Below are 72,089 nucleotides of genomic sequence, written 5' to 3' on the forward strand. Positions count from 1 at the left end.
CGGCTCTATACATTATATACTATACATTATACCTCACAGTGTGCCCAGCTCTATACAGTATATACTATACATTATACCTCACGGTGTGCCCAGCTCTATACAGTATATACTATACATTATACCTCACAGTGTGCCCAGCTCTATACATTATATACTATACATTATACCTCACAGTGTGCCCAGCTCTATACATTATATACTATACATTATACCTCACAGTGTGCCCAGCTCTATACATTATATCCCATACATTATACCTCACAGTGTGTCCAGCTCTATACATTACATACTATACATTATACCTCACAGTGTGCCCAGCTCTATACATTATATACTATACATTATACCTCACAGTGTGCTCAGCTCTATACATTATATACTATACATTATACCTCACAGTGTGCCCAGCTCTATACATTATATACTATACATTATACCTCACAGTGTGCCCAGCTCTATACATTATATACTATACATTATACCTCACAGTGTGCCCAGCTCTATACATTACATACTATACATTATACCTCACAGTGTGCCCAGCTCTATACATTATATAATAAACATTATACCTCACAGTGTGCCCAGCTCTATACATTATATAATAAACATTATACCTCACAGTGTGCCCGGCTCTATACATTACATACTATACATTATACCTCACAGTGTGCCCGGTTCTATACATTATACCTCACAGTGTGCCCAGCTCTATACATTATACCTCACAGTGTGCCCAGTTCTATACATTATACAATAAACATTATACCTCACAGTGTGCCCAGCTCTATACATTTTATAATAAACATTATACCGCACAGTGTGCCCAGCTCTATACATTATATACTATACATTATACCTCACAGTGTGCCCAGCTCTATACATTATATACTATACATTAAACCTCACAGTGTGCCCAGTTCTATACATTATATAATAAACATTATACCTCAGTGTGCCCAGCTCTATACATTATATAATAAACATTATACCTCACAGTGTGCCCAGCTCTATACATTATATAATAAACATTATACCTCACAGTGTGCCCAGCTCTATACATTATATAATAAACATTATACCTCACAGTGTGCCCAGCTCTATACATTATATAATAAACATTATACCTCACAGTGTGCCCAGCTCTATACATTATATAATAAACATTATACCTCACAGTGTGTCCAGCTCTATACATTACATACTATACATTATACCTGACAGTGTACCCAGCTCTATACATTATATAAAAAACATTATACCTCACAGTGTGCCCAGCTCTATACATTATATAATAAACATTATACCTCACAGTGTGTCCGGCTCTATACATTATATACTATACATTATACCTGACAGTGTACCCAGCTCTATACATTACATACTATACATTAAACCTCACAGTGTGCCCAGTTCTATACATTATATAATAAACATTATACCTCACAGTGTGCCCAGCTCTATACATTATATAATAAACATTATACCTCACAGTGTGCCCAGCTCTATACATTATATAATAAACATTATACCTCACAGTGTGCCCAGCTCTATACATTATATAATAAACATTATACCTCAGTGTGCCCAGCTCTATACATTATATAATAAACATTATACCTCACAGTGTGTCCAGCTCTATACATTACATACTATACATTATACCTGACAGTGTACCCAGCTCTATACATTATATAATAAACATTATACCTCACAGTGTGCCCAGCTCTATACATTATATAATAAACATTATACCTCACAGTGTGTCCGGCTCTATACATTATATACTATACATTATACCTGACAGTGTACCCAGCTCTATACATTACATACTATACATTAAACCTCACAATGTGCCCAGTTATATACATTATATAATAAACATTATACCTCACAGTGTGCCCAGCTCTATACATTATATAATAAACATTATACCTCACAGTGTGCCCAGCTCTATACATTATATAATAAACATTATACCTCACAGTGTGCCCGGCTCTATACATTACATACTATACATTATACCTCACAGTGTGCCCGGTTCTATACATTATATACTATACATTATACCTCACAGTGTGCCCAGCTCTATACATTATATAATAAACATTGTACCTCACAGTGTGCCCAGCTCTATACATTATATAATAAACATTGTACCTCACAGTGTGCCCAGCTCTATACATTATATAATGAACATTATACCTCACAGTGTGTCCGGCTCTATACATTATATAATGAACATTATACCTCACAGTGTGCCCAGCTCTATACATTATATACTATACATTATACCTCACAGTGTGCCCAGCTCTGTACATTATATACTATACATTATCTCACAGTGTGCCCAGCTCTATACATTATACATTATACCTCACAGTGTGTCCAGCTCTATACATTATATACTATACATTATACCTCACAGTGTGCCCGGCTCTATACATTATATACTATACATTATACCTCACAGTGTGCCCAGCTCTATACAGTATATACTATACATTATACCTCACGGTGTGCCCAGCTCTATACAGTATATACTATACATTATACCTCACAGTGTGCCCAGCTCTATACATTATATACTATACATTATACCTCACAGTGTGCCCAGCTCTATACAGTATATACTATACATTATACCTCACAGTGTGTCCAGCTCTATACAGTATATACTATACATTATACCTCACAGTGTGTCCAGCTCTATACATTATATACTATACATTATACCTCACGGTGTGCCCAGCTCTATACATTATATAATAAACATTATACCTCACAGTGTGCCCAGCTCTATACATTATATACTATACATTATACCTCACAGTGTGCCCGGCTCTATACATTATATACTATACATTATACCTCACAGTGTGCCCAGCTCTGTACATTATATACTATACATTATATCTCACAGTGTGCCCAGCTCTATACATTATATACTATACATTATACCTCACAGTGTGTCCAGCTCTATACATTATATACTATACATTATACCTCACAGTGTGCCCGGCTCTATACATTATATACTATACATTATACCTCACAGTGTGCCCAGCTCTATACAGTATATACTATACATTATACCTCACGGTGTGCCCAGCTCTATACAGTATATACTATACATTATACCTCACAGTGTGCCCAGCTCTATACATTATATACTATACATTATACCTCACAGTGTGCCCAGCTCTATACATTATATACTATACATTATACCTCACAGTGTGCCCAGCTCTATACAGTATATACTATACATTATACCTCACAGTGTGTCCGGCTCTATACATTACATACTATACATTATACCTCACAGTGTGCCCAGCTCTATACATTATATACTATACATTATACCTCACAGTGTGCCCAGCTCTATACATTATATACTATACATTATACCTCACAGTGTGCCCAGCTCTATACATTATATCCCATACATTATACCTCACAGTGTGCCCAGCTCTATACATTATATCCCATACATTATACCTCACAGTGTGCCCAGCTCTATACATTATATACTATACATTATACCTCACAGTGTGCTCAGCTCTATACATTATATACTATACATTATACCTCACAGTGTGCCCAGCTCTATACATTATATACTATACATTATACCTCACAGTGTGCCCAGCTCTATACATTATATACTATACATTATACCTCACAGTGTGCACAGCTCTATACATTACATACTATACATTATACCTCACAGTGTGCCCAGCTCTATACATTATATAATAAACATTATACCTCACAGTGTGCCCAGCTCTATACATTATATAATAAACATTATACCTCACAGTGTGCCCGGCTCTATACATTACATACTATACATTATACCTCACAGTGTGCCCGGTTCTATACATTATACCTCACAGTGTGCCCAGCTCTATACATTATACCTCACAGTGTGCCCAGTTCTATACATTATACAATAAACATTATACCTCACAGTGTGCCCAGCTCTATACATTTTATAATAAACATTATACCGCACAGTGTGCCCAGCACTATACATTATACCTCACAGTGTGCCCAGCTCTATACATTATATACTATACATTAAACCTCACAGTGTGCCCAGTTCTATACATTATATAATAAACATTATACCTCAGTGTGCCCAGCTCTATACATTATATAATAAACATTATACCTCACAGTGTGCCCAGCTCTATACATTATATAATAAACATTATACCTCACAGTGTGCCCAGCTCTATACATTATATAATAAACATTATACCTCACAGTGTGCCCAGCTCTATACATTATATAATAAACATTATACCTCACAGTGTGCCCAGCTCTATACATTATATAATAAACATTATACCTCACAGTGTGTCCAGCTCTATACATTACATACTATACATTATACCTGACAGTGTACCCAGCTCTATACATTATATAATAAACATTATACCTCACAGTGTGCCCAGCTCTATACATTATATAATAAACATTATACCTCACAGTGTGTCCGGCTCTATACATTATATACTATACATTATACCTGACAGTGTACCCAGCTCTATACATTACATACTATACATTAAACCTCACAGTGTGCCCAGTTCTATACATTATATAATAAACATTATACCTCACAGTGTGCCCAGCTCTATACATTATATAATAAACATTATACCTCACAGTGTGCCCAGCTCTATACATTATATAATAAACATTATACCTCAGTGTGCCCAGCTCTATACATTATATAATAAACATTATACCTCACAGTGTGTCCAGCTCTATACATTACATACTATACATTATACCTGACAGTGTACCCAGCTCTATACATTATATAATAAACATTATACCTCACAGTGTGCCCAGCTCTATACATTATATAATAAACATTATACCTCACAGTGTGTCCGGCTCTATACATTATATACTATACATTATACCTGACAGTGTACCCAGCTCTATACATTACATACTATACATTAAACCTCACAATGTGCCCAGTTCTATACATTATATAATAAACATTATACCTCACAGTGTGCCCAGCTCTATACATTATATAATAAACATTATACCTCACAGTGTGCCCAGCTCTATACATTATATAATAAACATTATACCTCACAGTGTGCCCGGCTCTATACATTACATACTATACATTATACCTCACAGTGTGCCCGGTTCTATACATTATATACTATACATTATACCTCACAGTGTGCCCAGCTCTATACATTATATAATAAACATTGTACCTCACAGTGTGCCCAGCTCTATACATTATATAATAAACATTGTACCTCACAGTGTGCCCAGCTCTATACATTATATAATAAACATTATACCTCACAGTGTGTCCGGCTCTATACATTATATAATGAACATTATACCTCACAGTGTGCCCAACTCTATACATTATATAATAAACATTATACCTCACAGTGTGCCCAGCTCTATACATTATACCTCACAGTGTGCCCGGTTCTATACATTATATACTATACATTATACCTCACAGTGTGCCCAGCTCTATACATTATATAATAAACATTATACCTCACAGTGTGTCCAGCTCTATACATTATATACTATACATTATACCTCACAGTGTGCCCAGCTCTGTACATTATATACTATACATTATCTCACAGTGTGCCCAGCTCTATACATTATACATTATACCTCACAGTGTGTCCAGCTCTATACATTATATACTATACATTATACCTCACAGTGTGCCCGGCTCTATACATTATATACTATACATTATACCTCACAGTGTGCCCAGCTCTATACAGTATATACTATACATTATACCTCACGGTGTGCCCAGCTCTATACAGTATATACTATACATTATACCTCACAGTGTGCCCAGCTCTATACATTATATACTATACATTATACCTCACAGTGTGCCCAGCTCTATACAGTATATACTATACATTATACCTCACAGTGTGTCCAGCTCTATACATTATATACTATACATTATACCTCACGGTGTGCCCAGCTCTATACATTATATAATAAACATTATACCTCACAGTGTGCCCAGCTCTATACATTATATAATAAACATTATACCTCACAGTGTACCCGGCTCTATACATTACATACTATACATTATACCTCACAGTGTGCCCAGCTCTATACATTATATAATAAACATTATACCTCACAGTGTGCCCAGCTCTATACATTATATAATAAACATTATACCTCACAGTGTGCCCAGCTCTATACATTATATACTATACATTATACCTCACGGTGTGTCCAGCTCTATACATTATATACTATACATTATACCTCACAGTGTGCCCAGCTCTATACAGTATATACTATACATTATACCTCACAGTGTGTCCAGCTCTATACATTATATAATAAACATTATACCTCACAGTGTGTCCAGCTCTATACATTATATACTATACATTATATCTCACAGTGTGCCCAGCTCTATACATTATATACTATACATTATACCTCACAGTGTGCCCGGCTCTATACATTATATACTATACATTATACCTCACAGTGTGCCCAGCTCTGTACATTATATACTATACATTATATCTCACAGTGTGCCCAGCTCTATACATTATATACTATACATTATACCTCACAGTGTGTCCAGCTCTATACATTATATACTATACATTATACCTCACAGTGTGCCCGGCTCTATACATTATATACTATACATTATACCTCACAGTGTGCCCAGCTCTATACAGTATATACTATACATTATACCTCACGGTGTGCCCAGCTCTATACAGTATATACTATACATTATACCTCACAGTGTGCCCAGCTCTATACATTATATACTATACATTATACCTCACAGTGTGCCCAGCTCTATACATTATATACTATACATTATACCTCACAGTGTGCCCAGCTCTATACATTATATCCCATACATTATACCTCACAGTGTGTCCAGCTCTATACATTACATACTATACATTATACCTCACAGTGTGCCCAGCTCTATACATTATATACTATACATTATACCTCACAGTGTGCTCAGCTCTATACATTATATACTATACATTATACCTCACAGTGTGCCCAGCTCTATACATTATATACTATACATTATACCTCACAGTGTGCCCAGCTCTATACATTATATACTATACATTATACCTCACAGTGTGCCCAGCTCTATACATTACATACTATACATTATACCTCACAGTGTGCCCAGCTCTATACATTATATAATAAACATTATACCTCACAGTGTGCCCAGCTCTATACATTATATAATAAACATTATACCTCACAGTGTGCCCGGCTCTATACATTACATACTATACATTATACCTCACAGTGTGCCCGGTTCTATACATTATACCTCACAGTGTGCCCAGCTCTATACATTATACCTCACAGTGTGCCCAGTTCTATACATTATACAATAAACATTATACCTCACAGTGTGCCCAGCTCTATACATTTTATAATAAACATTATACCGCACAGTGTGCCCAGCTCTATACATTATATACTATACATTATACCTCACAGTGTGCCCAGCTCTATACATTATATACTATACATTAAACCTCACAGTGTGCCCAGTTCTATACATTATATAATAAACATTATACCTCAGTGTGCCCAGCTCTATACATTATATAATAAACATTATACCTCACAGTGTGCCCAGCTCTATACATTATATAATAAACATTATACCTCACAGTGTGCCCAGCTCTATACATTATATAATAAACATTATATCTCACAGTGTGCCCAGCTCTATACATTATATAATAAACATTATACCTCACAGTGTGCCCAGCTCTATACATTATATAATAAACATTATACCTCACAGTGTGTCCAGCTCTATACATTACATACTATACATTATACCTGACAGTGTACCCAGCTCTATACATTATATAAAAAACATTATACCTCACAGTGTGCCCAGCTCTATACATTATATAATAAACATTATACCTCACAGTGTGTCCGGCTCTATACATTATATACTATACATTATACCTGACAGTGTACCCAGCTCTATACATTACATACTATACATTAAACCTCACAGTGTGCCCAGTTCTATACATTATATAATAAACATTATACCTCACAGTGTGCCCAGCTCTATACATTATATAATAAACATTATACCTCACAGTGTGCCCAGCTCTATACATTATATAATAAACATTATACCTCACAGTGTGCCCAGCTCTATACATTATATAATAAACATTATACCTCAGTGTGCCCAGCTCTATACATTATATAATAAACATTATACCTCACAGTGTGTCCAGCTCTATACATTACATACTATACATTATACCTGACAGTGTACCCAGCTCTATACATTATATAATAAACATTATACCTCACAGTGTGCCCAGCTCTATACATTATATAATAAACATTATACCTCACAGTGTGTCCGGCTCTATACATTATATACTATACATTATACCTGACAGTGTACCCAGCTCTATACATTACATACTATACATTAAACCTCACAATGTGCCCAGTTATATACATTATATAATAAACATTATACCTCACAGTGTGCCCAGCTCTATACATTATATAATAAACATTATACCTCACAGTGTGCCCAGCTCTATACATTATATAATAAACATTATACCTCACAGTGTGCCCGGCTCTATACATTACATACTATACATTATACCTCACAGTGTGCCCGGTTCTATACATTATATACTATACATTATACCTCACAGTGTGCCCAGCTCTATACATTATATAATAAACATTGTACCTCACAGTGTGCCCAGCTCTATACATTATATAATAAACATTGTACCTCACAGTGTGCCCAGCTCTATACATTATATAATGAACATTATACCTCACAGTGTGTCCGGCTCTATACATTATATAATGAACATTATACCTCACAGTGTGCCCAGCTCTATACATTATATACTATACATTATACCTCACAGTGTGCCCAGCTCTGTACATTATATACTATACATTATCTCACAGTGTGCCCAGCTCTATACATTATACATTATACCTCACAGTGTGTCCAGCTCTATACATTATATACTATACATTATACCTCACAGTGTGCCCGGCTCTATACATTATATACTATACATTATACCTCACAGTGTGCCCAGCTCTATACAGTATATACTATACATTATACCTCACGGTGTGCCCAGCTCTATACAGTATATACTATACATTATACCTCACAGTGTGCCCAGCTCTATACATTATATACTATACATTATACCTCACAGTGTGCCCAGCTCTATACAGTATATACTATACATTATACCTCACAGTGTGTCCAGCTCTATACATTATATACTATACATTATACCTCACGGTGTGCCCAGCTCTATACATTATATAATAAACATTATACCTCACAGTGTGCCCAGCTCTATACATTATATAATAAACATTATACCTCACAGTGTACCCGGCTCTATACATTACATACTATACATTATACCTCACAGTGTGCCCGGTTCTATACATTATATAATAAACATTATACCTCACAGTGTGCCCAGCTCTATACATTATATAATAAACATTATACCTCACAGTGTGCCCAGCTCTATACATTATATACTATACATTATACCTCACGGTGTGTCCAGCTCTATACATTATATACTATACATTATACCTCACAGTGTGTCCAGCTCTATACATTATATACTATACATTATACCTCACAGTGTGCCCGGCTCTATACATTATATACTATACATTATACCTCACAGTGTGCCCAGCTCTATACAGTATATACTATACATTATACCTCACAGTGTGTCCAGCTCTATACATTATATAATAAACATTATACCTCACAGTGTGTCCAGCTCTATACATTATATACTATACATTATATCTCACAGTGTGCCCAGCTCTATACATTATATACTATACATTATACCTCACAGTGTGCCCGGCTCTATACATAATATACTATACATTATACCTCACAGTGTGCCCAGCTCTGTACATTATATACTATACATTATATCTCACAGTGTGCCCAGCTCTATACATTATATACTATACATTATACCTCACAGTGTGTCCAGCTCTATACATTATATACTATACATTATACCTCACAGTGTGCCCGGCTCTATACATTATATACTATACATTATACCTCACAGTGTGCCCAGCTCTATAGAGTATATACTATACATTATACCTCACGGTGTGCCCAGCTCTATACAGTATATACTATACATTATACCTCACAGTGTGCCCAGCTCTATACATTATATACTATACATTATACCTCACAGTGTGCCCAGCTCTATACATTATATACTATACATTATACCTCACAGTGTGCCCAGCTCTATACATTATATCCCATACATTATACCTCACAGTGTGTCCAGCTCTATACATTACATACTATACATTATACCTCACAGTGTGCCCAGCTCTATACATTATATACTATACATTATACCTCACAGTGTGCTCAGCTCTATACATTATATACTATACATTATACCTCACAGTGTGCCCAGCTCTATACATTATATACTATACATTATACCTCACAGTGTGCCGAGCTCTATACATTATATACTATACATTATACCTCACAGTGTGCCCAGCTCTATACATTACATACTATACATTATACCTCACAGTGTGCCCAGCTCTATACATTATATAATAAACATTATACCTCACAGTGTGACCAGCTCTATACATTATATAATAAACATTATACCTCACAGTGTGCCCGGCTCTATACATTACATACTATACATTATACCTCACAGTGTGCCCGGTTCTATACATTATACCTCACAGTGTGCCCAGCTCTATACATTATACCTCACAGTGTGCCCAGTTCTATACATTATACAATAAACATTATACCTCACAGTGTGCCCAGCTCTATACATTTTATAATAAACATTATACCGCACAGTGTGCCCAGCTCTATACATTATATACTATACATTAAACCTCACAGTGTGCCCAGCTCTATACATTATATACTATACATTAAACCTCACAGTGTGCCCAGTTCTATACATTATATAATAAACATTATACCTCAGTGTGCCCAGCTCTATACATTATATAATAAACATTATACCTCACAGTGTGCCCAGCTCTATACATTATATAATAAACATTATACCTCACAGTGTGCCCAGCTCTATACATTATATAATAAACATTATACCTCACAGTGTGCCCAGCTCTATACATTATATAATAAACATTATACCTCACAGTGTGCCCAGCTCTATACATTATATAATAAACATTATACCTCACAGTGTGTCCAGCTCTATACATTACATACTATACATTATACCTGACAGTGTACCCAGCTCTATACATTATATAATAAACATTATACCTCACAGTGTGCCCAGCTCTATACATTATATAATAAACATTATACCTCACAGTGTGTCCGGCTCTATACATTATATACTATACATTATACCTGACAGTGTACCCAGCTCTATACATTACATACTATACATTAAACCTCACAGTGTGCCCAGTTCTATACATTATATAATAAACATTATACCTCACAGTGTGCCCAGCTCTATACATTATATAATAAACATTATACCTCACAGTGTGCCCAGCTCTATACATTATATAATAAACATTATACCTCACAGTGTGCCCAGCTCTATACATTATATAATAAACATTATACCTCAGTGTGCCCAGCTCTATACATTATATAATAAACATTATACCTCACAGTGTGTCCAGCTCTATACATTACATACTATACATTATACCTGACAGTGTACCCAGCTCTATACATTATATAATAAACATTATACCTCACAGTGTGCCCAGCTCTATACATTATATAATAAACATTATACCTCACAGTGTGTCCGGCTCTATACATTATATACTATACATTATACCTGACAGTGTACCCAGCTCTATACATTACATACTATACATTAAACCTCACAATGTGCCCAGTTCTATACATTATATAATAAACATTATACCTCACAGTGTGCCCAGCTCTATACATTATATAATAAACATTATACCTCACAGTGTGCCCAGCTCTATACATTATATAATAAACATTATACCTCACAGTGTGCCCGGCTCTATACATTACATACTATACATTATACCTCACAGTGTGCCCGGTTCTATACATTATATACTATACATTATACCTCACAGTGTGCCCAGCTCTATACATTATATAATAAACATTGTACCTCACAGTGTGCCCAGCTCTATACATTATATAATAAACATTGTACCTCACAGTGTGCCCAGCTCTATACATTATATAATAAACATTATACCTCACAGTGTGTCCGGCTCTATACATTATATAATGAACATTATACCTCACAGTGTGCCCAGCTCTATACATTATATAATAAACATTATACCTCACAGTGTGCCCAGCTCTATACATTATACCTCACAGTGTGCCCAGCTCTATACATTATATACTATACATTATACCTCACAGTGTGCCCAGCTCTATACATTATATAATAAACATTGTACCTCACAGTGTGCCCAGCTCTATACATTATATAATAAACATTGTACCTCACAGTGTGCCCAGCTCTATACATTATATAATAAACATTATACCTCACAGTGTGTCCGGCTCTATACATTATATAATAAACATTATACCTCACAGTGTGCCCAGCTCTATACATTATATAATAAACATTATACCTCACAGTGTGCCCAGCTCTATACATTATATACTATACATTATACCTCACGGTGTGTCCAGCTCTATACATTATATACTATACATTATACCTCACAGTGTGTCCAGCTCTATACATTATATACTATACATTATACCTCACAGTGTGCCCGGCTCTATACATTATATACTATACATTATACCTCACAGTGTGCCCAGCTCTATACAGTATATACTATACATTATACCTCACAGTGTGTCCAGCTCTATACATTATATAATAAACATTATACCTCACAGCGTGTCCAGCTCTATACATTATTTACTATACATTATATCTCACAGTGTGCCCAGCTCTATACATTATATACTATACATTATACCTCACAGTGTGCCCAGCTCTATACAGTATATACTATACATTATACCTCACAGTGTGCCCAGCTCTATACATTATATAATAAACATTATACCTCACAGTGTGTCCAGCTCTATACATTATATACTATACATTATACCTCACAGTGTGCCCAGCTCTGTACATTATATACTATACATTATACCTCACAGTGTGCCCAGCTCTGTACATTATATACTATACATTATACCTCACAGTGTGCCAAGCTCTATACATTATATAATAAACATTATACCTCACAGTGTGTCCAGCTCTATACATTATATACTATACATTATACCTCACAGTGTGCCCAGCTATGTACATTATATACTATACATTATCTCACAGTGTGCCCAGCTCTATACATTATACATTATACCTCACAGTGTGTCCAGCTCTATACATTATATACTATACATTATACCTCACAGTGTGCCCGGCTCTATACATTATATACTATACATTATACCTCACAGTGTGCCCAGCTCTATACAGTATATACTATACATTATACCTCACGGTGTGCCCAGCTCTATACAGTATATACTATACATTATACCTCACAGTGTGCCCAGCTCTATACATTATATACTATACATTATACCTCACAGTGTGCCCAGCTCTATACAGTATATACTATACATTATACCTCACAGTGTGTCCAGCTCTATACATTATATACTATACATTATACCTCACGGTGTGCCCAGCTCTATACATTATATAATAAACATTATACCTCACAGTGTGCCCAGCTCTATACATTATATAATAAACATTATACCTCACAGTGTACCCGGCTCTATACATTACATACTATACATTATACCTCACAGTGTGCCCGGTTCTATACATTATATAATAAACATTATACCTCACAGTGTGCCCAGCTCTATACATTATATAATAAACATTATACCTCACAGTGTGCCCAGCTCTATACATTATATACTATACATTATACCTCACGGTGTGTCCAGCTCTATACATTATATACTATACATTATACCTCACAGTGTGTCCAGCTCTATACATTATATACTATACATTATACCTCACAGTGTGCCCGGCTCTATACATTATATACTATACATTATACCTCACAGTGTGCCCAGCTCTATACAGTATATACTATACATTATACCTCACAGTGTGTCCAGCTCTATACATTATATAATAAACATTATACCTCACAGTGTGTCCAGCTCTATACATTATATACTATACATTATATCTCACAGTGTGCCCAGCTCTATACATTATATACTATACATTATACCTCACAGTGTGCCCGGCTCTATACATTATATACTATACATTATACCTCACAGTGTGCCCAGCTCTGTACATTATATACTATACATTATATCTCACAGTGTGCCCAGCTCTATACATTATATACTATACATTATACCTCACAGTGTGCCCGGCTCTATACATTATATACTATACATTATACCTCACAGTGTGCCCAGCTCTATACAGTATATACTATACATTATACCTCACGGTGTGCCCAGCTCTATACAGTATATACTATACATTATACCTCACAGTGTGCCCAGCTCTATACATTATATACTATACATTATACCTCACAGTGTGCCCAGCTCTATACATTATATACTATACATTATACCTCACAGTGTGCCCAGCTCTATACAGTATATACTATACATTATACCTCACAGTGTGTCCGGCTCTATACATTACATACTATACATTATACCTCACAGTGTGCCCAGCTCTATACATTATATACTATACATTATACCTCACAGTGTGCCCAGCTCTATACATTATATACTATACATTATACCTCACAGTGTGCCCAGCTCTATACATTATATCCCATACATTATACCTCACAGTGTGTCCAGCTCTATACATTACATACTATACATTATACCTCACAGTGTGCCCAGCTCTATACATTATATACTATACATTATACCTCACAGTGTGCTCAGCTCTATACATTATATACTATACATTATACCTCACAGTGTGCCCAGCTCTATACATTATATACTATACATTATACCTCACAGTGTGCCCAGCTCTATACATTATATACTATACATTATACCTCACAGTGTGCCCAGCTCTATACATTACATACTATACATTATACCTCACAGTGTGCCCAGCTCTATACATTATATAATAAACATTATACCTCACAGTGTGCCCAGCTCTATACATTATATAATAAACATTATACCTCACAGTGTGCCCAGCTCTAAACATTACATACTATACATTATACCTCACGGTGTGCCCAGCTCTATACATTATATACTATACATTATACCTCACAGTGTGTCCAGTTGTACAGGCTGTACAGTACACAGGCAGTATATAATACATTTAATATTTTACAATATTTTCAAAAAGAACTCTTTGATTTCAAAGTCATCCATCATGATGTCCTTTCACCTACGCAGACGGTATTTTTTCCTTATTTTGCCCTTTGGAAAAACACATATCCATGGCTTATCGATCCTCCTCCTCCAGTCACACATTGGGAAGCATAGAAAAAAAAATTGTAAAACTGAACAAATAAAAGAAAATTAAAACTTAAAAAGGAGCAAAATCTTATGAAAAAAACACCACGCAGATCTTTTCACGGTCACAGCAGACCGTCTGTAATGTGTTCTTTTAAAATATCGTGTTTGTGTTGTTTTTCTCATCATTTTTTTTTCACACTTTATTATTTGTGTTGGTTAAAGTGCAGTAAATATGTTCTTATTATTTTTGTGATATATGTCACCTCATATGAGGTTCTTTTTTTAAATTTTTCTTCTTTACTTCTAAAAGTGTTTAAAATGTGGTTTCTGCTTTTGTGAACACAATGCAGTGACAACACTCTACCACTAGGAGTGTTTGAGGGCTGCAGTATACCACAAGGACTTCACAGGTAACTTCTATTTGGACATTCCTTGTAGACTTTGTCTCATCAGTTAAAGATATGGCTCTGTTGTGGAATTGCAATATCTCTAAGGATTCTTTATTGCTTTATACACCAAAAGTCAGATAGCAAACTATTTTCCAGATAGCCGTATAGCCAACTATTAATGGGCACGCCATTAACACATTTATTTTTCATAGTGTGTGTTCTCTACAACAGTGTTCTGCAACCTTTTAGCACCCACAGCCCGGCGAAAAGAGGAGAAATATTTCGCGGACCGGTGTCAGACAGAAATAAAAACCAATGGTATGTGTGAGGGATGCAGTGTGTGAGGGGTGCTGTGTGTGTGTGTGAAGGGTGCAGTTTGTGTGTGTGTTTAGTAGGCAGTGTGTAAGTATGAGGGGCAGGGTATGTGTGTATGAAGGGCGGTGTGCGTGTGTGAGTATGGGGGTCAGTGTGTGTGAGTATGGGGGTCAGTGTGTGTGTGTATAGGGGGCAGTGTTTGTGTGTATGGGGGGCAGTGTTTGTGTATAGGGGAGAATGATTGTGGGCCTGGGGGTTGGAGGGTAGATCAATAAATGTATATATTTTTTTAATTAAAATAAAATAGTAATTTTGATACTCCCTCTCCCTGCTTACCTTTGCCTGGGAAGGGGGACAGTACATAGCAATCCCTGGGGGTACTGTGGAGAAGCCCTGGTGGTCCAGTTGGTAAGAGTGAACTCTAGCAGCCTCAGGAGCTGCTAGAGTTCACTCTTGCGAGATCCGGAGTGCTGCTGTGGTAACCGCGGCAAAGCTCCGAGCTCGCAAGAGGAGAACCCAGTGGAGCTGCAGATTAGAGCTCCCCCTGGTCCTCTCTCCCTTCCCTGCCTGCTGCCAGCATTACAGTGCTAGTGGGCAGGTGAGGGAGATCTCTAATCTCCGCTCCGGTCCTGCAGAGCCGGTAGGGGAGAGGAAGGCACGGATCCCGGTGCTATGATCATAACATCATAGCACCGGGGAAATATTTTGCTGCAATTTATTGCCAGTCCGAGAAAAATTTCACCCAACAGAATAGTCGGGTGAAAGCTTTTGCGGACCGGCGCCAGTCAGTGGACCATTGGTTGAAGACCACTGCTCTACAACAGTTATTAAACACACAAGCATCTTTGAAAGTGTCAGCGAAATGTGATTGAAATACAATATTTCACGATCATAGACAATATTGTAGCTGTTTATTTGTAAACAATAAGTACTTAAATTCCAAAAACTCTGTGCAGTCTTTAACAAAGCATCTTTTCTATAATGTATCTCTTTAAATTGTTGTATTAGGTCAGATTAATTGGTGTCAGTCAGAAAAAGGCTAGACAGGCCCTCCTTAGTACAGAATAAAGGTCATTTTGTTAACGTCCACTGTCAATAAATTAAATATGCCTACAAAGCTACATTTGGGATTTCACACATATTGGAAAGATTGGTTAAGAGCCTGGGTTATAAATTGAAAGCCGGATAGACTACCAAGTAATTTATGTAAAAATAGCCCTACGCCACCCCTGAAATACTGCAAAAACCAGCCGATTAAAAAATAATATGAATTAACGGAATTAGTAAAAAATACTGCTTTCCCCATCTTTAAGTGATTTGTGCTTTTTGAAACGTTTAGCGGATTAATTGTTAGTATTACAGCAGGAACGTTTTTATTGTTCCACGTTTAGTTGGGTTATTAGAATACACTCAGTTTGAACACATGCCTTTGTGTGATGCTATTAGTATGTTAGATGTGAAGCTTTATTGTTGAAACATGGCCGCTCGGCCAGGGTGGCGGCTGTTCGAAACATACTGCTGTCAGTTCGGAGAACGAGTTCCAACTCCTGGAAATCTTGAAGTCTTGCAACATCTTTGTCCTGGAAAAATAAAATAAAAAAAAAACACGATTAGACTATTGATTATTAAAAATAAATTAACGATTTTCTGTAATACATAGAATACTGGACTTCATATCTCCTAAACCAGTGATGGTTAATCTTGGCAACAATTAACTAATTGTTCCGTGAAGCTCGCTACCATGATCACTTCTTCCTTTTAGGAAAAGGGAATAACGCCTTGTCACAACATTAATTTATGATACATTGTGGCATTGTAGTGGTCAGAAAACACCAAAGTAACGAATGACACTGCAGGGCTTACTTTTACCAAATCAAATCAGAATTGCACATTTCCAAAAAATGTGATGATTTGGAAAAATTCTGAATTCTGCTACAGGTTTCTATATGTGTATGTATCGCTCTCATATAACAATATATATATATATATATTTATTTTTTATTCATAATTTCTGAAAATTATGTAATATAAAAGACGCATAACTAGGGAAAATAATGTAATCTCTGGATTTAGCCGTTTTAAGTGTGGTATTAAAAGGTACCCTATTCAGAAAAGTGACAGATCTCACTTAAGATGTAGACGTATAATCTTTTAAAGGTAAAGTAATCCCTTTCTGTTAGTATATTTCCTTGACTTTTTTTTGTTTCTGTGCAATAGAGAATTTCTGTAGATATTTTTGCAGTGGGTGTGGTTTGCACAGCATATTTATCAGGAGAAACTATATTTTTCTTGTGTGTTGCTAAACAAGCCCAGACATGATCCAACCTCTCAAAGGTAAACAGAAAAGTAATTGTTCTTTACAGGTTCCTGAATATTTTGACCATAAGGATCAATATTCAGAATATATGCTACTCTGGAAACGTGTACCCCTCCGTTAAGTAATGGAATACATAGCACCATGCACAACTACATACCTTCAAAAACTTCATACACGTCCAGACTGTCCTATTATGTTGGACAGTCCGTATTTTGGGACACTTTGTTGTCCCGCTTTTGCAAAACCCAGAGACAAGTTCCCCAAAAATGCATGTCATTATAGCAGCTCTGTCACCTCTAATCTGTTTCAATATTGTTCCCTGTGTCTGGATCTCAATTTTCTTTTTTTACTCCGTGTTTACATTTTTATAAAATACATAAGGAAAAGTAGGGACTATTTTTCCTCGGGTGTCGCAGTCCAGTAGATAAAACATGACAATAAGCGGAGCTTAAACAAGGTTCAGGCTTTGGTTTGAATTTACCCATAAGCCATCAGTAAAATCAATCCCACAGAAGGGTGAAACAGCAGACGGCATGGGGCACAGGAGAACAAAATGGCTTCTCCCAGATATTAAAATCTGGTGCAAGAAAGAAAAGACAATTAATGAAAATAAAGGCAAGTGGCCAGGGAGAGTATAATCATTAACATTCTAGGGGCTTAAGAAAAGGTTAAAAAAAAAGAAGAGAAGAAAAAATATCGAGGACGCTTAAACTCTTTTAAAAAAGTATTTAGCTAACAGCAGAGCTTTGTGCTCTACCTCCCAATATTGGGAGGTATGAAACTACTACCGTAAAAAATTTAAAGGGACACACTAAGCACCATCAACCTTATAAATCATTGCACTAGTTATTGTGCAAAGAGGCTATGGGCACTCTTGCGTAAGAGTGGTTACACGAAAACAAGGGTTTTCTATACCAACCATACCGTGTATCCTTATTAGCCACAACGATAATGTAGAAATTCCACTTAAAACTTACCTTAATCACAAAGTGATATATTCTCTGAATCAGTGTGTACACACGCCATATGGGTACATGTTTTATTACCTTTCGAATTATAGTGTTGGGTAGTTTTCTAATTTTCTCCACTTGCTCAGGGCTAACGCCAAGTTCGTAGCAGCACACACGAACCAGTTCACGGTACGTAAGCTCTTCCCTATCCATTTCAACTTCAATGAAGTCATTGTCAACGAGAGTGCTGTTCTGAATTCGCACTTTTAGAACCAACTCTGAAAAGTTAATAGAAGCAAACTTTATTTAAATAAAAAAATAAAAAAAAAGGTTCTGTTACATGTGAGGTTTTCATATAGACAGAAAAATGCCGACATGTATTGCAATAAAACTTCACTTGAATTCCAAAGCAATCAAAATATATTTACCTAAGATAAAGTAGGGTGTGCTTTGTCTTATAAATACCTCTGAAAATATTTTAACAAGTCAGATTATAAACATGACCATATTTGTTGATTCTAAAAGCTGATGTTGCATGCGCATATTAGAAAGAGACGAGTATATGCCTAGGTGCCCTTTCTAGAGGCTTCTGCACATTAATATGTGTTGTTGTTTCATTCATTGTGTATCAAACATATTTTCTTTTATGTCTTTAAAGATTGCGAACACAAATCAGTAAAAACAACAACAAAAAAACACACACAAAAAACAGAATATTAATTTCCAGCTGCCTTGCCCTGAACTTTCACATCACCTGTTGTGATAGTGAAAGGGAACATATTACACAATACACAAGAAATGATCATTACATCAAGTAAAGGTGAATAGATATTCTTCTTCCAGATGTCACCTTCAAACATGTTATAATACATGGATGAGCTTTGGGGGAAAAAACAGAGATTATGATAGGTCCTATTTAAAATAAATGTGTCTAACTCAGGAATAAAATAATGAACTTTTTAAGAAGCTTGCCTCTTCATGTTCAGGAAGCCCCTGTGTTTTGTTTGCAGGTTGCCATGGTCACAGACAGAGAATGTAACCTGAATTCTTAAGGGGATTCTATAGCGTCCTCTGGGTCAACCCCTCCCTCTCAGAGGAACATAAAGGGTTAAAAAAATACCCTTGTATTTACTCACACAGCATTGACTTAATGCTTTCCTATGGGCATTTCAATGACACTGGATACCTCATGCAGCGCGTAAGGACGTCCAGCGTGAGTTAGGTGACCTAGAGTCTGGTAAACTCCCAGATGCGCCTTTATTGGCAGTTTTAGTGCTGCAATATAAACATTGTAGTTTTTCAAAAACTGCAATGTTTTACATTGCAGGACTAAGGGGGATAGGAACATTGCACATAGACCACTTCAATGAGCTGATTTGGTCTGGGTGCCTACAGTGTCCCTTTAACCCCTTAGTGAACAGACCGTTTTTGAATTTTCTTCCTGTTAAGGACCAGGGCTCTTTTTACATTACTGCGGTATTTGTGTTTAGTACTTACTCAGTTATTGTACCCACACATATTATATACCGTTTTTCTCGCCATTAAATGGTCTTTCTAAAGATACCATTATTTTCATCATATCATATAATTTACTATAAAAAAAAATATAAAATATGATGAATTAAAAGAAGAAAAAAAAACACTTTTTCGAACTTTGACCCCCAAAATATGCTGCGCATCTACCATCGCCAAAAAACAACTATGCTACATAATTTCAAAATGTTGTCCTGATTTGAGAAATGCCCAATGTTAACATGTTCTTAGCTTTTTTTTTTTTGCAAGTTATAGGGTAATAAGTACAAGTAGCACTTTGCTATTTCCAAACCATTTTTTTAAATCAAAATTAACGCAAGTTACATTGTAACACTGATATGTGTCAGGAATCCCTGAATAACTCTTCACATGTATACATTTTTTAAAAGAAGACAACCTAAGTTATTAAACTTGGGGTATTTTGACTTTTTCCATGCAACCATTTTACCACCAATCTATACCAAATTAAAAAAATAAAATAATAATTGGTGATTGTTTTGACACAAATAGCAATTTAAGAATACATGTACGGAGAACTTTAAGGGTTACTGCCAAGAACACCAATATGTGTTCAGCAACATCTCCTGAGTATACTAGTGATACCCTCTATGTATAGCTGTGTCGGGTTCTCTGGGGGCTAAAATACATTATTTGGAGGGTGCGCATTCCAGTTTTTCAACTTGGAATTTTCACAGCTGGTCATCATGCACCCATGTCCTATTTGGGACATTTTTGAAGCCGGCCAATGTATTTTACGCCGATATAACCATATATTTTTGAAAAGAAGACACCCTAGGGTATTTCTAATGGTGGTATTTTAACACTTTCCATGCACTAATTCTACCACCAGTCTTTGTCAAACTTTTGGGTAGTCATTTGTTTGTGTTATTTTTCTAACACATTCTAATTTAGGCATGGATTCTCAACTCCTGTTAGGTGTTACTGCCAGAGAACACCCCAATATGTGTTCAGCAACATCTCCTGAGTACAGTTGTTTGGGGGATGCAATGCTAAACTTCTGACGTGTTTTTCAAATTTGACACATCTTCTTTGCCTATCTTCTTTTTGGGGGCTTTTTTTAGATATCCCAATTTATTTTCTTGCCATGAGCGTGCATATATTTGAAAAGTTGCCACGGTATTGTATATGGAGTGTTTTGATGCCATTGATGCAATTGTTTTAGTAAAAGAATTTGAGAAAATGTGTGGTGGTAATTTTTCAATTTTCTTTTTTATACACACATTGCTTATTGACTGTGATTTATGGGAGCATGTTGTTGGTTATTGCAAATAAACATTCCAGGCTGTTTTCTGCAAGGCCTCCTGAGTACACCCATGCCCACCATACATAGGGTAAACGTAACAAAAAAAACAAACAAATGGCAATTTTTTTTTAAATGGACCAGCGTGTCGTATCGTTTAAAGCAGTCCCCAATGCAGAGTCCAGGCTGTCCAGGGCAATCAGGACAGTGATATACAGTATCTTTTCTCTGCCCACTCTTAAAACAGACTCTGCCTCTTTTTTGGGGATTCTGCTTTGCCCCAGTAGGGAGGGATTTTAAAATTAAAATGTGTAGCCCCAACTCTGCTCTCTCCCATCACCGCCCAGGGAGCAGGTGCATCACGGTACAAAATCCCCGAAATGATCTGGAGCTGAAACTGTAAAAAAAGTCAGTTGCATTCCGATGTTTGCTTTTGTGCACAACAAAAAGCATTGTGGGTTGCAATCTGCATTAAGTAGATTGCAACCTTTTTGTACCAGGCCCTTGTCTTGCGTATAATTAGGTAGGGCAGCAGCAGCTGATCTGCCAGATCAACCCCACCCATATGCTGCTTATAGGCCTTGATGCACACTGGCTTCCTTGTGCTCTCAGCTCTGCCACGTACAGAGACCTCCACAGTCCTCTCAGTGTGGATGGTGGTAAGAAGGTACACATCCTTCTTGTCTCTGTACTTAACTGCCAACAGCTCCTCTTGGCGCAGAGTTGAGGTCTCCCCCTTCGTAGCCGTGTGCATGCAAGTTGTCCTGGGAAACCTGCACAAGCTACTGTATCATTTCAACACAGTAGCTTGAACAAAGGGACACTTGTATAAAAATTGTCTGTATACAAGTGGTACCCTTTGTTCAACAGGGGGAATATCAGGTCCCAGACAATCTTGCCACTGGTTCCCAAATGTTCTGGGCAACCTGGAGGGTCAAAGTGGGTTTCCTTTCCCTCTTACACCGGGAAGGCCTGAGTATATCCAGTCTCGCTATCACAGAGCTTATACACCTTTACACCATACCTGGAGCGCTTGGAAGGAATATCCTGCTTGAATCCCAGCCTTCCCTTATACTTCAGCAGGGACTCATCCACGCATATATTCCTTCCAGGTGTATATGCCTCTGCAAACCTGGCAGCGAAGTGGGTAATCAGGGGGTGGATTTTATAAAGCCTGTCAAACTGGGAATGCTCCCTAAGGGGGCACAATCTGTTGTCGCTGAAGTGCATGAAATGTAGAATAATTTCATACCTCTTCCTCGACATACACTGGGAGTAAATGGGGGTAGAGCAGATGGGGCTACTGCTCCAGTAGGAGCGGATGGAGGGCTTCTTTATGATGCCCATCAGCATAGTCAAGGCCCAAATTTTTTTTTAAATTCTGGCACATTGATGGGGGCCCATTGCTGCTTTGCCAAAAAAGACTCAGGCTTAGAAGTACGGAACTGATGGGCATATCAATTAGTTTTTTGTGAAACACCTCCATAAACTGCTGAGGGCTAAATCCTGCAACATCCACATTGATGCCAGGAGTTTCAGTGAAGGTGGGATATCAGGCCTCTGGCGATGAGGCACTACCCACTCCTCAGCAGTACTGCCAGCTGGAGCAGCACGTCTCCTTCTGGCAGGGGGACTAGCAGCCACAGATACATCATAATTAGATACTTCACTAGCAGTAGACACAGTATCTAGTGATGTATCTGAGCACCTGGCAGGGTCAAAATCAGGGTTGGAGTCAGACATAGACGCGTCAGACTCTAATGCAAGGAAGGCATACGCCTCCTCAGCACTATACAACCTCTTGACATGATCACAATTACTTTACTTAGTGATCTGTCACACACACAAAAAAAAAACACAAAAAAAAATAAACCCCTAAAAAAATGCACAGACAGCACAAAAGTGCTGCCGTGCAAGAGCCAGTGATTATAGTGATCAATGGCAAGATAGGGGTTAATGGCTCTGAAAAGAGCCTTTGGGTCTCACAATTTTACAAATCCCTACCTAAAACGACCTAAATCTCTCTACCTAAAACATAGATCTCTCTCCCTCTCTCACTAAAACACAAGTGAAGAGAGGGAGGGAGATCCACACTGATCAGAGTCAATATTTACTAATATTGACCTGATCAGACAAATGGGGATCATAGTTAGAATAAAATTGTTATAGGGGCAAGCTCTGATTGGATGTCCCTAGCCTGCCTCTATGATGAGGCAGGCTAGGGACACCCCCCAAAAGCCCCATTATGCACTGCCTTTAAAAAGGCTGCGCCATCTTGGGAGCCACATGGCTAGGAGGGGGTTAATACATTTATTTTTATATATATATATATATATATATATATATTTTTTTTTTTTTATAATTGTTTTTGATTTTCTTAATTCTTCACTGAGTTCCTTGACCCCTCGAGGCACTCCGCACAGGCAGAGCATCGGGAGCCTGCCCGATGGCGTCTGATGCTCTGCTTAACTGCCGGGCGCCACGTGGAGCAACCCGGAAGTAATTGCCCGGCAGTAAGGAGAGGTATTGCACGATGCCTCGACATCGAGGCATCGCTGCAATACCATCAGAACGGCTGGAAGCGATCATGATCGCTTCCAGCGCTCTAATTGGACGCAGACTTATCAGTTACGTCTGCGGTCCTTAAGGACTGTTTTTTGTCGGATGTACCTGATACATTCGCGGTCGGGAAGGGGTTAATTTGATTCTCTTATACCTACTACACGTGAAAAAAATATGGTCATTGCATTGCGAGACTCCTAACTTCCCCTAGCCTCTGTGGACTTGCTGGAGGACACACTGATGTTGCCAGATACATCCTTAAAAGAGACACTCCACTGCCCAAAAAAAACTTTATTTTATTTTTTTAAATCAATGTTTAGTATATTTAATTATGCATTAGATTATATCTAAAAACAGCTTGCAAAAGCAACAGTTCTTTCTTTATTGACATTCATACATTTGTTGAATTTGGTATAATAAATACAATTTGCATTTTGTGAAATGCAAGTTAGAAAGTTATGTACTTTGCATCTTGCATGACATTTATAAAAGAAGAAATATAAAATAAAAAAAAAAAAAGACATGAATATTGTTCAACAAATAGAACAATACATTAAAATGAACTAAACTGGGCGTGGCTTGGAGGTCCGCGAAGATGGCAGCATAAACTGTGAGCTCCCCGCCGGCCTAGCTATCAACCTCACCGACCGCACTATCTAGCGCCAAAAATGGGGAAAACACAGCGCGCATCGTGCGCCCAAAGACCCGGGGACACCCCGAAAAACACCCTGACCCCCTCCGTGAAGCCATTCCTCGTGGCACCGGCGGACTTAGACCAGGCCTCAAACGACTCCACGGCCTCCGGTTTCTCCCGCCCGCGATCCCCACAAGGTGACCACCCACCACCAATCTCCCAAGCCTCCCTACCTGAAATAATGTCCATTTTACAGCAACTGCCCACGAAAGCAGATCTGAAGACCGCAAACGCGGAACTCCATGCGTCTATTACCACTGAGCTGCACGCAATGCGAGAGGACATACAAGGCCTCAGCCAAAAAGTGACTCAGCTAGAAGCGGACAGTGACCACATGTCTGCGGTTCAGGCAGCCACCACAGACAGACTGCAATCCCATACTAAGGTACTGCAACAAATGGCACTTCACATTGAGGACTTGGATAACAGGGGTAGGAGACAAAACATCCGTATCAGAGGGGTGCCTGAGGAGCTGGATAGGAAAAGCCCGATCCAAGATACCTTGCTGGACTTATTTAACAAATTGCTGACGCGACCACTCCAGACACCCATTAACTTTGTACGAGCGCACCGCGCCCTGAGGCCTCCGGGCCCCCCAGACGGACCACCCCGAGACATTATTTGCTGTCTGGAAAGCTTTCCACTGAAGGAGGAAATCCTCCGCAAAGCCAGGGGCACGGATAAAATATTACTGGAAAACTCAGAAGTCCACCTGTTTCCTGACCTGTCCCCAGCCACGCTGTCATTCAGGAGAGCACTGAAACCCCTTACAAGGCAGCTACAAGCGGCTCACATGAGGTACCGCTGGTGCTTTCCCACGGGCCTACAGGTTGCAACCCCCAACGGCCCCTTTATGGTCCTAGGGGAAGAAGATGCCCAGGCGCTGCAAAGAGAGCTGCACCTTTCGCCGGAAACTCTGACATGGCCGAACCCGCTTAATTTCTACGCCTTCACCCCCAGATCGCAGGACACGGGCCCCCGCCCTCAGAGACTTCGACCCCCCCGTACACAAACGACCAGACCGGTGGGGACACCCAACTGAAACCCGCTCCATCCCCGAGAAGTTACATCCTCGGAACCGCCACTTTGACATCACTAGCAGATTGTGAACTGTAATACTCTCAGCGGAACACCCTAAGCGCTCTGCCGCCATTGTGAACATTGACAATCATTTTGCCACAGCAAGTATTATTGGAGCTGCGGCTCCACCTTGGGCATGTGGGGAAATTTAGGTCTTGATAGGACCGCCCTGGGGAGAGGAAGGGGTCCTGAACCCACACTTTCATAGAGGGGTAAACAAGGAGGTTTACCCAGGAGGCAAACAGGAGGTAAACAAAAGGAGTAATACACCCCACAGCCCCATTGCCAGGCCCCCACACTCTAACACTCAGGGGCCCACTGTCTTAATTGAGATTGGTACATTAGGCCGGGGTGGGAGGGGAAATCTAGTTCGGGGAATGGAGGGGGGAGGGCGACAGAAGCCCGGGAGGGGGGAGGGACGCGGCACAGTAGGCCAGACGACCTGCACGGTTCAGCCGTATGGGGGAGGGTGGGAGGGGGGGAAATGTTGAAATGTTTTGTGTTATGGCTACTACAACTGCTACTGTTATTATTGTTATTACATGGTGAGGTTGACATATATGCTGAATTTCGTATAGATTATGCCGTAAGTCGGGGAGACGGTGGATCCTAACTGGGTGGAGCCCCGAGAGGTCACAGTGGTCTGTGACGACCGTTTTGAGAGCGCACTTGGCATTCCCGGAACTCCTTCGACTGCCCTACTGGAGTGAGCGACAAGAATCAGGTAAGCGGTCCCCCTCCGCCCTCTAACGGTCGGGGGGGTTCCAGCCCCCCGACGCTCTTTTCCGATACCGCTGGTTACAGCGACTCTGTACAGACTTGACGACTGTGACTCACGACCCCTGACCTTTTTTCCTCCCCGTCTGACCTATACCTTCCTATACCCCCCCCTCACATCCCACTTTACCGCTTGCCCGCCGGACGGACAAGCTTGCGCTACTGCACGACTGCCAGAAGAGCCCCGGTCATGTCCATTGCCCCGGCCCCCATCACGATTCTATCCCTCAATGCTAGAGGCCTTAACAAACCCGAGAAACGGTCGGGAGCTGTGAGGGAATTTCTCTCCCGTAAAGCATCGATAGTGTTTGTACAAGAGACACACTTCAGGGAGGGGTCACGGTCCACATTGACAAACCAGCACTATCCTGTAGGATACTATAGCGATTTTCAGGGTGGAAAGTCCAGAGGAACAGCGATCCTCATCCACAGACACATCCCGTTCACAGAAAAGGGCATACAAACCGACCCAGCGGGTCGATATACCTTTTTAAAGGGGGAGATAGCGGGCACGCTTTACACCTTCGCTAATATCTACGCCCCAAACCGCAGACAATACCGTTTCCTGGCTCGGATACTCCGCTCCCTTCAGCACTTCGCGGAGGGGGTACTGGTCCTAGGGGGCGACCTGAACGTAGCTCTAGACCCTAAATGGGACTCCTCCTCGGGACGCTCACACGTTCCTACCCAACACATCGCAGCAATCAGGGCCCTACTGGCGAGGTAGAGACTTGTGGACTGCTGGAGAGCACTGCACCCTGACGAAAGGGACTATACCTTTTACTCTCACCCGCATAATTCCTACACCCGCATTGACTACCTCTTCCTCTCACAATACCACCTACCGCTGGCACTCCGGGCTGACCAAGGCACCGCAACGTGGTCGGACCATGCACCGGTGTCGGTCACCCTGGAGTCTCCCCTATTTAGGCCTAAGGTCTCCAAGTGGAGGCTGAACGAAGCCCTACTTGACATACCAGAGCTGACTGCAGACATAGACGCCACACTACGCGACTATTTTACACACAATGGCGACCAGACGTCCCCCACCATACGATGGGAAGCACACAAAAGTGTTATCAGGGGACATTTCATACAAAAGGGCGCCCTCCTGAAAAGACAGAGGGAGGCGCGCATGGCTACACTACTGGCAGACATACACCACCTGGACGCCCTCAACAAACACCTCCAACTCCCTACACACCAGGCGACGCTGTTAGGGCTGAGGAGGGAACTGACCACACTCATACATTCCCAACACCATAGGGCAGTTCTAAGACATAAGGCATTCTTCCATGTTAACGGTAACAAGAGTGGGAAGCTCCTAGCGCGCATGCTCAACAAAAGAAGACGGGACACATACATAGACCGCATTCAGGACAAGGAAGGGAACCTCCACAGACACCCTACAAAGATACAGGAGATCATCCGGTCATACTATGCAGAACTATACTCCCTACCACGACCGCACACAGGCACGCGCACCCCCAGACTCCGCGACTCTATAGACGAATACCTCTCGGCCCATACACTCCCCACCCTAGCGACAGGCGTGACTGACCGACTGGAAGAACCCATCACCTTGGAGGAACTTGCGCTCGCGATAAAAAGCTCCAAATCAGGGAGGAGCCCAGGCCCCGACGGGCTACCACTAAAATATTATAGGAGATACGCAGACATACTATACTCCCCATTGATAGACATGTTTAACGCGATCAGAGAAGGACACAAACTTCCCGGACAGGCACTAACGGCACACATCACTATCATCCCCAAAGAGGGGAAGGATCGGGAGCATTGTGGAGGCTACCGACCCATATCCCTCATCAATACAGACCTTAAACTCCTGGCAAAGGTCCTCGCAACCAGACTCCAAATACACGTACTCGGCCTGGTCCACGCAGACCAGGTTGGGTTTGTGATGGGTCGGGAAGCTAGGGACAATACTATCAGGGCCCTAACGCTTATGCATAGGAAGACCGAGACTGACACGGGCCTTCTCCTACTCTCCACGGACGCGGAGAAGGCCTTCGATAGGGTCAATTGGGAATACATGTTCCGGACACTGGCACACATGGGTATGGGACCACATCTCCTGGGTTGGATCAGAGCCCTGTACTCCAAACCGTCAGCACATGTGCTGGTCAACGGGGCACTGACAGACCCGTTCCCTATACATAATGGCACGCGTCAGGGATGTCCCCTTTCCCCGCTGCTTTTTGTCCTTGCACTGGAGCCATTCCTGAACACCATCAGACACCACCCCGACATCACCGGCCTTCACACGGGGGACATGCACCACAAAATTGCCGCCTACGCGGATGACCTACTATTTTTCCTCACAAACCCAGAGGTCTCCCTGCCCAACCTAGTGCAGGCCTTCCGAACATTCGGACTCCTCTCAGGACTGAAAATTAACTTCTCGAAATCATATATTCTAAATATTAGTGTACCCGCACCTCGCGCAGATCAGCTGCGCAGGAGCTACAAATTTCAATGGGCCTCGGACAAGATACGCTACTTGGGTACCTGGTTGACAGTAAGCGTAACCAACCTGTATGCGACAAACTTTACCCCATTACTGACCCAATTTCGGAAAGAGATGAGGGAGTGGGCCTTCCCCCACATATCCTGGTTGGGTAGGGTGCAAGTGGTGAAGATGAATTTTTTGCTGCGACTGCTCTACCTCTTCCAGGCCCTGCCTATCCTGATCCCAACATCCTTCTTCACGACACTCCGGGGAGCACTGGGGTCCTATGTATGGAACGGGAGACCCAGACTGCTCACACGACCCAAAGACAAAGGAGGATTAGCCCTTCCAGACTTCCCACTATACTACAAAGCATGTCACCTACAACGAATAGTGGAATGGTCCAAACTAGGGGTACACAAGTTGTGAAAATCCACAGAGGAACACGCAGCGGGTGTCCCCACCACCTTACTCCCGTGGCTCCCCGCCGGAGGATCAGGAAGGGAAGCTCGATACTCACCCTACACAAGAGCGACCCTGACGGTATGGAGGAGGAGTATGGGGCGTCATGCTCTTAGTACGTACCCTTCCCCTCTACTACCTCTCACCCATAACCCTGACTTCCAACCGGGCCTTGACCCGAAAGCCTTACAAACTTTGGTAGACGACCCCCTACCCCGACTAAGACATGTCTGCTCCAACCGGGGACTGAAAGACCTGACAGAATTGCGTGGGGTGACCCCTCAGTCCTTCCTGACGCGCTTTCGCTATGAACAGGTGCGCAGTTACATAAGACTTCTCCCACAGGGGCAGGCTCTGGGCAGAGATCTCACAGCCTTTGAGAGACTGTGCTCAGTCCCTGACCCACTATCACATGGAATTTCGCACCTATACTCCCTTCTCCAAACGCAAACCCCGGTAGAAACGCCTAATTTTATGGGGAAGTGGGAGGAATCCCTAAATAAGACGTTTAGCGCCCCAGAATGGGAAAAGATTTGTAACATTGTTCACCACTGCTCAACATTTAGTAAGAGTCAGGAGACAGCTTATAAACTGCTCACAAGATGGTATCATACACCAGCTACAGCGCATCACATAAACACTCAAGACTCCCGCCTATGCTGGAGATGTGAAAAGGAGATAGGCACACTCATACATATTTGGTGGAACTGTGAACTGATACAGCCTTTCTGGCACACTATCCATCAAGTCATAGCCCGCTTCTCAGATAATCCCCCGCCTCTTGAACCGGCGGCCATGCTGCTTCATCACACATCCACTCCCACATCCAAATATAAAAAGACACTCACGATCCGGATCATCAATGTTGCAAAACAATTAATCCCACAGTTTTGGAAGAAAAAAACGGCCCCACCCATATCCCAGTGGTTTGCCCAAATGGAGGACCTCAGAGCTATTGAGGAACTTGTCATGCACGCGGCTGGCCCGCAAAAACAACAACAGACCTACCTAGACATATGGACGCAGTGGATACTGACGACTACGAAACCAGAATTTCAGACTATGCTGACGGGCCATATGACCGAAGTCCCACGTCCGACAAATGCAGAGACAGCAGACTAACCCTATACCCCCTTCCCTACCTGAACCCTACCCCCTTATCCCTGACTCACTTACCTCGCACCGATTAGAGAGACGAAGACCCGCAACCCAGAGCAAGCAGGCACACTAGGCTGAGTAACCAAGAGCAATGGGCACTGGTGGCTAATGTATACAACTCTGCCCATCAGCCTAACCGACCTACACATCCGAAGACCTGGTCGGTAACTGAGCACACAGTGCTCATTACGTTTCTGTGTAACACCAGACCAAACTCATGATAGCTACAGACCTAGTCGGATAAAATGTTGCTTGTAGACTACTGACGAAGACCTGCGAGTTCTGAGATTCATAGGGCCTACGCGCCCACAAGAATGTGTTTTTGTTTCTCTTGTTTTCTCCTAGATGGACACACGTTGTGTCCTGAATCCTAGCCGTGGTTAAACATGCAGTACTCATTAAGATCCTATGTAACACAAGATTTAATTTATTGCGAGACAGTCATTGCCTGATAACATGGTTACGTGAAGCTTAGCGGAGATATCTTGATTATTGACGAGGACCTGCGAGTCCACTGATCCATGGGGCCTGCGCGCCCACAAGTTTATGTTTGTGCTCTATTGTTTTTATATGGTTGGACACACGTTGTGTCCTGAATACTGACTACAACCGTATATGGAGACTTGCACGTCTCGGAATGACTCTTTTATCTTTGAAATAAAAATCATATTTACAAAAAAAAAAAATGAACTAAACTACCCGGGGCCACAGCGGGCGCTTCCCCACGCCTCAGAGAGAGACACGCCAACTCACACAACTCACCAGCACCTCGGCAGCCCCAACAACCCTCACCCAGCAAGACGCAACCCCGCACCTGCAAACTTACAGTGTCGGCCGTAACGATGACCAGGAGGCAGTGAGACTTGATACCAGCGGGAGTTACAGGCGGGGAGCCCCTCCGCGGCACAAGAGCGGGAGAAAGCTGACCCAGGAGGCCCACACAAAGCCCAGCAGAACAGGTGTCGGCTGATAGCAGAAGAAGCTGCAGACAGAGACCTAGACACCCCTACCAGGCACTGAAAGGCTCTTACTCAAAAATATGGATTGTTAGTACACCGTACATCCATACCTTACTGACCCTTCTCTTCCTGGACATTCGTGGGTACTCTGGACTGGTTATACGAAGGGGGTGAGGAATTAATTAGACGGTCTCTCCACAATGAACTTCTTGCCATGTTTTGTTGGGTTTTGTTTACTCGTTAATTAATGTACCTTAATACACTAGATTGAAATGCATCGCACAAAGCTACACATACTAGATAATAATGGCATAGGTACAACAGAATGACCCTCTCCGAACCGCAATGCCATGTATTTGATATAACTTTCAACGCACTTCAATTAATCGTAAGCCTGTTTCGCTTAAAAATAATCCACTGATGTTATAAAGCCAGATGTTTGAATGGTTTTATTACAAAACTGCGCTGTTTAACCTGTCTCACCTTAAATTGTTTAAATTGTCCTCAACTACAATGAGAATTTACGCTGTTATAACCTTGGCATAAGTATGCATGTTAGACCTTCTCAGAAATGCAATGCCATATATTTACCATAATCTTTAAAACGCTACAAAACTAGTAGTAAGCCTGTCTAGCTTAGTGAGTTTAAAACAATCCAATGATGCTATACAGCCAGATACTCCCGTGTTTTATCCTCTCTTAAAAATGTGCTGTTAACTCGGTCTTCCACTTCTGTTACTCATATTTAACTTAAAAAAATGTGCACAGTCTCTCATGCCATGCAATTGTAATTCTATGTATCTGAAAACTATAGTAATCACTGTTGTGGCATTACTAGACCACATGTTATCTATATCACTGCACGAAAAATAAAGAATAAAAAAAAAAAATTAACTAAACATGCTCTCTCTAAGCGTTTTGGCTGGTTAAGCTTGTGAGTAGCTTACTGTTAAGGATGGCTGCTTCGAGATAACTTGGTTTGGAAGGTTGGCATTATGCTGCTATTACCCTATTTAACCCCTTAAGGACCAAACTTCTGGAATAAAAGGGAATCATGACATGTCACACATGTCATTTGTCCTTAAGGGGTTAAGTACGAGTCCATGAATTAAAAAGTAGTTTTCCCCCCACCTTATTACTACTACCAAAAAAATGCAAAAATTCAAAATAAAGAATTTATAAAAAAAAAAAAAAAAAAAGTCGTTTTCATTTTCGCTTGGATAGTTCTATCTAATGCCAGGTTACAAATATTTTTTTCGTTAAAGCACTTTTATTTGAGGAGGTTTCTACCCAGTCCATATGAGATAAAGATAGCTTAATGTGCAGTAACGATAATGAGGGAGGGGATGGATCGATCCAATTGTGTAGTATACTATTACATACTGCAGCTAAGATCCATGTGGGTTACTTTTGTGGCATGGTTTGAGTTTTCCATTGTCACTCCATGTATTGATGAGGAAGCTTTGGTATTATTACAGATTTTAGTAAAGAGACACTCCCCGATATAGTCAAAGGGAGGTGTTACCATCCAGTGAGAAGGTCTTCCTCTTCAGTCATGATTGGTATCATGTTGATTCTATATATAGTGGACAGTTGTTTTGGTATTAGTGCCCATGAGTATTTGAAGTTCGAGGTTTTCCATTTTTGAGTTGTCGGTGTCTGTAAACATCCCGAGCCCGGTCTCAGAGCGGTCATATGAGTCCAATAACGAGGTTTTACTAAATAAGCAGACAAGACTGATAATCACCCTGCCGTGGCTCTTGCTTTCTCCTGGCAGACACTTCAAGACCAAGCAACCTAAAATCTGACCACCCGGTCGCCTATCTGTGCTGGTTAAGTGCTCTGATGCAGCCTGCCAGCTCAGGACGGCTGCATGGAACTATTCATTGGCTCGGAACTCGGCCAAACATTTAACCTTTAAGAGAATGGTATCAGGGCATGGTTCTAACAGCTAGGGCACTCGTGGACGAGCTATCAGTGGTAACTTTATATGTGGGGTTTACTTGTGTCTAAACGTTAGGAGACTTTTTTTTTTTTATTAAACAAAGCTTAATTTTCAACAACAAAAATACAATTCCTAAAGGGACACTGTTGCGGTTGCCCCAGGCTAGCTAAGGGTTGGACCGTAGAAGGATGCTCCTAGCGCTCACAAAGGACCATCAGCACTGCACCAGACACCATAACCACCGCAGACCCCACAAACCGCCACATCTTGGTTGGGGTCTCACTGTCTCCTACCCACCCTGGACCTAGGACAAGGCTCCAGGTTCCAGTGGGTGAACTTCTTTCCCCAGAGAGTGAAGCAGGAACAACCTCTTACAAGAGTTCAGTGAAGCTAAGGGTGTATGAAGAGCATAGCAATCCCTGTAGTGATTATAGCTGTCCCCTCCAAACACGAGTCAAGGCTGCGAGTTGAAGGTCAAGTAGAACTGGTTTAATGAGCAACTTGCATTTCTTATATACACATTTTCAGGCCAGAGGCACAGCCCCTGGACCTGATGGAACACAGGAACAAAAGGAGCATAAACCAATCAAAACAAAGTGCATTTTTCTACACCCTCCACTCTATCCTGGAGATAATTGGCTTAAGTGGCTGTGGTAATTGAATTATCTCCAGGTACAGGAAATATCTCTAAGTCAAAAACTGCAACAAAAACCACATAAAAAATCATAATTCGGGAGCCGAACTGCCGAGGAGAGCGGTCGCAGATAACTAGAGCTCCAGACACAACACGACGGAAAACTGCTTAAACTAATCAAGAATTACCCATTAACCCCCCCCAAAAGACTGCAGAGACCTCCCCAGAGCAATATGGGAAAGAAAAATAAAAAAACGGGGCCGGCAAAACCTACCTCTGGGCTGACGATCGGAGATATGTGGAGGCAAGCACGCGGCCCGACGGAGCCCAATATGGCGGCCCTCCATGGCGGCTGCTCTGATTTTTCTGATGATCTCTCCGGAGACGCAGAGGACGACTACCTACCAGCCCCAGTCATGCCACAAAGGGCCAGACCCCAAGGGACGGCTACCGACGCTGAATTGGTGACCACAGGGGTGATGAAAGCCCTACTGGCAGATCTTCAAAAGAATATACTGACGGATGTACATGCCCTCAGGGGAGAAATACAGGGCCCGACAGGCCGCATCAACACGCTGGAGACATCCTCACAGAGCCACCAGCAGAACCTGTCATCCTTACAAAAGGCAGTACAGGACTTACAAGAGCAGAACCGGCTATATGATTTGCGGCACAAGAGGACACCAGAAGAAGGCAAAACTTGAAAGTTAGAGGGCTCCCAGACGAAATATCTGAATCTGAACTACTGCACGTTATTCGGCGCATGATAGCAGCCATACTGCCACATGGACAGCCTGAAGCCATCACCCCTGCGGACATATTTCGGATCCCTAAACCCCCCAGGGCACCGCCTTCAGCCACAAAAGACACCATAGTCACGTTCAGCACTGGGAGCGATAAATCTGTGATCCTCATGGCCCTACGGGGCAAAACCCCACTACAGTTTGACAACAAGGGACTAACCTTCTTTGCCGATCTGTCTAATGGCACCTTGGCCTGGCGCAGGTCGCTTCGGCCACTCACCTCCCTGCTTCACCAAAATGGAATCAGCTACAAATGGCGGAATCCCAGGACTCTCAGCGTACAACGAGGAAAGGACTCCCACCTGATACACGACATCCAGGACGCACTAGACCTTCTGCGGACTCTGGGCATTCCACAGGACTCCCTCACCCAAGAAGGACTCCCTCACCCGACCACATCGGATCACAATTGGGACCTGACAAAAATCAACCCGTTTATCCCGAGAGGCTCAACCCCTGTGTCCTATGCTGCGGTCACTACCTAATACTCGTGACACACCGAGGACTGTATACTCCTCAGAAACTGCATGAGTGACACCCCAGCAGACACCCCTGGGACACCAACAAGAAACACCAATTTCTCCTTGGACTTGTAATGTATATGTCTGATTTACAGAAAGCCCCCCCACCACCCGCTAGGGCACTGCGGGGCCATGACCCTCCCAGACCTCACGAGACCATGGACTGACCCATTTCCAAAAGACGGGCCGTATAATGGCTTTACTACCTCCCTAACACCTACCAGCGAGGTCCAGCAATAACTCACCCACGCACACCCACCTCACAAACGACCAGACACACACACACACACACGACCACCAATAGGGTACTGACCAAGGGAGGACAGAGCGCACACACAAGCCCCAGGATACCGTCAGCTAAGACAGGTACGGTCCCCCCTCACACACCCTCATGACCCCCACAATGTCTGGCACAGCGCCTATCCCCGAGCGACCCATGACAGATCTTACAAGACAGCTGGTCGACCGGCAAGCTATGGCTCCCTAATCACCCACACTCAATAGTACAACGCAACTAAATTGATAACACAATGTTTGAGACGTGCGACTGACTAGCCTACACTCGTCAACAGTAAGGAAGCCTCACCATGTTATCCATTTCTGCTAAAGTTATGTGTATATGTATACAGGTTTGTAATGTGGTTACCTTACTATCGTTTTGAGCAATGCGCAGAACAAGCCGTACCCCTTTTCAGACCCTCCCTGATCTCATCCAACGTAATACCTAGCCTAATTGGTCTGATAGTCACCATTAAACCTCATAATCTCTCACACACCTAACATAAACTCAAGCGGTGACCACTGAGGTACCCTATTGTTTGCCCACATGATATGGCACGAGCCAACCACGCAATGTGTCCGGTAAATGAGAGAGGCGACTGACCAGCCTCCACAGGCAATTGCAGGGAGGCATCACGACACTATATACCATAGTAAGACCTCTTCACGATAGCTGCCAGACACCTACTGCCCTACAGAACCCCACTCCCGTGACCTCTGCCTCCTAGACGTGAGAATCGGCTGATCCCACGCAGACCACAGACCGGCAAGGTCCCCAATAAACCGGAGACCTCCCTATGCAGGTCTATAACGCATGTTTTTACGAGATATTACTTTTACCATTATTCTTTACGTTTACAGTTCTTTCAAGTCTCAGTTTAATTTTCTTACCTGTAACCAATCGAGTGGGAGACAGATCTGTATAACTTAGATACCCGGTCAATTAGATACCTATGTACGATATGGGCACATGTCATAGCACATCATCATAGGACTCAGCTAGCCACAGGCGACACCGAACCTTATGCCCGCTCTGGGTTACGCCTATCTTGCCTGGGCTGCATATTTAGTAAGACAGATGGGACGTCTAGTTATGTTTAAGTATAGTTTCCATATTTTTGTCATCTGCCTTTTACTATGTTTTCTGTTTTAGTGTTCATTTCACATACCTTACTAACACGCTCCCAGCTCGGATACCTGTCGTAAGCATTAATTATATATTCAGATGGGACAAACGTAGGAAGCAATATAAGTGAGCTATGTTCTAATATGCTGTTACAATACTTTCTAAAAAACAACAACAGTGCAGTATACTTTGCTTACCCATACTAACGAACGTTGCTTTCTGTCAATTACCAATGTACCTATATTTAATCGTATTATTGTTAACGATGTCTTAATTACTGCACTGCCAAAAATAAAGAATTTAAAAAAAAAAAAAAAAAAAATCATAATTCATATAATACAATGTTTAACCTATATGTCCAACATATCCCCAGATAGCTTGGATCCGAACCAAATACCGAACCACATAGGAAAACGGCACAAACAAGCCTTTCCACTGTCTGGGGACAAGGTTTTAACGCATAGGCCATAATCCTGGGGCAAGAGGCTGGCAATCCAAACGCTCTTGAGAAATGCAGTTCGTCACAGACACTACAGTCACCAGAACCACTATAACTAAATGTAGTGGTCTGGTGTCTATATCCTGTCCCTGCAGGTTTTTCAATGTAAAGAGAACATTTTCAGAGAAAAGGCCTAGTAACGCCTCTAGTGACAGTCACTCAGATGGCCACTATAGCGGATTCTTTTTAGAGTGCTGCATGGAAACGCTGAACGCTCCCCACAGATATGCATTAATTTTTTTATTTTTTTATTCTTTATTTTTGTTGTGCATATGAGAATACAGCATTGCTTGAACAGCCACAACAGCTCTAACAAGCGCATTATTCGTATATTGGTGTACATATTTGTGGCATAGAAGTAACTAGCACATTTTTGGTTAAGTAGACGTTTCATTTAACACATAGTAGTTGCTAGACATTGCACATTTTCTAGTAGTTAGTTGCAAGATAAGGTTACACGCAGGCAGTATATTTAGTTTAGCTAGGTACATGCTTAGGTATGAGAGATATAATATCGCCCCTCAGGCCCCCATAGACACACATGGATGCAGTTGATAAAGCATGAGAGACACAGCTTCACCCCCTAGTCCCCTAAAGCTACACATTAATGCAATTAAATCTGCTTGAAGCCACTATAGGTATACTTGCTGAAGTAGGGTCGTGCATAGAATAAGGGAGAGTGCTGTTTATTAAGAATAGCTTCTCTGTGCTGCAGCTCGCGAGCATTAGTCCCTTAGACAGTTCGTCATGGATTCTTGCTGGAGTTGAATTTTGTCTCCGCGGGGAGCCGCCATCTTGGTGGTCACGAGGCCGTTCTTGGAGGGAAAGTCCCACTGCCGACCGATGCCAGTGCAGCTCGCTCTAGGTAGTGAGGAAGCAGGCTTCTGACCTCCGTCCCTCTCTGCTGCTCTGTGGGTTGTGCGCTGGCTTCAACTTCTGAACTCTCGAGGTCAAAGGAGCTTGCGTGCGATGAGGGTTCTCGTGGGCTGCGGCTGCTTTGCGGTTTGCTTGGTCCCCCGAGAGCCTGGGTCAGCCGTGGTGGGAGGCTTAGTGTTTTCTGCTTGTGGTCGCTTGGGAGCAGGCTGGAAGTGTGGTAAGTGGGATGCTCAGCTTCATGCTGGGGCACCCTGCTCGGCACTCTGCTTAGTCCTTGTGGCCTGCTGTAGTCGGGGCTCAGGTCTCTTGCGCACATGGTGGTCACCATTTTGTGTGCAGCGGTGTCGTCCATTGTATCCCGCTCAGGCCCTTAGGGTGAGGACCGGGATCACCCCCCCGGTCCAGAGGAGGGGGGGGGAAATCAGGACCGGGTCCGCAGATGGAATCCCTGTTGGACGGGCTCCAGTGGGCAGGTTAGTGGTGTGGTGGCCGTCCACTCCTCTCGCTGCCGGATAAGGTCTCGCCTGTTGCCGCAGGGACCTCTCCCCTGAGGGACTAAAACCCTGAGGGCAAGCCTCTCCTCAGCTCTGGTAGCCCTAGACGTCTGGGGTCGCAGTTGTGGGCTAGTCACGCAATCCAAAAGCCCGATTTACAGGCGTAAAAGGTGATCTGTAGATTGAGCAGGAGCTGGTCTGTCTTGCGACCGCTCGGCGGCCCGGCCCCGCCCCCGATATGCATTAATTTAATGCATCTCTATGAGGAGATGCTGATTGGCGCAGTATGGTGTTTTGCAATGCATGCGCAATAGCCTCCCAATGCTTTCCTATAGGAGTAGATTAGCTAAGTTGATCAAAATTGATGATCTCAGCCATGGAGACGGGGCCAGCCGCGGTAAGATCGGCGCAGCATGGGGGAAAAAAAGTGAGTAAAAATGCCTTTTCCGTGAGATTGGAGGTGGGATGGTAACCTAGTTAGTTTAACACTATAGTGTCAGGAATACATGTTTGTATTTACACATAGAGAAGACTAGAACCAAACGTTATGGGCATTTTACTTAAAAATTAATATATTCTGATGTGACACAGCAGATGTTTTACGCAATGTACAGTTTTTTGCACTTGGCTTTTTTTAGTCATGATGCCGGGCCGGAGTGATGTCATATTCCAGCTCCCGGCATCAGAGCAGGCTGGGCAAGGTCGCAGAGCAAGAAGAGCAGTAGGAATACAGCTCCCTCGCCTTCCACCTCGGGGGAGGTGAGGGGGGGGCCTTAAGGTGGCCAGCTCTTGAGCCACCATCTGACAGGCGAAACACAGAGGGCCAGGTCGCACACCCAGTGACCCCTGTATTTCCACCAATGAACAAGCAGACATCGGTGCAAGCAGTGTTGAACGGGCTGACAAACACCTAAGTGCAAGGACAAAATTCCTAGTCGCCTAAATAAAGCTACAGGCAGCAGCCATATTAAAAAAAAAAAAAAATAATAAGTAGCTATGCAGAATAAGGCTATATATTAATGACTGTGCATAAAAATAACATGTGAACAGTTTTATCACAATCATTTACTGCAATATATTTAGATAGCAAAAACAAAGTGTAGATAAAAAAAAAAAAAGACGCTAGAAAAACGAGAAAAGAGAACTAAATACGATGACAGAACAGTCAGTGTCCAGAGCCCTTGGAACCTTCCTAAAGGAAGCTTAGCAGAGAATTTCTCCCTCTGATGGTCACTAAAAGGAGTTCGGATCTCGATTTTGCAACTCAAAGGGAAACACACACATGCGTGCTGAGAAGCTTGGTCTTTAGAAGACCGGGGCCCAAAACCATAGAAATTTAGAAACCCATTTTCAAAGGTCCGGAGGGGACATATCTCTCCAAAAGGAATTACAGATCTAGAGCTAAACAAAGATGGTGAAGGAGAGAATTCTTGGGGTGAAGGAGGCAGAGCATGCCCGATGTCAAAATTTCACAGCTCCACCATGGATTGGTTTGATGGTAAATTGTAAACCACTTGAGAACAGTTTGACACTTACATACCCCCAGCTGGGCATCAACTGTACTCCAGTTTGATGTGGTGAAGCAGAAGTTTATTTTTCCCCATTTTCATACTAACTCATACTGAACTGTAACATTATTCATTGGTTGAGGGTGTGAGCTGGCATTTTGCCACGGGGCTATGCCAGGGAACCAGCAAGCTGGAGTGGTTATTGAGAGATATTAAGTTATATACGTGCATTACAAATACACAAGAAAGCGGTGTCCCTCATGGAGAATGTGCATTTTTTTCCATTTTAAAAGCTGGAATATCAACAGTGTTTGGAAGCTTCGATTATTGTCATGCATTCTATGTGGGGACACTCATTCACAGGCGATCTTTGTTTTTTTCGACTCTCTCTTATTTGTGTATTGTAAACTCAATAATAATAATAAAAATAAAAACATTTTTCTTTTAAAGGGACACTGTAGGCACCCAGATCACTTCTGCCCATGGGAGTAGTCTGGGTGCCAACTCCCACTACTCTTAACCCTGCAAGTGTAATTATTGAAGTTTTTTATAAACTGCAATAATTATCTTGCAGGGTTAAGTCCTCCCCTATTGGCTGTCTACTAGACAGCCACTAGAGGGCACTTCCTGCTCCATAGTACAGGTACATAATACATGCATTAGGTCTCCTCAGCCGGCGGGCGGGATCAGTCTCGCCCACCGGCTGACGTAAGGAAGAGGAGGAGCGGCGGCGAGCAGAAACCACCGCCGAGGTCTCAGGTAAGTGACTGAAGGGGTTTTTACCCCTTCAGCAACCGGGGATGGGAGGGAGAGGGGACTTGCAGTGCTAGGAAAACAGATTGTTTTCCTGGCACTGGAGTGTCCCTTTAAGAAGGAAATAGAGAAGTGAAAGAACATTCAGGGGAATAAAAAGGTGGTAGAGCAGCGACATAGCAAGGCGGAATTAATAAACGAGCAGATCAAACTAACGCAGAAAAAAAGACAGAGTGGAATATTTTCCAGAAATGTTTCTACGCATCCAGAGTGACCAAGGAAGAGGCCTTCATAAAAGAGCCCCTAGATAAATGTCCACTTTACTAATATCACTGATATCATAACAAATAATTAATAAAAAAATAGATGTAGATTTACAGAAGTAAATTTCAGTTTGAAAAGAAATGAACAAACTTTTTATATCAAACTGCTAGAACAGCAGAAATAGTGACAACCTTATTCTATTCCTAGCTTAATCCTAAAATTAGCAACATGTTTAAAACTGAACTATATTGTATGTATAGGTCCTCTGTGATCCTTCTGAAGAAGCTCCATGGTAAAGCAACACATATAAAAAATAAAAAAAGTTATCTTACCATCGGATGTATTTTGCTCTGATATTTCGTGATTTGAAGTCATGGGGCCTTGAAAACTACGATCCCTGAATGTTACCGCAAGGTGAATGCAGGGGAATTGACACTCAATTGGACCAAAGGTTAAAATGATTCATCTATTTCGTAATAAACCAGATACGTGTTATTTGTTAACCTTTTATTGGCATATGGCGGCTTTTCTCTAGACCCGTAATGAGTGCTCTAACGTTAGAAATACAAAGTTGTATTTTTGAAGTTAGAGGTACTCCTGTCGACTTAGAGTTATGCCCCTCGCCTTGAGACATTAATAAAATTGTTTACTTTACTCAATACGTGCTGGTCTTGCTGTGGCCAACACTCTGCCCCCGGCTGAGATTATCAGTGATGATGATCTCAGCTAATCCAATGCTTCCCTAAAGGGAAACACTGCGGGCCTACTGTGCATGCGCGGCGACCTCCACGCTGCACCAATCAGCATCCGCTCCTACAGCAGAGCAGTAAGGCAGGAAAGTTGGTCCTGCAAAGATAAAACTAAACAAAGTTAACAAATTAAGTTTCAAAATGTTGCCAACCAAAACCGATATGAATGGATGTGTTTCAACCTAAGTGTTTTTCCTAAAAGCATACACTTCGTGAGGCTTTTCTTAGAACGTCTACGTTAAACAGATGGTTAGGTGGTTTGCATAATGCATTAAATAAGAAACTTGTAAAATTACCTTTCAAATGAGACGGGAAGGCTCCAGTAAAAAAAAATGGCTGAAATACTTGCATAGGTCCAGTGTGGACGCTGCCGTGTTGCAAATTAGATGGGACAGAGGAAAACATGCTCCTGCCTTGGGATATTGAAGGCTGACAGGAGGATCCATTGGGTACAGGAGAGTGCGTACATTCTTGTGGAATCTGGACATCACCATTAAAGAATAATGCTGGCAAAGTGTCTTCTTTCTTTGATGAGGTAGAAATGTGTATATTTTCCATTCCGTTGGTGACCAAAGGGAAGCTAGCTGTGGACTGGGGAGCGCAGCAGGAGCCGCCATTTTCAGAATGGGACGTGGTAGAATACGCTTCCTTGGAAGACGACTCTCTGTTATAACTGTACGGAAAAGGTGGATTTGCTAAATAATTTGGAACAAATGGCAATCCCGATTCAGGTTTTACATCTTCAGTTTCAAGGTCTTCCACTGAAATATTAAACAATCAGACAGTTTATTTAAATGCGTTACCTGGACAAAGTATAAACAGACAGCCTGGAAGACAATCAGAACTGGCAAGGCACTTCTTTTGTTGGGATATTAAATAGAATATGATCACAGAACATTTTCATAAGCTACAAGAGTCCCTACTGGTCCATCCAAAACCTTATCATCTAATCATTGGACAAGGCACTTCACAACCGATTTCAGGTTAGCACGCAGCTCAATATATCGCTTTCACTGTTACACAACCATCAGTTTTACAAACTCATCACCGTAGACCAGTCTTCTACTGCACACATCCCATTACTATACACAAACCTTCATTTTCACACACCATAACTATACACCTTCACTCTCAAACACTTATCATTATATCCAACATTCACTTTTGCACATGCCTTATAATAAAACAATCATCATTTTCACACCCTCACTATACACCAATCTTCATTTTTATAAACCACCCTCACTATGCAGCTACTTATATACACACACACTATGCCAACCTATCCATAGGTTTACAAACCATTCACTAAAATATACTTCTACACACCCCTCACTATATGATAAATCTCCAATACCTCTTCTTTTATTTTTTTTCTGTCCAAATGTCCCTCATTTCAAGGAGTGTTAGAGAGAAGGTCCAGGCGCTCCAATGTCTTTAGACACATTTTATAACAACCTGTGGAACACTGCACCATTTTGACCCCCCAAGGGGTCTTTATCAAGTGCTGCGACGTTTTGACCCCCACATGTTCTAATAAAGGTGCCTGAAGACATTGGAGTGACTGGACCTTCCCTCTAACACTGTTTTTTTTGTCAATCTATTTTTTATTGAGGCATAAAATTATATGGAATACAGAATGAGAGAAGGGAGACGATAGAGTTTCATACATAACGGGTATAGTACAATGCAATTTATATCATCTCTGAGTAACTTGTAGCCTCATTTTATATTAAGAAGAGTGGTTCTAGTAAGTTTAGCGTAGTAGTAAAAAAAGTGGTTAGACTTAAGTGAGATATCAAGCAGCGTTATAACTTCAGTAACACTATACAGGCTGATAGGTAGGTAAATGTTAAGCATCGTTACCACGTATAGTCGAATCTTAAAAGTCTACAAGGTACTAAATAAAGTAAATCGTTTTTGAAAAAGATAAAACAAGCTAGGAACATTTTTAAGGCTTATAAACATACTGAATACATGCACGTTTTGCGCATCTATTATGTTGGGTAAGATAGTCAACATGCTATAATTCCTCATACAGTAACATCTAAAAGTCATTTACATGGCAGATCACCCACCCTAACGGAACTCATACAGTAACATCTAAAAGTCATTTACACGGCAGATCACCCACCCTAACAGAACTCATACAGTAACATCAATAGCTTTGGATGTTCTATTTTTCCATAAGAGGAAAGTTGTTCCCTTTCAATTTCAATTTAATGGTTATAACAATATAAGGTGTTCATCAGTTAATAATATTTCCCCCCTTGTTTAGGGGTTTAAGTTCTAGATTATAACTATTTTGATCGTCACTCGTGTTATAATGCCTTTGGATACATCTATTTGCTGGGACAATGTAATAAGCCATTGAGCTTATTTAGAACACGATCAAGCTATTAATATAATAATATTGATGTTTCTTATTGTCTTTGTATATATGTTTACCAAACCATTAGAATTACTAACCTCCTTCATACAGTGAACTTTCGATCAATGATAGGGATGTGCACGGGCAAAAAATTTGGTTCAGTTCGGCACTCCCGAAATTCGGGACTTCAGCAATTCCATAAGCCTAACCCTACCCCTACCCCTAACCTAACCCTAACCCCAACGCTACCCCACCCTTAACTCCAACCCTAACCGTACCCCTAACCTCAACCCTACCACTAACCCCACCCCTAACCTAACCGCTAACCCTACCCCTAACACCAACCCTAACCTGACCCCTACCCCCAACTCTACCACTAACCCAAGTAGGGGTAAGGTTAGGGTTGGGGTTAGGGTTAGCTTCCTGTCATTATTCCCTTAATTTTCCCTCCGTCTCCTGTTTTGCCACTTTTCAGAAATCTGAAGCACTTAGGCAATTCGGTTACGTACTTACAAAATTTGGCACTTTGGACATTTGGAAGCATTTAAATTCGGACTGAAACAAATTGCACACGTCTAATTATTGATCACTGGCCACTTTATACCTTTTCACACTGCATACAGTCTCGTATTTACATGTACATACTACAAGAATATTTTTTTATATACAGTCCTACTTGTAGTATCGAGTGGGTCACTTGCATTATCATTAAAGGGTTAATTTAATTACTTTTCTCATCTTCCACCTCTATACTCATTTCATTTTGACAATTTGTAAAGATCACGCCCACCCACGGGCTAAACCACTCTGGATTGGTGGAGGGCGTTAATCAATTAACGTGGGAGGTTTCCGGTAAAGACTGCAGACCTCGTAAGACCCGGTTCCCCTGGAAGAGCCAGTTAATGGCGAAACGAGCCTCGGGATACTGTCTTAAGAGACACGCACCATCCACTTTTATTTTATTTTTTTCATTTTTATCGAGATCGTGTTGGTATGTTGTCTTTTGCTTTAACCTCCTATATTTATCCTGCAATTGGTATTTCTTGACAAAGAGTGGGGTATAGTGTAGATTCTTTTTCCGCCGTTTCCCTCCTCTATATTGAGATTTAGCTTTACGTCTACAGAGCTGGTGGGAGGTAGACATTTTTTAAGGGGGTGCCCTCGAAGGCACGACAGTATAGTCCATCCTGAGATTAACCCCTGTATGGTGAAATTGGTATTTACCCTTAGGGTTATTTTTTTATCTATACCCCCCCTTGTTTTACCTTTTTCAGTAATTACTCCCAGGAATGTGTGCCTTTAGGATTAGTGCATACAGGGCCGGATTAACATAGGGGTTGATGGAGCTGCAGCTCCAGGCCCAGGCCCATTTAAAAATAAAAAAATAAAAATTTAAAATTTTTTTACTTTTTTTCATACACACGACTCTTAGGCTTGCCACCTGATGGTATTTAAAGGCACATCCGGTATTTGAGGCTGCCTGCCCGTGACAGTATTGCAGTAAATATAAATGCAAATATTTGTCTCAAGATAAATTGAGATTACGCTGCAATACCAGCACCGGCCAGTACGGGTTACTGTGTATGGAGAGAGGCAGGGATAGGAAGTTACAGCCTCTCTCTACTCACTGATCCGCGGGGGAACAGCTACACAGCACAGAGAGCACAGACAGCAGCTCCCAGCCTGCAGAGACAGACTACAGCTCAGGTATGTGAAGGATGGGGGGAATGGCAGCAAGGAGACATGGGGACACTGAGACACTATGGGACACTGGGAGATGTGGGGACACTGAGACACTTGGGGACACTGGGAAACATGGGGAAAATGAGACACATGGGGACGCTGAGACACATGGGGATGCTTTGAGACATAGGGAGACACATTGGGACACAGTGTCTCCCAGTGTCCCCATGTCTTCCAGTGTCTGTGTCCCCATGTCTCAGAGTGTCCCCAAATGTCTGTATCCCCATGTCTCCCAATGTCCACATGTCTCCCAGCCAGTGTCTCAGTGTCCCCATGTCTCCCAGCCAGTGTATCAGTGTCCCTATGTTTGTGTCCCAGTGTCTGTGTACCCATGTCTCTGTGTCCTTAGTGTCTCCAAATGTCTCAGTGTCCCCATGTCTCAAAATGTCCCCATGTCTATGTCCACAAGTGCTCCCTTGTCTCCCAGTGTCCCCAAGTGTCTGTGTCCCCATGCCTCCCAGCCGGTGTCCCTACTGCCTGTGTCCCCATGTCTCCCAGTGTCCCCTAGTCTCCCAGTGTCTGTGTTCCCATGTCTCTCAGTGTCCCTAGTGTCTTAGTTTCACCAAATGTCTGTGTCCCCATGTCTCCCAGTGTCTGTGTCCCCATGTATATGTGTTCTTAGTGTCTGTGACCACATTTCTCTCAGTGTCCCCATGTCTCAGTGCATGTGTCTCCCTGCTCCCATGTGTCTCCGTGCTCCCATGTGTCTCAGTGTCCCCATGTGTCTCAGTGTCCCCATGTGTCTCAGTGTCCCCATGTGTCTCAGTGTCCCCTAGTATCCTAGTGACACGAGACACACTAGGACATGGGGACTCTGGGAAAAATAGGGACACAGACACTGGGAGACTAGGGGACTGGGCGACATGGGGACACTGACACTGTGATATATAGGGACACTGATGCCAAGCTGGCCTTCCAATTCTTTGGACAGACATGCCGCTTTTTTTGGCATGTTCGCGCCTTTTGGTAGTTCTGGTCACGTGATTTTTGTCAGTGGCCCACCCTTTTACCCCGCCCATTTACCTCCTGCTTCACTGGACACTGCTGTTAGGGGGTATGGATTTACTTGAAAGATGAAAGCATACATTAGAGAGAGATTAGCATAAAGTATGTGTTTTCTTATAGCTGCATCCTTTGAGTTTCCCTCCAACACCAACTCCATCAGATACATGATGCTTGAGAGGTATGACTGTTTTAGTGTTTTTGGTAGATAAGATTCTTTAATTAGGCCCAATCATAATTGTCAGCACCAGGCCCACTGTGCTCTTAATCCGGCCCTGAGTGCATATACTCCTTAGGGGGTCATGTTAGTACATTGCATTTTGGATATGGATACATTGTCATTAAAGATTTTGTTATCTTACATACTAGCATAAGTTGACAGAATTGTATCCAAGAATATATTACTGCTACAGCTTATATTTTGGTAACTTTCTATATTGTGTTTATACTTTATCTTATATTATGGATTTTTATAATCAACGCTTTTTTTAATGGTCTTATTAAAAAGGCATGTTTTAACTATTATTACTTTCTGGGTTGCTCCTTCCTTTATAGGAATTTTTTATGTCCTTTTATCTGTATTTTTTTTCTTTTTTTTGTGTGTCATGTCTTACCTCCCAATAATTTCTTTATTTCGTTCTTTGATGTCAGTTGCTCTGGTCTCTCCCCTTTGGTTGTGAGAATGGTATTGTCCGCTCCAGATTCTAGCAGATAAGACACAACCTGAATTTGATTTCTTTTACAAGCCCAGTGAAGGGAAGTCCTAGGGAAATAGAAATATACACATTGTATATCAGGATAGGGGAATGTAGGGCTTAGCTCAGAGCACTCATCCTATTACTGCCATTTTAACAAGGACGGCTAAAAGTTACATAGCTGAAAAGGAAAAGAGACATGTGTCCACCAAGTTCAGTCTCTCTTACATCTGTTTTTGCTGTTGATCCAAAAGAAGGCAAAAAAAAAACCAGTCTGAAGCGCTTCCAATTCTGCCATTAAATTGAAAAAAAATCCTTCTTGACCCCAGAATGGCAGTCAGATATCTCCTTGGATCAAGAAGCTATTACCCCACTAATTAAAAATGATATCCCTGAATTTTTTGCAAGTTTTTGCAAGTATTTTTCCAATTGCTGTATAGACTCTGATAAAACCACCCCTTCGTTATACGTTAGCTCACTTAAACAACAGCCGAGCTGCAGCAGGGAGACCAGTACTTTATACTGTGAGAGATCTGGTTTTGTCAGAACACTTGAAAATGTTTTGACACAAACTGGGGAGAGACTCCTTGCACCATAATCGCCACAATGCGCTCTTGTAGTTATAGTGCATAGAGTGTCTCTTTAAAGTGCCTTGGTACACACTCTAATTTTAATAAAATCAACAACGGATTGTAGTCTGACCTTATTTAATATGCCTCTCTAACAGCTTGCAAGCTACCTGTCCCTTGCTATTTTACTAAGCTATCAAGGCTACCCTTGATGCCAGAATACATGCATCTCGAACTGTCACACCCATGCTAGGGTATGATTAATAATGGTTACCAGACAACAGCTGACAAGCCAACTCTTACTTACATCAGGGTTTCTTAGTTCCTGCTTAGTTCATGTTACTTTATCCTGAGGTGTGGCACCCAAAAACTCATTGCACCATAACCACTACAGAACACCTGTAGTGGTTATTGAGATTAGAGGTTTCCCTATACCTTGGCTAACTGTGACTGTCTAAAACACATTTGAATAACAGTAATTCTTCTTTATCATAAAGTAGTTACATATATATTATATACTTGTTGTTAGCACTTGAATAAATACACCACTTTACAGTCTGAAATCTCCTCATGTTTAAGTCATCTGAGTGCATTTGGAACCCATTTTAGTACAGTGCTTGACATGTTCCTGTAAAAAGAGTCTGTCAAAACAAACGTGGGAGAGTAACATTGAACAGTGTTGAAAATGTAATCAGGGCCGTCTTTAATATGATTAGGACCCTGGGCAAGGCATTTTCTTGGGCCCCCTGGGCCCTGCCCCTCCCATCCCTCCCCCCCAATTATGCCCAATGCGCAATCACACTGACAGACGTACTTGCACATACAGACACAGAAAGACATTAAAACATTCACAGATACATACTGACACACAAATATATACTGGCAGACATACTGACACACACACACAGACATACATACACACACAGACACATACACTGACAGATATACTGACACACACACAAACACATACACTGACAGATATACTGACACACACAGACACATACACTGACAGACGTATTGACACACACACAGGCATACTGACATACACACAGACACACTGACATACACATAGACAGACATACTGGCACATACACACAGACAGACATTAAAACATTCACAGATTACATACTGACACACAAATATATACTGGCAGACATACTGACATACATACATACACACACAGGCACATACACTGACAGATATAATGACACACACAGACACATACACTGACAGACGTATTGACACACACACACAAGCATGCTGACACACACACACAGGCATACTGACATACACATAGACAGACATACTGACACACACAGGCCTACTGACATACACACACACATACATACACAGACAGACATACTTCCACACAAGCATACATTTTGCCACCCTCCAGGTTCTTACCTTTTTCTGGAGGGTGGTTTCCCTGGTCCAGTGGCAGGCTGAGGCAGATGGGAGTTCCCCTCTGGAACTCCCCTCTTTGTGCCATTCTCCTCCCGCGCGGCTGTGCTCTCCGTCGGGAGATAGTGATGTCACTTCCTCCCAGCCGGTACAGGAAGGGGCCCGGTCGCGCTGTTTAAGCGCCACAGCGCCAGACCGGGCCCCTGCTCACACATGCTCCCCGGGTGGCCCTTAGTGCATGAGCCACCCGGGAGGCCTTCTTAGTGTGCAGGCCGGTGCGGCTCTGTGCAGCCACACCGCCCGGTCCATGGGGGCAGCGCAAATCGCGGGGCCCACGGGGCAGCTGCTCTGGGCCCCCCAGGAGCAACTGGGCCCGGGGCAGCTGCCCCGTTTGCCCCGCGTTAAAGACGGCCCTGAATGTAATCGATATATTGTGCTAGATAAATAGTTGGCAAATCTTACAGGAACGATAGGTTGAAGAGGGCCCTGCTCAAACGAGCTTACTGACTATAGGAGATGCACATCATATGAGGGTTGAAGGTGGTGGTGGGGGGTTAAAGATACATGTGATGTTACATATACATATATGATCAATGCATACGATTTGCAAACGCCTATATATTAGTATATAAATATACTCAACACACACATAAGAAAAAGGAGAAAGAACCACAAACATCTATGGATAATGAATGGTTGCATGAAAAAATGTGTTGCTTGTGCATGCAACTAATTTTTTCATGCAACCAATCATTATCCCTAGATGTGTGTGTTTCTTTCTGATTAAATAAAACAAAATATTAACTTACCATCCGTTGATTTCATTCTGATTGTTGACATCTGCCCCACTTTTGATAATACTCTGCACTTCTTCCAAGTCCCCCAAAGCAGAAGCCTCCCTCAATCTTTCTTCCATGTATAAGATTTCTAACTAGGTCATATATCTACCAATACACTTAAGGACTCATAAAGCTGCAGTATACTTTAAAAAAATAAAAAATATATATATATTATTTCTGTGATCTTAAGGAGTATGTATAAAAAAAACAACCTGTATTTTGTTTCACCTGTAATAGACAAGGTGGTGAGTTGTATATTATCTAAACATATATATCGCTTCAATTGCTGTAAAAACAATGTACACAGTGACTGAATAAAAATAAGTACATTAACTATGCATCTGATTAATTACTGAAAGCAAAATATAGATCTGCTGATAGATGTGGCTTCTCTTCCTGTAAATAAAAGATTAGTTTTAGAGTGTGATAGGAAAGGTCTACTAAAAAAAAATAAAAAATTATTCAATGCTCAAAAATAAATAGCTGTATGTCCTGAAGTCCAGTCCTGAAAGGAATTAGAGATAAAATGCACCTAATACCACTCTATGTGCTCTGCATGTCCCCAAACACTTTTGCTGGGGGACAATAATCAGTGTAGCACCGGGTGTTGAATATTCTGTTCCGGGAAAGAATCATTCCCATACAGTGTCTCCCCCTTGCTGTGTAGCCTGCTAGTGATGTCTTTTGGGATTCTCATTTGAATCATGCTCTGCTGTTCAGTAAAATATTAAATTAAAAAAAGGAATTAAAAAAAAAAAGCAAGGTTTATTCACCAATAGGGGTTATTCAAAAAGGTGCAAGTTGTTATTCAGGGTAATTGTGATTTATTTCAGTTATTTAGAGTACATTTCAAATGTATTTAAGGCCAAAATAGAAAATAAATAAGGGGTATGAGGGTGACAGAGACACTTTAAATTTGAAATTCACGTTGAAATCATAATGATTATCACTTAAGTAAATACATATACGATTAAAATAAAACTAGGTTATTCCCTAAAATTCTAAACTGTAGCAAATTAAAATATGGTTGCCAAGTTTTAGGCTAAATTAGCCAAGAGGTGACTCTAGCTAGAGTAGTAGAAGAAATTGGGGGAAAAAACATCTGCCAGCGATGTGTTTAGAGTGGCTATTTTTACCTTCAATTTTAAATTCATTTTAAATTCATTAAACTCTGAATTGTACCAAATTTAAATAAATGTCAATATGTTGCCTCAGATAGCCAAGAAGATTTTATCCAAATTATGTAACTGTTATTTCTGTTCAAAACTTTTTAGCATTAACTGAGTACCTTCCCTATGAAGGTCATCCATTAGACTCTAAATTTTACAAAATTCAAATCCAACTGGCAAGAAATTTCCTATGCAGTTACAATCACACCTTGGCTTTTTTAACCTGAATGTTTTCACTTGGCTATTAAATTACTGGGGATTAGAACAGGGCCTAACAAAAAGTGGCAGTGTTAGCCTCATAAGCAAGCACTTAATAGAGATGCTTTTCCTTTTTCAGGGCTCCCCATAAGCAGAAAACAGGCAACAATCCCAGGGCAGTGTAACACAGAGTCAAATTCAGTCTGTCCCTCCAATATGGGACTGTTAGAGGTGTTATCAGGCCTTCCGACTTTCCCAAAACTAATGGAACAGTCGTGAGTTTGAATTGTCCCCATAAAGCATAGAGTCAGCGCATCATTAGAAATGCTTGCACTAGACCAGGGATAGGCAACCTTCGGCTCTCCAGATGTTGTGGACTACATCCCCCATAATGCTCTTACACACATAATGCTGGCAAAGCATCATGGGAGGTGTAGTCCAAAACATCTGCAGAGCCAAAGGTTGCCTATGCCTGCACTAGACCAAGAGCACGAGGGTCACACACACGGAGCTGTAAAATACTCTCTGTACATAATCACGCCTAGGTGGGGTGATTGCCAGTCTGCCCACTCCCTGTCTAGATTTATTTGACTCCCTGTGTTTAGAGATATGGCGGGTTATGTCTTCATTATGACCAAGCATCTCACTGTTTATTGTCAGTGAATAAAATTTAGTTGCGTAATTTAAATTTATTTTTACTAAAGACCTGATTTGGTGCGGAATGACCAAATTCTGTGAAAATGACTTAATTCCAACAAGAATGGACATCCTCATATTTACTAAAACCAGTTCTGATCGGAATATGCACTGATTAGGCATATGCATTTTGTATCTGGTTTCAGATCAGTGCTTTTCGCACCCAAACCCTTTATAACGTAATAGGACCCAGAATATTTACCAAGCACCGATTTTTAAAACCAAACCGTGACAGAATGCATCCGGCAAGATGCTTGTTTGCAAGTTTTAAGGACCACTATAGGCACCCAGACCACTTCAGCTTAATGCATGCGCATTCAGCTGATTACGTCGAAAGGAGGAGGAGAGTCCCCAGCGCCAGCACTGGAGAAAGGTAAGCATTTAACCCCTTCCTCCCCCTAGAGCCCGGTGGGAGGGGGGCCATAAGGGTGGGGAGGGGGACCTATTAACACTATAGTGCTAGGAAAATGAGTATGTTGTCCTGGCACTATAGTGGTCCTTTAAGTACGATATGCCACCAGACTTTAATCGCCCAAAGAATGCAGGACAGATGTTCAGCGTATCTACATTCTGCATGGAGACGCTGAATGCTCCTCGCTGAGACGCGTTGACTCAATGTATCTCTATAAGGAGATGGTGATTGGATCAGCAGGGGGCGATTTAGCGTGCATGCGCAATAGCCTCCCTAGGCTGCTCTACGGGAAGAATTGGTTTGGCTAAGATCGAGACAGGCGAGGAAATCTACTTTTATTCGTTCTAGGGGAACCGAATACACCAAATAGGTCGGGTTCTAGGGGGACCGAATACACCAAATAGGTCCAAGGAATCGTGCTCCACCAAGGTTTTTTTTTAACCCCTTAAGGACCAAACTTCTGGAATAAAAGGGAATCATGACATGTCACACATATCATGTGTCCTTAAGGGGTTAAAGGGACACTACAGGCCCCAAAACAAACTTTATGCATTTTATACTGTTCAGCCTAAACAAGTAGCTGTATTTTGTCTATGCCTGAGTTTATATTGATCAGCCAAAATGGCCTTCTCTGGCAGTCACGTGACCAGCACTCGATGGGCGGGGCTACGCTTGCTCCACGGTGGGCGGGGTTACGCCTGCTCCACGATGGGCGCGGCCTCGCATTCTGTGGGCGGGCTTCACGGCTGTCTCTGGGGGGCGTGGTCAGGCACTCCCACCCACCCAGCCCGCCGCGCGAGGCATTGTGGGGGCAACGAGGGCCTCGGCCGCCATTTTGTTAGTACCGGAACGTTGTGTGAGGCGGACGCAGCGCGCGCAGAGCTCACCATGCTGTCGGCGGCCCAGCTGCTCGATGAACTGATGGGGCGGGACAGGAACTTGGCCCCCGACGAGAAGCGGTGCAACGTGAAGTGGGATGACGATTCGGTGAGAGCCGGCCTCATAGACCGCCACAGCTCGGCCACACGGGGACACCGGCCGCGGGGAGAGGGTTACTGTGAGAACACAGCCTCTCTGACTGCAAGGGAAGGGTTAATATAGGAACACAGCCTCTCTGACTGCAAGGGAAGGGTTAATATAGGAACACAGCCTCTCTGACTGCAATGGAAGGGTTAATATAGGAACACAGCCTCTCTGACTGGAAGGGTTAATATAGGAACACAGCCTCTCTGACTGCAATGGAAGGGTTAATATAGGAACACAGCATCTCTGACTGCAAGGGAAGAGTTAATATAGGAACACAGCATCTCTGACTGCAAGGGAAGGGTTAATATAGGAACATAGCCTCTCTGACTACAAGGGAAGGGTTAATATGGGAACACAGCATCTCTGACTGCAAGGGAAGGGTTAATATGGGAACACAGCCTCTCTGACTGCATGGGAAGGGTTAATATGGGAACACAGCCTCTCTGACTGCATGGGAAGGGTTAATATGGGAACACAGCCTCTCTGACTGCATGGGAAGGGTTAATATGGGAACACAGCCTCTCTGACTGCATGGGAAGGGTTAATATGGGAACACAGCCTCTGACTGCAAGGGAAGGGTTAATATAGGAACACAGCCTCTCTGACTACAAGGGAAGGAACACAGCCTCTCTGACTGCAAGGGAAGGGTTAATATAGGAACACGGCCTCTGACTGCATGGGAAGGGTTAATATAGGAACACGGCCTCTCTGACTGCATGGGAAGGGTTAATATGGGAACACAGCCTCTCTGACTGCAAGGGAAGGGTTAATATAGGAACACAGCCTCTGACTGCAAGGGAAGGGTTAATATAGGAACACAGCCTCTGACTGCAAGGGAAGGGTTAATATAGGAACACAGCCTCTCTGACTGCAAGGGAAGAGTTAAAGGGACACTATAGTCACCTGAACAACTTTAGCTTAATGAAGCAGTTTTGGTGTATAGAACATGCCCCTGCAGCCTCACTGCTCAATCCTCTGCCATTTAGGAGTTAAATCCCTTTGTTTATGAACCCTAGTCACACCTCCCTGCATGTGACTTGCACAGCCTTCCATAAACACTTCCTGTAAAGAGAGCCCTATTTAGGCTTTCTTTATTGCAAGTTCTGTTTAATTAAGATTTTCTTATCCCCTGCTATGTTAATAGCTTGCTAGATCCCGCAAGAGCCTCCTGTGTGTGATTAAAGTTCAATTTAGAGATTGAGATGCAATTATTTAAGGTAAATTACATCTGTTTGGAAGTGAAACCAGTTTTTTTTCATGCAGGTTCTGTCAATCATAGCCAGGGGGTGTGGCTAGGGCTGCATAAACAGAAACAAAGTAATTTAACTCCTAAATGACAGTGATCTGAGCAGTGAAATTGCAGGGGAATGATCTATACACTAAAACTGCTTTATTTAGCTTAAGTAATTTAGGTGACTATAGTGTTCCTTTAATATAGGAACAAAGCCTCTCTGACTGCAAGGGAAGGGTTAATATAGGAACACAGCCTCTCTGACTGCAAGGGAAGAGTTAATATGGGAACACAGCCTCTCTGACTGCAATGGAAGGGTTAATATAGGAACACAGCCTCTGTGACTGCAAGGGAAGGGTTAATATGGGAACACAGCCTCTGTGACTGCAAGGGAAGGGTTAATATGGGAACACAGCCTCTGTGACTGCAAGGGAAGGGTTAATATGGGAACACAGCCTCTGTGACTGCAAGGGAAGGGTTAATATGGGAACACAGCCTCTGTGACTGCAAGGGAAGAGTTAATATAGGAACACAGCCTCTCTGACTGCAAGGAAAGGGTTAATATGGGAACACAGCCTCTCTGACTGCAAGGGAATGGTTAATATGAGAACACAGCCTCTCTGACTGCAAGGGAATGGTTAATATGGGAACACAGCCTCTCTGACTGCAAGGGAATGGTTAATATTAGAACACAGCCTCTCTGACTGCAAGGGAAGGGTTAATATGGGAACACAGCCTCTGTGACTGCAAGGGAAGAGTTAATATGGGAGCACAGCCTCTGTGACTGCAAGGGAAGGGTTAATATGGGAACACAGCCTCTGTGACTGCAAGGGAAGGGTTAATATGGGAACACAGCCTCTCTGACTGCAAGGGAAGAGTTAATATAGGAACACAGCCTCTCTGACTGCAAGGGAAGGGTTAATATGGGAACACAGCCTCTCTGACTGCAAGGGAAGGGTTAATATGGGAACACAGCCTCTCTGACTGCAAGGGAAGGGTTAATATGGGAACACAGCCTCTCTGACTGCAAGGGAAGGGTTAATATGGGAACACAGCCTCTCTGACTGCAAGGGAAGGGTTAATATGGGAACACAGCCTCTCTGACTGCAAGGGAAGGGTTAATATGGGAACACAGCCTCTCTGACTGCAAGGGAAGGGTTAATATGGGAACACAGCCTCTCTGACTGCAAGGGAAGGGTTAATATGGGAACACAGCCTCTCTGACTGCAAGGGAAGGGTTAATATGGGAACACAGCCTCTCTGACTGCAAGGGAAGGGTTAATATGGGAACACGGCCTCTCTGACTGCAAGGGAAGGGTTAATATAGGAACACAGCCTCTCTGACTGCAAGGGAAGGGTTAATATAGGAACACAGCCTCTCTGACTGCAAGGGAAGGGTTAATATAGGAACGCAGCCTCTCTGACTGCAAGGGAAGGGTTAATATAGGAACGCAGCCTCTCTGACTGCAAGGGAAGGGTTAATATAGGAACACAGCCTCTCTGACTGCAAGGGAAGGGTTAATATAGGAACACAGCCTCTCTGACTGCAAGGGAAGGGTTAATATAGGAACACAGCCTCTCTGACTGCAAGGGAAGGGTTAATATAGGAACACAGCCTCTCTGACTGCAAGGGAAGGGTTAATATAGGAACACAGCCTCTCTGACTGCAAGGGAAGGGTTAATATAGGAACACAGCCTCTCTGACTGCAAGGGAAGGGTTAATATAGGAACACAGCCTCTCTGACTGCAAGGGAAGGGTTAATATAGGAACACAGCATGTACAATGTCTGCTGCCTAACTGCAAGGAAATTGTTAAAGGGACACTTTAGTCACTTGAACTACTAAAGCTTAAAGGATCACTATAGTGTCAGGAAAACTAAGCGGTTTTCCTGACACTATAGTGCCCTGAGGGTGCCCCTTCAGAAGTTTACCTTTTTCCAGCGCCGGGCTCCCTCGGCACTGGTGACCTCTCAGAGGGAGCCGACGTCTGCGAAGCCGAATGCGCATGCGCGGAAAGTGCAGCGCGCACATTCAAAGTGGACAAATAAGCATTTTTCAATGCTTTCCTATGGACGCTCTGCATGATGGAGGCATAATATGCCTCCAGCGTCGTATATGCGCCTCTAGTGGCTGTACGGAAGACAGCCTCCAGAGGCTTTGCTTAACCCTGCAATGTAAACATAGCAGTTTCTCTGAAACGGTTATGTTTGCATCTGCAGGGTTAAAATCTGAGGGACATGTCACCCAGACCACTTCATTGAGCTGAAGTGGTCTGGGTGACTATAGTGTCCCTGCACACTTTTTTTTAATTTAAAGGATTACTATAGGGTCAGGAACACAAACATGTATTCCTGACCCTATGGTGTTACCACCATCTAGCTCCCCCTGGGCCCCTCATGCCTCCATAAATATAGTAAAAATCTTACTATATTCAAGCCTGAAGCTGTAAATCTGCATGCTGTTAGACTCAGAAAAACAAGCAGTCTGCTGACATGTGGTAGCCTGATCCAATCACAGTGCTTCCCCAGAGGATTGGCTGAGACTGACGAAGAGGCAGATCAGGGGCAGAGCCAACACGATTCAAACACAGCCTTGGTCAATCACCATCTCCTCATAGAGATTAATTGAATCAATGAATCTCTATGAGGAAAGTTCAGTGTCTGCATGCATAGGGAGAAGATACTGAATCACAGGATGCTGTGCACAGTGCTGCCCTGTGCTCTGCTGACAGCAGATCTGAGTGGATGGCGGCATATTATGCCTCCATCAACTCGGAAGTCCCTCTGGTTCACTCTGAGTGACTGCAGCTGGAGGTGTTCCTAGCTTTCAATGTAAACACTGTATTTTCTCAAAAAATAGTGTTTACATGAGAGGCTGCAGGGAGCTATAGTACTCACCTGAACAACCTCATTAAACTGAAGTTGTTCAGGTGGCTATAGTGTCCCTTTAAAAACTGCTTTTTCAGAGAAAAGTCAGTATTTTACATTACCTAAGAACACATCCAGTGGCCCTCACTAGGGGTTCTTCCAGTGTAAGTGTTGCATAACAGCAGGGGAAATGGTTAAAGGGATCCTATAGTGCCAGGAAAACAAACCTGGTTTCTTGGCACTATAGGTTTAATGGGTCCCCACTTCAGCCACTTACCGTTTAGATTCCAGAAGGAACCCCAGAGGCTGTCTGGTAAACAGCCACTGGGGGCAGACTTAAAACTGCAATGTAAACATTGCAGTTTTCTGGAACTGCAATGTTTTACATTGCAGCACGAAGTGCAAAAGGGTCACAGCACCCAGATTACTTCAATTAATTGAAGTGGTCTGGGTGCCTACAGTGTCCCTTTAATGTACAAGACCAGGTACCCTAATCTGCAGGGAAAGGGTTAATGTACAAAGCCAACGTCACCTAACAGCTAGGAAAGGGTTAATACAAGGCCAGCTTCCCAATGTTTGTAAACCAGAAATTTTTGCTGGTGGGCAAAAAGTTGATGTAAAAGGCCACAACTCTTTGCTGACAGGAAATTCGTTAAGCTGGAATTGCAAGACAGCTTTTCGGAGAGAAACACCTAACCCTCTCACTGGTGTGGAAAGGGGTTAATGTCTACAGCCCGGACCCTTCACTGGAAGGGAGCTGTTTAATGTAGAAGATCAGGACCCCTCACGGAGAGGCTGAATGGGCTTCGCTGGGAGAGGTGCTTTACAGTGGGAAAATGTGAATTATCACAAATTCTAAGTGAATTTCACACCTGAAATACATTTTACATGTCAGATATGTATTTAATTTGGAGATATTGTCCTAAAATTTCGGTATTTAAAATTCTAAAAATTTAGACTTTTTTTTTTTAATTAATCCTGGAAATGTGTCGGGCTGGGACCCCTCGCTGATTGCTATTAAAATGAAGGCTTGGCTCAATTAAATAGCTTAATAGTACAAGAGGCAACTGTGCATTTTTACAGTCGGGTAACTAATATTCAAGCTGTGTGGCATGGCTTGGCATAGAAGGGATAATGTGTATAAGCTTTGATCAGCAAAGTGTTAATGAGCTGTTGCTGTCAGTATTGACCTTGGATTTGTAAGAAATGTTGTAGGTCCTTCCCAAATAGTTATTACTTTTAGGTTTTTAGTTGATCTGGAACCCTGTCTTCATTTTAGTTAAATCGTTTGTTTGGTTTTCCTTCCATGGAAACAAGAAGCCAAGTACAGTTGAGTAGGTTTTTCATGAAAGGTCTTGTGACCTTCAGTAATTACATAGGGATGGAGACACATTGTGTGGTCCATCCTGTGAATCAACGAGTCACTCTGCTTTTCTGTTTGAAAAGGAAATTGCACATCCGATCATGTAGCGATAGTATGTAGATCAACCGGAAAAGTTTGGATCATCATAAACAAAGTATGTTTTGTTTTTTTTGTGGTTCTGTCAAAGCGGCTTCTTGATCCAAGGAGCAGTCTTCTCAGCTTTCTCACTTAATTTATAGTGATGTTACTATTTATAAAGCTTTGTAAATCCATTCAAAGTTGGATTTTCACTTTCTTTAGGATAATCAGCAGTAACACGGAGGTGTAAAAGGCTGGCTTTAATGGAGTATTTTTTCCAGCCTATGTTACTATGGAACTTTAACATGTTTATAAACTACAGTAGTTTGCTTACTGTAAAAAAAATCCTAAATCATATCAAATCTACATGATTTCATTAAAATGGACTCATGCCAGTATCCGTTTATTAAATAGCCCTGTTGAAGGATATATTGTGCTACAGTGCTGGTGGAGAGCCATGTTCTGTGTGCACTTTTGTGGGTTGCATGTCTGTAAACGCCGGTAATTTTAGAATATTACCAGGGCTGACTTCTAGTTATAAGAGCCCTCTGTTCTTGAGTATAAATTATATTGGTAACAAAATAATCCCTCTGAATGGCTCTTTGCAAATGCAAAGTACAAGTTCTGTTGGGAGAAAAATGTAACAAGCAAACTTTTTCATATGGTTTTGTTTTAGACTATATTAGGAAATTGAAACTAATATTTCAATTCAAAGATTGCAGTTGAGATTTCACAAATGCTAAGCCAATGTCTTCTTTCTCCAGGTCTGTAAATACTATCTATGTGAATTTTGTCCTGCGGAATTATTTACCAACACACGCTCAGATCTCGGTAAGTGAAGCTGTTATTTGTATGTAATTTATGAGGGATGCCATTCCAGCACGTATTTCAATTAAGTGTAATTGTGGATATGCTTATAGGAACATTGTAGTGTCGGTGCAGTAATGAAACTGGAAGCGCCTCTAGTGGCCGTCTGCGTAACAGCCACTGGAGGTGTAACTATGTGACAGTGAAAACACTGCCTTTTCTCTGAAAAGGCAGTGTTTACAGTGCTAAGGCTGCAAGGACATGGAGAAACACTACATTGTGATAGTGGTTCTGGTGACTATAGTGTAATTTACAAGGAATTTGTAGTTATATGCTGTGACATTTATTTATCATAGCTTCATGAGTTTGTTAAACAGCCGGGGATTATTGGCTCAGTGCCTCTACTCCATGCTTTAAAGGTTACTCACCGGAGGGGGAGGTGCCGTCATTAGCGGTTTGGTGCCAGCCTGCTGTGTGCTCGCATCATGCTCCAATTTTATACGGAATTGACAGCCAGCCGTAGCTTTATTCTGGACTGGCTAATGATGGTGCCAGAAGTGGAATTACACCTCCACCAGCTATGTGGTTAATCTCTAGCATTTGTAAGTGAAGTACAGGACATATATACTCCAGGCACCATGACCACTTCAAATGGTCATTGTGCTTGGAGTAACCCTGTAAGTGAACATTTTCTGTAGGGCATGTAGAGCTCTTGGTTCATAAATTGCAATCTCAATTTTGACCTATGAGATTCACATGCTATCTAGATGTGAGTGTAACGTGTAAATTTTACATACATCTCTTTTTCAGGTCCGTGTGAAAAAATCCATGATGAGAACCTACGCAAACAGTAAGTTTTGATTGGAGCTTTTCTTATGTCTTCTTAAAGGTTTGGGGATTTGATTTGGCTACTGTAGAACATGTCTAGTAGTTAGGAATAAACTGATTTGTTTTGCAATGACACTGAAAGAATCGTTGGTGCACCTAACACTCTTAATTTGACAAGAATTTTAAATCCAATTGCTTCTTCGATATTTTTCTTAAAGTGGCTCAGTCACCATCTGGGGTCTTTGCATAATTTACAGAGACTGCTGACTGTAACTGCTTTGCTCTCATTGCGGTTGCCATGGGGTGCAGGGAAAGGTGAGTAATACTTACCTCGACCTGTCCCTTGCAGCCACCATCATCTTCCTGCCGCATTGTACTCTTGTGCATATGCAAGAGTACAACTTTGAGATCTGAGGGATCCTCCATTGACAGCATTATTTCCTCAAAGCCATTTTTCTTGTTAGAATTTTGCCTTTGTGGGTCAACAGGAAAGCATGTTCAAGGTTTAACTTGATGGATTTGAGAGGTGTTTTGTTTTTGTGTAATTTTTTTTTTTTAATTTATTAAAGGGACACTCAAGGCACCCAGACCATTTCTGCCCATTGGAGTAGTCTGGTGGCCAACTCCCACTACCCTTAACCCTGCAAGTGTAATTATTGCAGTTTCTTTATAAACTGCAATAATTACCTTGCAGGGTTAACTCCTCCTCTAGTGGCTGTCTAGTAGACAGCCACTAGAGGGCACTTCCGTGTCTATAGCTCAGGTTTTCTCTGCTAGAGCGTCGCTGGACGTCCTCACGCTGTGTGAGAACCTCCAGCGTCGCTCAATTCCTCATAGGAAAGCATTTTCAATGCTTTCCTATGGAGAGCTCTAATGCGCGTGCGCGGCATTAGGTCTCCCCTTCGGCGGGATCAGTCTCGCCCACCAGCTGATGTAAGGAAGGCGAGGAGCGGCGGCGACCCAAAACCACTGCCGAGGGACATCGGTGGGGGTCTCAGGTAAGTGACTGAAGGGGTTTTCACCGCTTCAGCAACCGGGGATGGGAGGTGGGAGGGAGAGGGGACCTGCAGTGCCAGGAAAACGGATTGTTTTCCTGGCACTGGAGTGTCCCTTTAAGCATTTTTACTGATTTAATTATTAAAGTGTTCGTGTTAGAGAGAGTTATGGTTCGTGTTTGAATTTAAGTACTTTTTTTTTTTTTTTTTTTTTTTTTTTTTAAAGATACGAAAAGAGCTCTCGTCACATGAAAGTTGGGTATGAAAGAGACTTCTTACGATATCTGCAAAGTTTACTTGCTGAGGTTGAGAGAAGAATTCGAAGGGGTCATGCCCGACTTGCTTTATCGCAGAGTCAGCAAGCTACTGGTGTAAGTAATGATATTGAAGTTGTGGTGGTGCATGATTTTTGTTTTTGTAGTAAATAAATATACCTCCCCTAAAATATTGCTTTGAATGAGCTGACATAAATCTTAAATGGACCACCCATGCTCAAGAAACACTGCAGGTTAAGCTTCAGGGATGTCTCTGCAATTTTTCATTTGTAAACATTATCTTTTCTGGGAAAAGAAAGTGATTACATTGAGCTGTAAGGGTACTTCTAGTAGCTGTTACTTACAGCCCGTAAATGTCCTTCCTGTTGCTATCCTGCAAACTTTGCTGGACCTCTGTTTAGCATCTTCACCATACACGTGAAGACGCTGAGATGTGTTGAGCTAATGCTTTGACAAGCTGATTGGCCCAGTGATTATTGCATAAATGTACTATACAACTAATTCTTCATTATGGTGAAGCAGTGGATTTGCTGAGAGTGCCACTGATAATCTCAGCCAGCGGCAGTGCACGGTAGTAGTGAGACCAAGAAAGGGGAGTTACATATTTTTTATTTTATTTTTTTTATTCGGAGGGATCTTAATCCTGATTTTTAAAATACAGGATTGTTTCTAACGTTAAAGTGGATTTGAAAGTGACATATCCTCATCTCAGTAAATGCGTTTGCCGTGCTTACTGAGGTGAATGGGTGGGGTTGACTGCAGAGTGCATGGCAATTACACTGATCAGGGGAGCTTGGGTACTTTGTGCGTTGAGAAATGTTAAAATATAGGTGTTTTTTTTTGTAAAACTGCCAGAAATTCCTCCTTTTAAAAATTGCTTCACTCTTTCACCCGTAATAAAAGCCTCCCAGATGTTATCTTACTGCTTTCCTGTAAGCAAATAGGCCTATCTGTAAAGCAGAATCCAGAACTTAGAAATAAGTCGCAACATACTCTGCTAGCCTCAGGTCTAAATATTGTGAGCCTGCTTGTCACCATTTCACCAGTAAAATGTGCCCCACCGACTCATGTATACGCTTACTTTTTTTTTGTATAATAAAGTGGGGAGGCTGTCCAAGGTGGTCTGATTTGCAGACTTGTAGTCAAACCAGTGGCTCCTAACCCCAAGGTTGGGATCCACCTTTGTCCCAAAGCTATTTTATGTTTTTTGTCTTTGGAACATGCGTTTCATGTTTACCAGACTATCCATAAGCTGCCCACAACTATACTATAGTAGCCGAGCATTCCGCTGGGCAATGAACTCCAGACACATGTTAACAGTCTAGTGAAATTAAACAACTGTTAAATGAGTCATATTTGGATAAACTTTCTGTTTTCGATAACATTTTGAAAGATTTATATTTGTTGAATGTGCTCCAATGATGTGTTTTGAAAAGGCATTCTAGTTAGAGGAGAGGGGTGCCAGTATGTGACATTTAAATGCTGCACCAGACTCTTCACAGCAGTTTGTCACACCATCTTGTTTCATATTTAGAAATTAACCTGTTCAGTGCTGGACATACTGGAACCTTTACCACCCTAATGCTGTTCATTATTTTGAATCTTGCTGTGCATTAACTCCTGGGGTTTTTAAACTCAAGTACCAATATTTAGTTTTAAATGTATCTGAAACTACACTACCAGAAAAGGGAAGCGTGCACCTAAAAACTGTATCTGTTATGTTTTAGGCTGAAATAAAATATATAATTTACTCAGACCTCAATGAGCCATAAAAACTCAGTCTTTGTACATTAAATTCTGCACTGTAAGTGGCGTTTTATCCTTAGAATACTAAAAATTGCATTAAGTGGGCCATGTGGTCTGAGCTTGTATATGTTTAAATATAGCGCATTGTTCTCAGTCTAACTTGGTTTTAATGCTTTTCCCATAGGCTGTTGGACCAGCTGGGAAGAATGAGGAAAAAGTTCAAGTTTTGACTGACAAGATTGATGTTTTGCTGCAACATGTAAGTAAACAAAATTCACAGCGTATGCATAAAAGCAAATATGGAGACCACCAAATTCTTCTCTTCTTTTTGGAAATCTGAAACTTCCCCCCTATCCTGCACTTGATGTTAGCTCATATATCACTTGCCTGGATCAAGTCTTTAGCTATTTAACACTTCAATATTAGTCTTTTTGTGCTGCAGAATAATAAGTGATTAAATCTGTTTCCATTTTATTTTTAGATCAAGGCAGATGTAGCCCATGGTGTCACTTGCACCATTTCTTGACAATGAAAGTTCATAAGACTTTGCCCTATTGTCTTATGAAATTAACTGCAATTTAATGACTGGCATGATAACTATACTGTTCGAAATTCGGGCTTTTACTTGTATAACGCACCAGTTTTAATCAAACTACACATTAAAGGAACACTCCAAGCATGGTTGGGGGGGGGGTGGGGGGGCTTCCTTTCCATCTATTGTAAGTTGTGAAGCCACTTTGGAACATTTTAACTTCTTACCTGTCGTTTCCTGCCTCTATTACTTCTGAGAGCCAGAAGCTCCTAGCTCTCCTGAGTTACTCTGCACTGCTAGGCTTGGCTCAGACAGAGGCTTGTCGCTCTCCCAAGTAATGGAGGTGGGGCGCAGCGCTCCGTAGAACCCAAATAGGAATTTAAACCGTTCTAAAACGTTTTTTCACTGAAAGTGAATCAAATAAGTATTTTGTTGTACAATGACTGTCTGCCCAAACTCTACTAAATCTTTTTTTCCTTAAGGAATCTATATTATGTATAGCGTTTGATAATGATTGTACATCTAGCTGTGTCTTGCAACATAATGTGGTTATCCTCCTCTATCCTTCTGTCTTAAGGACTCTCTCCACCTCTTTAAATCAAATTACTTCTAGGTTCTTATGATCTACAGAACCATAGAACAAGTTTGTTTATGAACATTTGCTCTCCTTCCTATTAGATTGAAGAACTGGGTACTGAAGGAAAGGTTGAGGAGGCTCAAGGGATGATGAAGTTGGTTGAACAGTTAAAAGAAGAAAGGGAGCTTCTCAAGTCTTCAACATCGGTGAGTTGCATTGGATCTTTTCTGTAGCCATACTCATTCTGTATAACTTATCTGTGGGAGAGTTGTCTAAAATATACCTTTTGTTGGGTTTATTATACTTTTGTTTTCCTGGTGACTACAAGGAATAAGTACAGTGACTACACGGTTTTGCTGACCATGCACATGTTTTCTCTCTCTCCTTTTTCCCTTTTTAATTACAATTTGTGCATCTTGTTCTTCCCCTCCAGACAATTGAAAGCTTTGCAGCTCAGGAGAAGCAGATGGAGGTCTGTGAAGTTTGTGGTGCCTTTTTAATTGTTGGAGATGCCCAGTCGCGGGTAGATGACCATCTCATGGGAAAGCAACACATGGGCTATGCCAAGATTAAAAATACAGTTGAGGAGTTAAAGGTATGACAAGCAATATGAAGATGCCACAAGCTGTAAAGCACACTATGCATTGTATAAAGGTCGTAAGAAATGTGTTTTATGGACACTCTTGTAAGCTATAAAACAAGACTGTGATGTTTTATGTGCAAAAAGGATGGCAGAACTATGATTGCAGAACAAAACTTCATTTTTCTTCATGAAACCTCCACAGTAACAGTTGGATCATGATATATTTTATATATAACATGTTAACACACCAGCCTGGTCTTTGCTCTACAGCTGCTAAAAGTTTTATTAGACTACTAAATTTCATACTAAATTGTCTGGTCCTGTCATTGCATTTAAACTTTTGGAGCCCGCTAGTGCGTGTGTGTCCTCCCTGTATATAGTAAACGGTTCTCTTTCCTCTGCCAGTGAATTGTTTAAATAAACTTTAAAAAGGGGGGGAGTGGGGCTCAACTTTTGTCATGGAATTCCTTGCATGCATCCACTCCCAAACTCATCCTACAATGCAGCATTCTATGTAGGTGTGTTTGGCTGCTTGCATCAGTCTTCCGTGGCCAGCTTTAATCTTTTTTTTTATTTATTTATTTATTTATTTTGAGAATAGCACAAATTAATCGCAGTGGTTATTTTTTATTAGGAAAAATTACGCAAGAAAACAGAAGAGCCGGAGCGTGATGATCGGTTAAAGAAAGAGAAAGAAGAAAAAGATCGTGAAAAAGAGAAGGAACGTGAAAGGGAAGAAAAAGAGAAGAAACGACGCAAAGAAGAAGAAGAAAAAGAAAAGGAGAGACATCGGGAAAGAGAAAAACGCAAAAGAAGTCGTTCTCATAGCAGAAACTCGAGCAGAACCTCAGACAGACGTGGAAGTCGATCACGTGACCACAAAAGATCAAGAAGCAGAGACCGGGATAGAGATCGTAGGCGAAGTCGGTACGTTTAAGATTTACTTATTGGGTTTGCACAAGCAATGTAATTTACATGGTGGTATTTTTGAAGTTTGTACACCATACTGAAACTTCCGAATGTAAGTGGAAAAGGCCATTCAGCGGTAGCTGATGAGAAGTGGCAGGATTTAGTGAAAGAAGCTCTTCCCATAGCCTAACTTTGCAAAAAATAAGCAAATTTTATATCTGCTTTTTCCATAATGCCCTCTACTTTATAGATCTTACTTGGTTACATTGAACTTCTTGAATGGGATATTGGCTTTAAAGAGAAGTTTGAGAATAAAAAAAAAATTACTCCAGCTCCTAATACATGGTACATGCGCAAAAAAAGTTGCAGATTACAGCTCTCCATGGTTGGCTTACAAATGCGGTAATATTTCTTCCCCCAAGTCGGTACCATTATAATTCACAATCTCTTGAGTATTCACTTTGGAATTGTGTAGAGTTGCCCTGATGCTTGGTAACCGTTTAAGGCAAAGTGTCATTAGTTAGTGGCACTATTTTCGGAAGGTAGTGTGCAATGAATTATTTAATGATACATCACTATTGAAAGTTTGCACAAAGCTTAGGCAATCTCACTTGTAATTGTTGGAGGTTTGTGGTGCTTACTACAGCAACATAACAGAATAGGAGAGCGGTTGGAGGGAACATAAAGAGGATCTAAGATGGATGTGTATAGAGGAAGCACAGTCAGTTGTGGTGAGCGCATGTTTGCAAAGTTGGCAGGAGTTTCTTCTGGTGTCATGATCTGTTTGAATTTAACTACTCGGATTTCATGGAGATGAGATGTAGATCTATCGCTTCTGCCCTCTGTTTAAAAAGACCAGACATGTCATTAGTTGTGTCCACTTTGTCATATAGATATATATTGTTTTTCTTTTGCAGGAGTAGAGAACGTAAAAGAAGTGGGAGTCACACAAGAACTGAGCGAACAGATCGGAAGCACAGATCACGCAGCCGTGAGAAAAGGCGATCAAAAAGTCGAGAGCGCAGATCATACAAACATAAGAGCAAAGAGAGAGAACGCGAGAGGAAGTCCAAGGAAAGGGGTTAGTTTATATTATTTTCATGCAGTCACAGGGAATCAAGTGATCATATGTGCATATTACTGTGCCGTGGTATGTTCCCTCACAGACTAGAACAGGACTGGATATGGCTTCAAGGCCAGCATCAGAAGATAGCCTTTGCTTTTGAGAGAAAATGGTCGTGTGTGTGTCGAGAGAGACTATTTAAGCAGTTGCCTTTTATGATAGCCTTTGTTTAATACGTTTGAATAGTCTGCGTATAGCTGAAGCTCAAAGTAAATACCAACCTTGCATTGCTCTTGATTTCAAAATGAAGCTTAATGTAGAGGTTCTGGTGTCTATAGCATGGCTCTGCCGGCTATTTAGAAAAAAGGTAGTGTTTCCATTGCTGCCTAGTAATGCCTCTAGGTGCAGTCACTCAGACAGCCACTAGAGGTGCTTCCCATCTCACTGCGGCACATTGTGCAGCACATACATTTAGCGACCTTGAACACTCCCTGTAGGTGTATGTTTATGAGGCGATTTTGAGTGGCGCAGCACAGTGTTTTGCCTCCCAATTCTTTCCTGTAAGACAATGTTGTGTTGACTGAGATCATGAAGATTGATCTCAGCCTTAGAAGCGGGAGCAGCCTCGGCAAGACTGGCGTGGCGATGGAGAAAAGGTAAGTTTAAACCTGCTCTTCACTCCAGCACTATAGTGTTAGGAATACATGTTTGTGTTCCTGTAATGGTAGCTATAGTTTGGTATGTTTTTACTTTCACTTCAGAGCTTGGACAGTGCACCTTCCTATTGCCACAAGTTTCTCCATGTACATCTTGTGTGTTGTTTTTTTTTCTCTTCTAGAAATAAACACAGATCCAAAAACACTCTTGATACTGCTTTCTATCAAATATTCTCTGTGGCGCATCTGATGTCACTGACCACATATCTATTCTTTTTTTTTATTGACAGAAAAGCGAAGCTCTGACAAGAAGAGTAGGAAATCCAGCAGTCGGGAAAAGCAGAGTGAATCAAGAAAATCTGAATCTAAGGATTTGGCTACCCAGATCGAGGTCAATGGGGCCAGTGAAGGCATAAAATCTGAAGGTGACACTCAGTCCAATTAAAACTGATCTGATTTGACCTCTGATCAGTCTGAGGTAAGTGTAAGCTTTCTCCCTTTGGTAGGTCTTTATGGTAGATTGTAACGGTGCAGCGTAAGTATGCACAGATGAAGAATGAGCAAAACTGGTTTAGAAGACAGAACAGCTTCCTATGACAGCAAGCACTCTAGTCCTGCAAAAAATGTCGAGGTATACCCTTTTTCTTCTAGCTACTTTTTTTTTTTTAAATTTTTTTTTGTAGTTGACGCGTTCATTCAACCTGTGTCCCCCCTCTCACTCACCTCAACGCGCCTTCCTGGAACATAAGCCACTCATTAAATTAAATAACACAAACCTTTCACAAAGTTTTAACTTTAATTTTTTTTTTTTGTAGTTGCTTAATATTTTCTCTTGTAGCTTCATATCAGTGTAAAAAAAAAAAAACCTATTGTATGAAAGTCCACATTGGTTCATTGCCAGTTCATATGATGAAGCACACTAATTTTAAGGCACGTTGCGATCAGCCCATTTTTTATTTATTTATTTTATTTTTTTAACCTATATATCTATATCGAAGTACCGCTATATCTCTGAAGAATGTTGCCTCATTACCTTGCATTCTAATGCAGTTTGTTCTGTAACTGGAGAACCAGTTGTGGATTGATGGAAGTGTAGGGTTTATGTCTGCCATACCTCACTCTGCGTTGGTGTTGTAAGCGGCCCATGAAAAATCCAAATTAAAAATCAAGGATTCTGTCACACTAAGCAGGTACTCATGCCAGGTACTCCTTTCTCTACCAAAATCCATGTTTGAATGATGTGACCTGTAATAGCATTAAGCTGCTCTGTGTATTTATTTTCATGTCTTTGTCTACATTAAAGAAAGCCACACGGTGTGTTTGCTTTTTCATGTTTTTATTTATATATTTATACATACAAGTTTTGTTACAATTTAACAGTTTGAAATTTTCTTTCGACTGTGTGTAGGGATGCAGTGATGCCCAGTGTTAAATTTCAATAAAGTTATTTAAATCCCTGTACACACGATATTCCCTACCAGTTTACACTCAGTGCGAGCATTGTAAGAGGTATGTGTTTAATATTTCCTACTACGTAGGAGAATGTCCTTGCAGGATATTGTAACTTGATAAAACAGTTTAAGGGATTTGTGGACAGAGAAATTAATTTCTATTTTTCTAAAAAGAGGGGGGTCAGCAATTAGTTTTAGCCTAGTTTACCCTCGTTTGCATGAAATCTGTAGATGAATTTGAGGAACAATTTAAAAACCTGTACTTTTGTGACCTCTGAAAAATAGTTTATGGGCCTGCCATTAATTGTGTTTTGTTTTCTTCACGTTTTGCATTGTAGGACTACGTAATCAAGTCTCGGACGTCCCACAGTATCTTAATTGAAGATCTTCTATAAATGAGGTGACAGAAAGCTGTAATGAAAATGCTCATTTAGAATTGGTTTTAAACAATTAAGATGAGAACTGATGTAAATTTTTCTATAGTGACAACGTGGTGCATTTGCCATGCTGATATGTGTCCTGGCTCAGGCATACAGGCCCTACAGTAGCAACATTACATACACTTGGCCTGCACATTGTTTAAATACCAGCTTTTTCCGGACTTGGAAACACAAAGTTATGTTTGTGAACCACGTAAAACAATGTTTTCTTTTTTTATTTTATTGTTTTCCTTTTTATTACAAGTAGACTTTAGAGCCTATAATATAAATAAAAGCATCGTTACTGTTGTAAATGTGCTATGTTGTCTTTTGGCATGGTATTAAATGCTTTTTTCTTTTTTTCAAATAAATTTGACTCGCAGTTGCTTATTGTCTCTTTCCATGTTGTTCATTGAATTTAGGGCAGTCAAGGCAAATAAAATTTAACCTCACCGGTTCATACTACATTTTGAAATGTGTGTGATCTCTGTATTAGAGTAATGGGCCACCTTCAATTTCCTTTTAACTGCTGGAAAGTGCAACTGTAAGCCCAGCTTTCTTGAGCTTCAACTC

General features: G+C 41.5%; 2 protein-coding genes across 3 annotated transcripts; one reads left to right on the forward strand and one right to left on the reverse strand.

The window, feature by feature from the left end:
- Positions 1–17,235: 17,235 nt before the first annotated feature.
- Positions 17,236–51,793, reverse strand: ANKRD40 (ankyrin repeat domain 40). Its single transcript, XM_063453384.1, has 5 exons — positions 51,606–51,793; positions 48,746–48,894; positions 43,312–43,776; positions 19,705–19,886; positions 17,236–17,921 (listed from the first exon to the last, which is right to left on the reverse strand). The coding sequence occupies exons 1-5, from the start codon at positions 51,710–51,712 to the stop codon at positions 17,784–17,786; spliced, it is 1,041 nt and encodes a 346-aa protein (XP_063309454.1). The 5' UTR covers positions 51,713–51,793; the 3' UTR covers positions 17,236–17,783.
- A 3,111-nt stretch (positions 51,794–54,904) lies between these two features.
- Positions 54,905–71,901, forward strand: LUC7L3 (LUC7 like 3 pre-mRNA splicing factor). Of its 2 annotated transcripts, XM_063456077.1 has the most exons (11): positions 54,905–55,097; positions 61,440–61,506; positions 62,293–62,332; positions 63,532–63,676; positions 65,511–65,585; positions 66,537–66,641; positions 66,869–67,030; positions 67,653–67,945; positions 68,845–69,008; positions 69,937–70,124; positions 71,436–71,901. In XM_063456077.1, exons 1-10 carry the CDS (start codon positions 54,999–55,001, stop codon positions 70,089–70,091), a joined length of 1,305 nt encoding a protein of 434 aa, XP_063312147.1. In that variant the 5' UTR covers positions 54,905–54,998; the 3' UTR covers positions 70,092–70,124; positions 71,436–71,901. The 2 variants fall into 2 exon arrangements, with proteins under 2 accessions (XP_063312147.1, XP_063312146.1); XM_063456076.1 differs by lacking the exon at positions 71,436–71,901 and having other exon boundaries at positions 69,937–70,307.
- The last annotated feature ends 188 nt before the right edge of the window (positions 71,902–72,089 follow it).

The sequence above is a fragment of the Pelobates fuscus genome, chromosome 5, assembly GCF_036172605.1.
Source record: "Pelobates fuscus isolate aPelFus1 chromosome 5, aPelFus1.pri, whole genome shotgun sequence".
Classification (NCBI taxonomy): Eukaryota; Metazoa; Chordata; class Amphibia; order Anura; family Pelobatidae; genus Pelobates; species Pelobates fuscus.

Bases quoted from the DNA above. Each gene is read 5' to 3' on its own strand.
- ANKRD40 (XM_063453384.1), bottom strand. From the start codon at position 51,712: ATGGAAGAAAGATTGAGGGAGGCTTCTGCTTTGGGGGACTTGGAAGAA. The intron at 48,895-51,605 runs GTAAGTTAATAT...CTATTTCCCTAG, and splicing joins CAGAATGAAATCAACGGATG to GACTTCCCTTCACTGGGCTT. The intron at 43,777-48,745 runs GTAAGACATGAC...TTAATATTTCAG, and splicing joins AATAAAGAAATTATTGGGAG to TGGAAGACCTTGAAACTGAA.
- LUC7L3 (XM_063456077.1), top strand. From the start codon at position 54,999: ATGCTGTCGGCGGCCCAGCTGCTCGATGAACTGATGGGGCGGGACAGG. The intron at 55,098-61,439 runs GTGAGAGCCGGC...TTCTTTCTCCAG, and splicing joins TGAAGTGGGATGACGATTCG to GTCTGTAAATACTATCTATG. The intron at 61,507-62,292 runs GTAAGTGAAGCT...TCTCTTTTTCAG, and splicing joins CAACACACGCTCAGATCTCG to GTCCGTGTGAAAAAATCCAT.